This window comes from Miscanthus floridulus, chromosome 2 (assembly GCF_019320115.1).
Source record: "Miscanthus floridulus cultivar M001 chromosome 2, ASM1932011v1, whole genome shotgun sequence".
Taxonomy (NCBI): domain Eukaryota; kingdom Viridiplantae; phylum Streptophyta; class Magnoliopsida; order Poales; family Poaceae; genus Miscanthus; species Miscanthus floridulus.
The window spans coordinates 165,015,059-165,087,147 of NC_089581.1; the positions used below are offsets into that span (position 1 = coordinate 165,015,059).

A 72,089-nucleotide genomic window follows, 5' to 3' on the forward strand; every position below is an offset into this window, starting at 1 on the left:
CAGAGGCGACGCTGAATTTTCCGTCCGGAGGGCGCGCGCTTTTACCCCAATCATTAGTCACTGATTAGTGCGTTAGTTTGGCTTATAAGTTATGACTGAAAGTACTGTTGGCTGATTTATTATAAGAGAAAAATAATGTTCGTTGATTGAAAAAATACGACTTAGGCTGTGTTCGTAAAATAAAAATTTTTGGATGTCACATCGGATGTTTCGGGATGTCGGAAGGGATTTTCGGATACTAATATCGGATACTAATAAAAAAAACTAATTACATAGCTTGCCTGGAAACTGCGAGACGAATTTATTAAGCCTAATTAATCCATCATTAGCGCATGGTAGTTACTGTAGTACTTATGGCTAATAATGGACTAATTAGTCTTAAAACATTCGTCTCGTGATTTCCAACCAAACCGTGTAATTAGTTTTTTTCGTCTATATTTAATACTTCATGCATGTGCCGCAAAATTTGATGTGATAGTTTGGGGTGAAAATTTTTAGGAACTAAATCAGGCCTTATAAGCCAAGCGAACATGACTAGGTGCTCGATCGAGTGCTCTGTTGCTGGATTTAGAATTCCCCAGCTCCATTTGTCGACAGGAATTCAAAGGTCCGCGATGCATGAATGCGTGTTTACCGTAGTCGTAGGGGGATCAAATCAGCTGAGGCAGACCGTGCGTCGTAGCTAGGCGCCATGCATCGCGAGAGTGATCGATGGCAGAGGAGACAAATTAATTCATGTCGCGTGGGTTGTAGCAGTCCAGCATCGATCTATCCGCGCGCGACAAGGACTTGTTGATCGTGGCTGGCTGGCCTCAAATCAAATCGGAGGGAAACAATGCGACGAGAGGCCTGAGTGCCAGACGCGTACGACGTCGTCCCGGCCAGCTGATTGCCAAGCTCGGCAGTCTGCAGCAGTACCGCTCATCATGCACAGCGCTCGGATCGGGCACATGCCTCGTTTCCAGGAATGCTGTCCGAGAGAGTAGCGTCCAAGCCAGGAATTAATATGCTTGTCAAATGATCAGACCAAAGTTTTAGTATATATATACTCGCTCCATACTAAAAAATAAAGTCGTTTTGGACAGCGACATAATCTCCAAAGCATAACTTTGACTACTTATTTTTATAAAGATATTTATCAAAAAATGATATATGTAAATTTTTGTAAAAGTATTTTTCAAAACAAATATATATATATATATATATATATATATATATATATATATATATATATATATATATATATGTGTGTGTGTGTGTGTGTGTGTTTTTCATATTTTCAAATTCTTCAACAACTTAAAAGTTATTCATGATTTATATTCTCAATGTTTGACCTAAGTCTTATATAAAATGACTTTATTTTTTTTAAGTACGGAGGGAGTATAAGTTATAACAAGTGCGTCGATCGATGCACAACATATGTATGCATGCATGGCGGTGGCGCCGTGCGTGGTTGGAGGTAGCCGTTGTGACCTCGCTCGTCCCACTTTTCTCGGCGGAACGCGATCCCCGAAAAGCAAACAGCATCCCGAAAACAACACCACTAACTAGCGGTCACGAAATGTCGTGCTTGTCGTGAGCCTAGGCGCCATCCTTTGGACGGCTAGAGATTAGGATTAGATTATCAACGGTGGGCTTCTTTAATAAATCTTTATTTAATCCCCAACAGTGCTACTGCTATTTGGTCAAAGCTGCGAGCGTAAGAAAGCTACGGATTATGACATACCACGTTTTTTTTTACAAACTCAAAACCTGCTATTGTAATTAATTAGGTTTGTGCATTATATCTGAGCATATCAGAGTTAGAAATTTGTATCAAGGCCAAGGTTGGACCAAGAATGACCTTGTCAATTAGTTCCTTATTACCATGTTTCAATATAGTGATTGTTTCGGATGACATACTCCCTCAATCGTTTTTTAACTGTCGTTCTCACCTCCCGAAAAGTCAATCGTACTTAACTTTGACCAAATATATACAAAATGTTTTTATCATTATGGTACATAATTATTAGCATCAATAGGTAGATCGTTGAATCTATTTCATAGTAAACTTATTTGGAGATACAAATATTGCTAATATTTTCTAGAAATATAAGTTTGACTAGCACGAATACCATACACTACTACACAAAAAAAATTTACCAGGCGTTTCAAAAATGGGCTCCGAGGCGGTTGGGTCGGTTGCCCGCCTTAGTTATTCGTGGTAGGGCAGCCGGCCTAGCAACTACCTCGGTTAATGCTTAACCGAAGCGGACAATGTAAAAGAACCACCTCGGTTAATGCCTATTAACGAGGCGGTTGCCCTAACGCAACGACGGTTGGTTCAAAGCAACCACCTCAGTTAATACTTATTAACCGAGGCGGTTGCCTTATGCCGCCCGCCTCTGTTAATCGTGGGTGAGCCCACCTAGCCCATCTGACCCGGTAACAGTTTCAAAGTATATATTATGAACTTAGGGTTTGGAGGCCACACTCATCTCTCCCTCTAAAACATCCCGTGCCTCCCTCCCCTCATCTCCTGTGACTGAGAGACGGCGCCCGTGCCTCCCTCTCCCAATCTCCCTCTTGCTCTCCCTCTCCCTCACCCGAGCCCGAACCCACAGCGGCGGCGCCTCTCCCTCCCTCTCCCAAGCGCGGATCTAGAGGTGGCAGCGCCTCTCCCTCCCTCTCCCGAGCGTGGATCGGCGCCTCTCTCCCATAGTCTCCCGAGCGCACGGATATAGAGGCGGCGACACCCCCGAGCTCCTTCCCTCGGCGGCGAGCGTGGATCTAGAGGTGGCGGCACCTCCGAGCTCCTCTCCTGATGCCGAGCTCCTCCTCCGGCAGCCGCGCTCCACCGGTGGAGGGCGTGGATCCGGTAACCCACGGTGGCGGCGGGCGTAGATCCGACGAGGAGCTGCGGCGGCGACGCGGTGGACCGGCACATCTAGGCTGCGGCGAGCATCTCCGATCGACGACAAGGATCTATGGCCGGCGAGGAGCGGTGGTACGTGGATCCAGTGGCGGATCGAGCACCCGTGGCTGCGGCGGCGCACGGGGCGGGGCCTACTCCCCCGGTGGCGGCGGCCCAGATCTAGCGGCGGATCCGGTGGCGAATCGAGCACCCCTAGCTGCGGGGCCACGCGGAGCAGGCGAGCTCACCGGTGGGCTCTGGGCTTTTTTTTTGTTTTTAATCCATTAACCGAGGCGGGCATTTGCAAGTTGCACGCCTTAGTTAATCGATTAACCGAGACGGGCAAGGCAACCACCTTCGTTGTTCAAAATCGCCCATCTCTTAAATTCAAAATCGTCGTCTTCGTTAAGTTTATTGTAGTGGTGATAGCAACACTTAAAAATGGACAGAAGAAGTACTATACAACTGAAGACGCCTAGTACATACCACACCTCTAAAAGATAGGATCGATGTGGAGATCTTGATATTGATAAAATCAGTACTCAATACACACGCCACCTTGCTATCCCAAATTAAATGTGCTATCACCCGTGCTAAGTCAAAGACGTGAAAGAAAGGGGCCTAATCAAGTGAGGTATACATATCCGCTCATTTCATGTATTTATTAAGATAATATCAGCTCCATATAATGGGATATATAAAGGGTACGGTGTGGCAACTAGCTTTTCCTAAGACCTCCAACAAAAAAGCATGGATTATCCTCTAGCGGAAAGTTGACGTGTGTCATTGCGGAGAACGGGAGAAGACAGGGATTATAACAAGTCAAAAAGGCCAAAACAAGCATGTCGTACAAAAAAAAGGTGTGAATGGACCAAAGTGTAAAGGTGAAGGTGATAGAAGAACAAGAAGAAGAAGAAGAAGAAGAAGAAGCATGCGTTCCTGATCTAGGGTTGCCATGAAATGTCACCCTAGTTGGTGACGTGCACAACCGTAGCACACCCATCACTGGAAGCGCTTTACTTACTGGCCGGGTTTAGGTAACTTGCAGAATTTCCAACGGGCTATGCCACGTGCATGCGTGGTGTCGTTGAGTTCTGTATCGGTCTAGAAATGACAAGTGTATTTTAATTTTAAACATAAAGAAAAACAACTGTACATATTTCTACTAACAATTATATAAGTTTAGGACATATAATCTACATTGAGAATTTGTATATATTTATAACATTTTTTAGATTATTTGAATTCTTCTTTGGTAAAATTTTACATCGTTATACCAAATCTTCTATGAGGTAGAAGTTACTGTACGCTTCTATTGTCAGTAGCGGGTGGAACTGATAAGCATAATTTTTTCAAAAAAAAAACTGATAAGCATAGTTTTTTTTTGAGGGAAAACTGACAAGCATAGTGGACGGACCGACTGCCGTACGTGCGTGTGCACGAATTTCGGACGACATCGTCGCTTGCGTGCCCTTGACAATTGGCGGATTGACCAAGCTACGGTAGTGCACAGATTATTGACAATTGGCGGCCTGCAGGCGGTGCACGGCACGAGCGCGTCGCATGCTAGCGAACACTGCTGGTCAGGCCGTCGCGGAGGCGCAGCTGGAGGCTGGACGCTGCAACGGGCAACAGGGCTGGTGGTGCTCGTGCCTCGCTCCCTCTCCCTCCCTCGCCGCTCACCTGCTCGATCGGCAAGGAGTGAAATCCCTCGCAGGTCGTAGCGCCTACGTACGTAACGTAACGTACGTCGCGCATCTCCACGCCCCTTGGCCCGTCCCGCTTGGCCCCATCTCGCCCTTCGGATCCCTTTTTCCTTTGCTGCTACTCCTACGGACGGACGGTGTCTTTGGTGTGTGAGCGCGACTGTCTGTGTCTGACATGGGCGATTAATTAGCCAGACGACTCGCTCTCAGCTCAGCTTCCACGGCGACTGCCATTGGAACACCGGTAGCTTTCTCTTTATTAATTGCCTTTTGGGATGGGGGCGCCCCAGTCCCCCCCACACGCGTATAGAAAGAAACAGAGTCAAAACCCCGCCGCCTCCCTATATATACGCTCTCCGCCCGCTGCCTCTCACTTCACTCTCAAGCGTGCCGTGCTCGGTCGGTTCCTCAGTCAGTCACCTCCACTCCCCTCCCCCGTCCCCCGCCTCTGCCTCTGCACGTACGTATGCCAACGATACAGCGTGCAGAGATGGGAGGCGCAGGCGCAGGCGCGCCGCGGCGGCCAGGCGAGGCGGTCGAGGTGACGGAGCTGGAGCTGCTCATCCAGCTGCTGGGCGGCGGCGGCGGCGGCAGCGGCAGCTACAACATCAACGACAACGGCGACATCCTGGCGGAGATCCTGTCACGCCTGGACGGGCGGTCGCTGGCCGCGGCCGCCTGCGTGTGCCGCCTCTGGGCCGCCGTGGCGCGCCGCGACGCCGTCTGGGAGGCGCTGTGCCTCCGCCACGTCGGCCCCCCCGCGCCGCCGGCGGCCGCGGGCCCGGCAACCCGCGCCGTCGTCGCCGCGCTCGGCGGGTACCGCCGCCTCTACCGCCTCTGCCTCGGCCCGGCGCTGGACCGGCTGGCGCAGGCGCAGGCGCAGGCGGTGCGGGCGCACCACCTGTCGCTCTCCCTCTCGCTCTCGCTCTTCTCCATCGACTGCTACGAGCGCCTCGGCGGCGGCGGCGGCGGGGGACCCAGCGCCGGCAAGCGCGGGAGACAGCAGCCGTCGTCGCTGCTGTTCCTCTGCAAGCCCGTCGACGTGTCGTGATGGCATTCAGCTGTCGTCGCTCGCTCCTCTGCTCGTCCTTTCCACGTCGTCGCGTCGTCCTTGGCGTACGCTGCCTGGCCTGGGCGCCTGGCCTTTGCTGCTGCAACTGCAATGCTCGATTGATGAGTGCCCGACGCCCGCCGCCGCCGCCGCTTAACACAATCATTAATTAGTTTGGTTTCGTTGATTAGCACGGACGAACAATAAGCAAGAGGTATTCAATCAATTCAAGCTGTACTACCCGGGAGGCATATTAAATTACAATAATTATCATTCTTTCTTTCTTTCTTTGCTTTGCTTTACAAATACTACACCCGGTCCGGTGTAGGCTTGGGCTTGTCCGCGCCCGCTTGGCGACTTGCTGTTTCGATGCACGCGCCTTGTACCGCTTCCTCGTGTTGCTGCTGCTTCGGCGGGATGCCTGCGTCTGCGTTGCGTGCACCTCGCGCGTGCGCTGCCCAGCTCACCCTCACCTACTGATCACCTCCTCGCCATTGCTTTCGTGTTAGGCTCCGTCCATGGCTGTTGACCAGGGATGAAAACGGTACGGATATTTTTCGACCGTATTAAACCAAATCTGTTTAGAGGGGTTGAGATCTGTCCGTATCCGAGTCCGGATATCCAACATCCGATACCGTATCCGTATTCGAATACTCAAATCGCATATTTATGATGTCGATATCCAATCGTATCCTATCCGACATAGTTGACACTGTCCGTATTCGAATCCGAATCCGGACAGAAATATAAAAACAAATGTAATATTGGTGATATCCGTCCGTATCCGATCCGTTTTCATCGGTCCGCCTGTCCGCCTGTGCAGTAGGAACGGACGGATGGACATGGCGGCGAGATCCATGGCCGTCGTTGCCGCGCGCGCTGCTCCGGAGTGCGAACGCCTTTTTCGCCCAGAAAGCTGAACTCCCGCCGCCTGTGTGGGATACGCTCCGCACAGGGACCGCGCGGCGGAAATGGAATTGGCCACGAGCACGAGATCGACTTGTGGGTGTTTGGCCTGGGCTTGCTTGGTTTATAAGTCGTACTTTTTCAGCCAACGAATAATATTTTTCTTTCACACCAAATCAGCCAACAGTACTTTCAGCCATGACTTATGGTCAAACAAGTCAAACGAACAGGGCGGTTAGCTTCTTCGTTGCTTCTCTGTCTCCGCTTTGGAAGCCAGAAGCCCCTGACCGAACACGGAAGCATCTTCGTCATTTCTCCTTTAAAGTTTTGTATAAGGGTTGCAAAGCATAGAGGATATATGCTTCAGCTATTTATGAAAACTTTATCCCCTTTATGTGTGAACCCCACATGTCAGCAATTTTAAAAAAATCTCTTCTCTTCCCTAAAAATAAAATTCCCTTCTCTTCTTTTGTTCTCCTTTCTCCTCTTCTCTTGCTACCAATGGAGAAGGGGCGGAGCGGCTCAACGCCTACACATGGGGTGGCATGGCCTGGTGTGGCGGCTCACCAGCGGTGCATTGAGCGTGGGTCTGGCTCGACATTTGTTAGATGGAGCCAAAAATATCATGAGGGAAAGAAACAAAAGGAATTAAGAAAAAAAATATTGTTTGTTCGTTTAGTGGAGCTTTTGTGGTTCCACCTTTTGCTCTTTCAGTAGTTTAATATATTATTTTAGACTAATAAACATAAAATTCCAGCCTTCAATAGCCACAAACCAATAAGTACAATTATTCAATGTAGATCTATGGTACTTACACCATCACAAGGTAGTCCAAAGTTTAAGGGACGAGAAAGGAACAAGACTTAAGCCTCGATCATATTCTAGCCAGCCAAACTTGTTGAGGAATTCCAGCATTAAAATCTCCAACAATCGATTATGGTCCTCTAGTGATGCACTCGCGAGGACGCTAGTGAATCTGAAGGGGAAGGGAATGGGCGGTGGGCGGGCCGGAGGCAGCGAGGTTACCATGGGCCGGGGTGGTGGCGCTGGCGGTGGCTGTTAGGATTTTGAATTTTCAAGGAAAACCTTCATGACCGATGGTGGTGGCGGGTTGAGAGGCGGCGAGCAAGGCGTGGCGCCACCGCCAAGCAGGTGATCGGAGAAAACTGGATGGATGGTGCCAACCGTGGGGACGAGAGGAGTCGCCGGCGCGTGCCTATGCATCGCGATTCGTTTGGCTCCACCAGTTCCGGTTTTTTTCTGTGCAGTGGTTCAAACGGTCAGTCCAAACGGAAAAAACTCTGGTATATATCTCTGCCCCAGCTTTCGACGTCGCCACTGCAATAGTTTACCCGAGCGGCCGAGGCGCCGAGCTATTCCAATTCAGGACTCGAATCCGAGACGACGTCTGTTCACAAGCTAGGCGCTGCAAAAAATTTCGGCAGGCGATACGAGCAGGGGAGCAGCGCAGGGTGCAGATCTGCTGGGTCGGTCGGCTACTGCTGCATGCGTCATTCTAGGCTTTTTCTCTGCCGAGCCTGATCAGAGAGACCGGCGATCTATACACACCGTGTCACCGTGCATTCGCGAATTCCCGCAGTCAAAAGGTAAAACGCGCGATGTGAAAACCATTCGTTCTCCATACCGGCTCCATTGGCAGGCAGAGCCACCGAGCTAGACACCTCGTCGTGGTGCTGTCTACTACGTACTGTATGCATGCATATGCACGCTGTGCAGAGCTTGCACCCTGCCGTTCGTACGTCTACACTACTTGCACGTACAGCTCCCGTGTTGGCCACATCAAGTGGCGGCTCTGTGGTGACAGGCCCGCCGTCTCGCTCGCGTCCTGACGTGCGACCGAGTCGAAGGCGTGCCGCGGCGCATTCCGGATTGGGAAACAACAAGCTTTCTGCAAAGGCCGCTTCCGCTCGCCTCGTTTGTGATGCTCAGTCGGGTCATTTACGTGAGAAAAAGATGCACCACGATCGACCGCCCTGTCACGTCAAACAGCTACAGAAAGCATTCGCCGCATCGGGTAGTAGCGACAACCGAACGGTGCGTGGCGCCATGCGTGAGCGTGACATGTTATGTCTCCCGATCATCAGCATATAAACACACTGAAAATTCATTCCACCAAATTTAAGAGATCAACTCATAACACTAGGATAGAAGAACAACTTCTCAAATAAAGTCATGTTGTCACATTAGATCTAACTGGGTAAGTTAGTTTGTAGGTTTTAGATCTAATTGTAATATATGTTTCCTATTTTTCAAGATATTTTATCTATTCTTTTAAAATATATAAATATATTTGTCCTCCTAGCTAGTAGCTATTTAAATCTAGCTAAATAGAAGGTCCACTGTCACTTCGAAGTACCGTAGTAAAACCAAACTTACACTGTTTTCATAGTTTTTTTTTTAGTTCGTGAGGAACGTTGTAGGTGTAAATAACAGACGACAACAGGCACATAAGTTCAACAGAGTTCACGAGCAATGCGAAAATGTTTCTGCAACGTTAGCCAGAAGCTAGTAGCACAGAGATTTGCAAACGAGCTGCACCGGGATCGAGCTTTGTACATTGTACGTATACTGTCAGGCGTACTCGCTCCTAGAACGGTCACTGGTTCACCCCCTCAAATAAACGTATACTGTCAGACGTACGTACGTACGTACGGTACACTCCAAGACCACAGCGCCACGCCGGGGAGTATTGGAGCGTGGGAATCGAAGAATCTATGGCCGCCTCGTAAACGACACGGAGGCTGCAGCTTCTCGGTGTTCACGAGACAAGGCGGATCGCCTGTCGTCGACATGAAGGAGGGTGTCCTGGAGCACGAAGCCGACGCGGCCTTGCCGGTGCCGGTACGGCTGCTGCATGGCTCGTCCTGGATCGGTCAGGACACGACCTGCGCCTGCGCGCGGCTGGCTGGGGGCGAGGGGGTCACGGGCTCACGTGTGGGAAGGTGCCGCGCGCAACCTCCCAAGCCCATGTCTGCTTTGGCCCCCGGCCCGTGGATATGACAAGCTCCCATCCCATGCATTCCACGTCGCCACTCGCCAGTGCTACGCAATTCCGTCAAATCCAACGCATGTATGAAGCATTAAATATAAATAAAAAAATAAAACTAATTACACAGTTTAGACGAAATTCACGAGACGAATCTTTTAAGCCTAATTAGACTATGATTGGACACTAATTGCCAAATAACAACGAAAGTGCTACAGTACCATTTCCCAAAAAATTTCGCTAACTAAACAAGGTCCGGGTACTCCAGCCGACGGCGGCCGGATGCTCGCAGAGCCGCAGTGATGGTGTTCGCCGGCTAACGCACGTTGGCCTGGCTTATAAGCCGTATTTTTTCAGTCAATGAACTATATTTTTCTCTCATAATAAATTAGTCAACAATACTTTCAGTCATGGCTTATCAGCCAAACGAACGTGGCATAAAAAAGAGATGCAATTGGTAATGACTGGACTACCCCAGTGTACCTTTACTTGGACTTATTCGACAAAAACGATGTATATAATACTGTACTCTTACAGTATATTTCAACTGGTTGCGGGTTTACACCAGCATAAGGCCTGCCTGCCTTGTCCATTGTTAGACTCTCTCCAACGGAGTACTCAAACCGTGACCCATCCGCATTTTGCGTAGTGCACAATGATTTTGCGGGGAAAAATCAATCTCCAACGGACTACCCAAACACAGCAGCCATTTTGCGTCCGACGAAACACGGTACGCAAATTTGCGTCCTCTCTCGTTCCCTTTGCGTCTCCTCCACGCAGGCAGGTCCCACCACCACGAGCTCGGGGACGACCGGAGCCGGGGCGGAGCTCGGGGACGACCGTCGCCGGGGCCGAGCTCGCTGGGGCCAAGCTTGCCGGGGCCGAGCTCGCCGGGGAGGGAGGATCCCGCCGGCGAGGTCCGCCTACGATGGAGCGTTACGTCCGTTGTTGGAGACGTGAAGTTTAGAGAGCGAGCAACTCTCATCAATTCCTCGTGCTCACGTCTTCGCCTTCACGCCCCCTCTCCAGCCGTCCCCACCCCGCCTTGACTCGCGTCACGCCGAGCTCCAATTTTGGAGCTTTGCCCGCCGCCGTGCCGTTAAGGCCCGTCACTGCCCGCGCCGTGGCCAGCCTCCACCATTTCATCGCATGCATGTAGAGAACGAGTTGGCGGAGATTGTGACCATCGGAGATCACAAGTTCGAGAAGGTGATCGAGGAGTACGAGAAGGAGATCCTCATGCAGGAAGAGGTCCTAGAGCCGCCACTGACTCACTGAGCTGACACCGCGCCTGCCCAAGGCAAGCCCCGATGCATAACCCTTATTTTGAATAATCATTGAATATATATATATATATATATATATATATATATATATATATATATATATATATATATATATATATATATGTGTGTGTGTGTGTGTGTGTGTGTGTGTGTGTGTGTGTGTGTGTGATGTGTATTTACGTTACAGGCATTTTATGGAAACCACCTGCATAAATATATCTGTCCTATGAGTCCTACTAGTATAGGTGCGAGTAGTTACTATGCTTAGGTTTTTCGGTAGCGTGAGTAACCTGCCGTTACTCATAATAGGTGATTATTATTATTACTCTCATGATAAAATGGTGTAAGGAAATGGAGACTGAGCAGAGATATGGTACGGGTATTGGTGGGTGTAATAGGTTATGTCTCGCGGCCAATGGGGCATAGCTTGGTCACACTGTTTTCTTTGTCCGTGTCGGTTAATGACCGACCGTTGCATTGAATTCTAGTCAGGTCACAGACTTTTTATCCTGAGCACATACTTGCTTATGGGAGCGGGAAGGCTTGTTGCTCTCTTGTTGTGGGTTTCGTCTCTTTCTGGACCCACTGATTGGAGGCGGGGATGGTGGAGGTCTAAGCACCACACTGAGTCCGGGACTTAGGTGTGGGGGCTTGGAGTCCAAGTTTGGACGGAGACCTGGACCCCTTGACAGGAGAGTGGTGGGTTGGTCCTGCTTGTGCCTGGGGTATAAGCGGGCGTGTGTTTCGGGGTACCCAGCTGGGCTACATTGGTTCGTGAATCGCCGTGTAATACGGTATGACTTGTCTACGGTCTAGCACTGTAGTAGGAACTGGAAGATGAAAGATGGTGAAATGGATCTGATTGCTCAATTCTTGCTTGAAAGTAGAACATGTGCTTACATAGAATGGTTAGCTAATGAACTAATCATGACTGCTAATAAAATACATACATAAAGATTCACTGCTAATAATGCTTTTGCAAAAAGAAAACTCAGCAAACCATAAAGCTTATCATATCCTTTGAAGTCGGGAAATTATTCCTACTAATCGGGTAAGTCTTGCGAGTACATTGTGTACTCAGGGTTTATTTACCCCTGTTGCAGGTGCAACTTGAGGAGTAGCTGTTGTGTGGAGGATTCTTCTGGTGGGCACAGACGGATCCTTGTAATTTATCGATAGATGTTTATTTTAATTCCACTGTTTAAATTCCATACTCTGAACTTGGTATTGTAATAATATATTTATAAGAACTCTTGTTGTATGAAATGGACTAAGTATTGTAAACTTGTTCTTATTATTGGATCTTGGAGGAAAAACATGGATTGTTCGAGTTATCTCTTAGGGCGTGTTCGACGGAACCGTCCGATATAGCTTGCTTTCGAGATGCTTAGTGTTTGGTGAAAGACGAGCATCTTCGAAAACGTGCTATTTCAGATGGCTCTGCCACAGTCGTGAGGGCTCAAGTGGGAGCCATGCTAGATTTGCTCTAATAGATCAATTCTGGTTAGAATTGATTTGATGAATGCTTAAGTGCACCATACCTTTATTTATTATGTTGTGGGCTCCGCAGCGGAATCCTAGTGCGGTCTAGGGATGCCACTGAACACGAGAAAGAGTTATCTAATTATCTAAGATGTTAGGCACTATTTGGTGGAGCTAACATCATATGCCTTACTAACAAGTTAGCTTCAAAGCATTGCACGTGCTCCCTCCGTCCAAAAAAGATGCAATTCTTATCTTTCGAGGTGTCAAACGTTTTCAAGTTTGACCAAAGTTATACGAAAACTAACATTTATAATACAAAATAAGTACCATTAAATTAATTATGAAATATATTTTCTGAATAAATCGATTTGGAGACATAAATGTAAAGACTATTCATTGTAAACTTAGTCAAATTTAAACTACTTTGACGGACACGGATAACATATTTGTATTCTTTTGTGGACGAATGTAGTATATAGTTATATAGGTGATGCACTAACCCTTTGAAATGGATAAAACAAATCGTTATTCGAAAAACTTTGCATTAGGGCTAGATAGCTAGCTCGGCTCACTAAGTTAACGGGCTGGCTCAGTTCGGTTCATTAAAGATGAGCTAAAACTCTAGCTCGGCTCATTACGAGCTCGTGAGCCAAGGCATTAACAACTACAAGAAATGTATAAATTAGGAAATACCTACTTGTTCTATGCAAACATCAAGAAAAAAAAGAAATACAATGCATAGCATAGATCGGTTTTAGATTTCAATAACATGCACACATCACCATATCAAACCTAATTGTTGCTTATTAGAGTCGTTGACGTTGACTATCAAGTATCAAGTACTTAACTCGTTTAGCTTGCTAGTTGGTTTATTAATTTTATGAGCTAAAATGTTAGGTTGGCTAGTAACAAAATGACCCAAACACTACATGAGGCCTAACCATTTTCTACTATTTCTAAATTCTAATGCTGCTCTACACGAGGCCCAACCATTTTTCTGTTACAAGTGCGTTGATATCTTTTGGCACAGGGAATACCTAATTCATGTGCTAGTCCCGTAGAAGAAGTGAGCAACGCAACCTGCTAAGGTTGTGTTTGGATTGCAGGATTTTTAAAGGATTTTCAAACAATCGACTTTTCTATAGTTTTGACTCGTGTAGCAATGTTTGGAACATAGGATTCCTTCGTTCCTTTTCGATGGAAAGGTTCCTGCACCTGTACGATTTGGAGGGAACCAAAAATCCACAGCAATCTCTTGTTTGTTTTTCCTTCATGAGGTCCAAGACAAATCTCACTCTGGCCGCAAGCTCATCACGTTCTTGCCACCGTGGATGTCCAAACTATAGTTGATCTAGCTCTTGTAGTAGTATATTTAAAGGAGAGATGGTGGGGTAGCTGGTGAATGGGTCCACAATTCGTATGCCTGTATTCTAAATACCCACTCCAATAAAATTCCTACATTCTTTCATTCTCCGTTTTGTCATTGTATTCCTATTTCTTTTCTATATTTTCTCCCATTCCTCATTTTTACAAGTCTGAGAAAAGCCCAATGCCATCTGAGGCCCAACTCTGTATTATTGTGCATTTGTTCTTTAGGCCCATACTGTAGTTGGGCTAGAAACTGGGCAGCCCTAATCCACGTTGGAAGGCCCATATCGTGGTACTTCGAACCGAAGAATCCATACTGGAAAGCCCGCCACTGACAATTGTAGTGGGCCTGAAAGATAATCCTTAGGTCACAAGAACAGATGGCGGAGAACCAACCATTTGATCATCCATAAGTTCTTTGCGTCAGAGTTCACACTGCATGCTAGATTGCTAGTACTACATATGTGTCTAGTAAATGATGGCAGTTGCCACAGCATCAGCAGCAACAACTACTGTATAATAAATAACCCAGGAGAGTATTTTCCCTGCCATCCCTGCAGCAGCTGCAGGCGGCGACACTCATCGTCGATACATCGCTTTCCCACACGTTTATTGCCATAGTATAAGTACACGAACACCTTGGATCACTTCACATCGTATACATACATAGGCGAGCGTCCCAGAGACCTTTTTAAGGCTTCGCTGACAGACGACGACAGGTATGCCTACCAACACCAGAAAAAACCTCAAACCGAAGAAGAAGACCGACCATCCATAGCGCTATGGTTCCATACTGGGTGTTAAAACCTACTAAGAAAAAGGCCAGCGGCGGCGAGACAAGCACAAGAGGCTGCCCTGTGTTCCTAGTGGCAGGCTGAAGGGAGAGCCGGCCGGCCGGGCCGATCACTTCCTCCCTTTGCCGCTGCCGTACAACCGGAAGAGGTTGAACGCGGACACCAGCGAGATGACGACCATGCTCAGGCTGGCCGCCACGGCGCAGGCCATGGCACCACCCGCCTGCGCGCAGAAACCCTTGTAGAGGTAGCAAGTCTTCATCCACTGGAACTGCTGTGACCCGTACTTGCCGATCATCGCCGCCTCCATCGCCACGGCCACCGCCGTGATCGTGAAGTACGCCATCACCTGCACATGCAAGCGCCCCCCAGGTTGGTCACAGAAGGTACGTAGAGTTACTACTTTGTACAGTACTGTAGTGTTTACGGCAAGAACAGGCAACGACAGAAGACCATCATGTGTGTAAGACAGGAATTAGAGCCAGGGGCGGATCTAGCAGTGGGGCGGAGGGGGGGCTCAAGCCCCCCTACCCAAACCGAAGCAGTGCAAATTACTGTAGAGCCCATATGAATTTTTGGGGTTGAGACTTAAGATCGAGCAGCAGTGTTGTTCAGTCCCCCCCTAAAATATTTCCTGGATCCGCCGCTGATTAGAGCGATCTAGAGCTTGCCACAACGCCATGTGATGGCTCTGGTCTGTGATCTCACCTACTGCTACTGCTGTTCTTGATTGTACTGCACTGCGGCTGCTGCTGCATTCAGGCAGCAAATACACGTACATGTTGGTATACTTACATTTGACAGCGAGCCAGGATGGCCAGTCTGTTTCCCACAATTTGCTAGCCATGGAACATAGTGGTCTTATCTGTTCACTGCACTAGCAGGATATGTATATGACCACAAATGACTGGAAAACGTACAATTACTGTCCTGAGGCCCGGATATGCAGTTCATCTGTATGTTAATAGGCAGATGGTTCTAAATTTGGGTTCGGGCACCTTTAAGTAGCAAGTCGTTTATTTTTATCACAGTGATTTATCAATTTAAAAAATTTCAAAGGAATATGCTAACCATAGCTCAGTGTTTGACTGTGATATGCTGTCTGCTATACGGAGGAAGGCTGGAAGGATGTGACATGACATGAATACATGATCACATGAAGATAACATAATCAACAATTTCAAGCAACACGAGGTGTCCTGTAGGCTATAAATGCATATTAAGGTGCCAATTAATGCCAACTTCTATTTTCCCTGTCTTTATACAGGTCAAGATCTCCCTAAAAGAACGTCAGTGTTGACGGTATGCATAGCAAACTAAGTGTTGTTCCTATCAGTAATTGACACGTCCAGCATACAAGTTACTTACACCTAAACTGTGACTTTCATATCTCCTGCTTCAATCTGCTATGACAACATGTATTCAATATTACTGTTTGAAGGTCAGAGTTGTCCAGCACACAGCATGATTATTTGTTTTTTCATCACAGGTATTTTCCCCCAAAGAGGGTTAATCCTAATGACCTTACTGTGTGTTGACCCAAAACTTTGGGTAACCATCTAATTTATGTCTCCGTCACATTCCGTTTGCACAGTACAAAACATGTTCAAGTGCTCAAGGGCTACAGAATAGCAGCCTTCACTCAAAATATTTTTAGAAATGATAGCAGAACAATAACCACTTGATAGTGACAAATAACACACATGCAACAAGAACATAAAGACAGCGACCAAAAATATATAAAAGCTGATAGTGACAATCATAAATACTTGCCTGATCACAGGAGAAGATAGCCCATGCCATGGGCCTGTTGATGAGGACACCACCTGTCAGAATGCTCACCAAGCACCTCGCCCCCTGGAGCAGGCTATAGCACGCTGCCATCCCGTTTGCTATCACCAAGAATCTGCACGCCAGCAATTGAGCTTTAGCAACACCTTCTGTCATTTATCCTCTTCGACTTTAGTTATGAACTTGTAACCTATACTCTTATAAAGCAAAACCTCACTAGCAATTTTTCTTGATATAAAAGGCGTCTACCTCAACAGTCCACTATCATTTACAATTAAAATTCACTAGCACAAGCAATTATGATATCCATGTCATCGAGACACATCATCCACTAACATACATTTAGTTGTCCACATCAGAGTCCCACGCTCTCCACTAACATTAGTTTATAATATAATAGTTAATCTCTTCCTAAGAATTATATGAATAGTTAAATTTCATTCCAAATCAGTAGTTCCCGCAGCGACGCGCGGGGTGTTCTTCTAGTTAGTTTAAATCCTGAGTGTTATCACTGTAATAAACATGGATTGATGCTTCTTCTTAGAAGACCGAAGCCGGATTTCTTTTTCCATTATCTTTTTTGAACAATTTTTCCCCATTATCTAAAAAAAAGCAACACCTTCTGTCAGGTTGATAAAATTTTATGCTTCTAATGAAATAATTCAAAGTTCCACACCACTGGTCCTGGAAACTTATGTGATTTTTTTTATTGATGCACTTGACGACTTTCCTTTCATGCGGCTCTATTGAAAAATCACCTACTTTAGCTCTTCAATATGTCAGTACTTTGAATGTTACACGATCCCATGCGGCTGCATTATTATGAAGATGGCCCTCCTCGCAGTTTTTTTTATGTTAGGCTTACAGCACCAAGGGCAATAACTGTTTTCACTCCTACATACGTATTATTCACTGTTGACTGCCGAGAGTAATAGTAAATCACACTGATCATGGAGTAGTGTATTATTAGTTGTATTTTCAATGCAACACTGATGCTGCTACCAAAAAACTAAATTCCCCGTCGTTACATGTTTAGAACTGTAGGAATTGAATACTGTACTAGCTAAGAATTACTATATAACTACTGCTTCCAATAAAAAGATACTCGTAGATAATTGGCCCTGTTCGCTTCTTTTATAATCCGTCTTTTTCAGCTCGTTTTTTTCAGTCGAAACAGTGTTTTTCTCTCACAACAAATCAACCGGAGCAGTGTTTCGACTTGTTTTTTCAGCGAAGCGGACATGGCTTAACACTGCAACGGGTAGCCAAAACCACCACATGGTGGTTGCCATACTTCTACACCATGTCACAATGATAACTATAAACTCTTGTTTAATTCCCACCATAAAACTTTACACCCGTCATATTGAATGTTTGACACACATATGGAGTATTAAATATAGACTAAAAAAATAACTAATTACACAGTTTACGACTAATTTACGAGGCGAATCTTTTAAGCCTAATTAGTCCATAATTTGACAACAAAGTGCTACAACATACATGCGCTAATGATGAATTAATTATGCTTAATAAATTCGTCTCGTGATTTACTGACAGATTCTGTAATTTATTTTTTATTAGTATCGAACACCCCCATACGACACCGACGTGTCAACCAAAAACTTTAAAGGCTGGATCTAAAGGCGCGTTTAGTTCCCAAAAATTTTTGGGTTTGGGTACTGCATGTCTACTGTAGCACTTCGTTTGTATTTGGTAATTAGTTTCTAATTATGGACTAATTAGGCTCAAAAGTTTCATCTCGTGATTTCTCACCTAATTGTGCAATTAGTTTTATTTTTTGTCTATATTTAGTACTTCATACATGTGCTACAAGATTCGATGTAATACTTTGGGTTTAAAAATTTTTGGAATCCTCGAACCCGAAGCAGACCACATCCACAGCACACCGCACACGCTGCCACCGGTGTGTGACCAGAGGGGTAAAAAACAAACACTGCCAGTGCCATGTCAACAGGGACAGGCAGCGCCATGAAAGCGGCTGCTATTCTGGGTGGCCACGGCCTCCTTCCCTTTCCCTTCCATGCGAACTACGGACGGCCAGGCAAGGACCGGTGGCAGCCACTGCCAAACGCATACGTACGCATGGGTCCGTCCTCGGCGAAGCGGCGGCAAGGAAATAAACCTCTGCTCCCGAGCCCAACTGTGCAAGCGGCCGGCTCGTCGTCGCCGCCGTACGTGTGGTTGTCCGTTGGCCTCGCCATTACTCTCTCGCAAGTCTCAACCTCTCCAGCCACATTTGTTGATACTATACTGCTACTACAGTCTGGTGGCACCGTCACCGTGTGTACACGTTCAGTTCAGGAATCGGTAGGCATCCCAGAGCTTCCTTTGCTTGCTTTAGTTGCCATCGGTCATCAGACATGCCTTATAATGAAATGAATAGTGATAGTGACATAGTACTCCGTACGTATCTCCTAGTCTATCTAGTAGACAGTACACTGATGTTCATTTCGCTGGGCGTGTGCAAGAAAAAAATACGTTCGATGGCTGAACTTAGGGGGTATTTGGTTGCCTCCTAAATTTTAGTCGCTGTCCCATTAAATATTTGGACACATACATGAAGTATTCAATATAGACTAATTATAAAACTAATTACATAGTTTACGACTAATTTACCAGACGAATCTTTTAAACCTAATTAGTCCATGATTTGACAATGTTTTTCTACCGTAAACATGTGCTAATGACGGATTAATTAGGCTTAAAAAATTCGTCTCGTGAAGTACTGACGGATTATGTAACTTATTTTTTTATTAGTATCCGAATACCCCATGCAACATCCTCCCGACATGCCTCCTAAATTTTAGTCGACATATCCAAACACCCTCTTATAAGCTAACGGGGGAATAAAAACACTGTACTACGTTTCTGCTGGGCAAGTGGCTACTGGGCACCAGAAGCTCTAGGATGAACAACACGCACAACCTCGGTGACCAGTTGAAACAAATAATAATTTGGCAGCATAACGACGCTCGGAAGTCCCTGTGCTGGGGACTTGTGACATCTGATTAGGACGCGTTTGATTCTGGAGAAATTAATTTGCACAAAAATAAAGAAAGACCACTGAAAAAGAAAAGTTCGCTTGCTGCTTTTGCATGCGTACGCATCATTGGGAGGCCTAATTAATGGTGGATGGGAATACTTGCACAGGGATGGCGTCATGGCGGTGGCGGAATTGAAAGTCACGATGGGAGGGGAAGGGAGGGTGGGTTGACGGAGGCGCTTACACGAGCGACTGCATGTCGGTGAACCGGGCGGTCTTCTCGACGGCGAAGATGGTGCGGGTCTGGCGGTCGGCGCCCAGCAGCGCCGCGGCGAGCACCGCGAGCCCGCACGCCGCGCACCGCATGAACAGCTCCGCGGCGCGCACCCGACGCTCCAGCGACGCCGGCACGCGCCCCGCCGCGCCGTAGTAGCACACCGGGACGTTGCCGGGGCTCACACCGTTGTCGGCTCCGCCTCCGTGGCTCATGGCTGCGGCTGTGGTCTCTCTCTGTCTCCTGCGAGCTGCGGGTTCATCTGCCTGCCACTGATGAGGAGGGAGGCGAGTGTGGGAGCGGACATCGGAGGAGTGAACTGTGGGAGGTGTTTAAAAGCACAGAGCAGAGGCCAGTGGCGGCAGAGGAGCGTAAATGTGCAAGGGTTTTCGCTAGATGCACTCCACCAACCCATCATAATGCTTGGGTAGACGTCCAGTTGAGAAATTAATGGACGAGATGAAACATGGACATGATTTTCATGTTAGCCACATGATTTGCAACACGCCTCTATATTCTGTGATACTCCCTCCGCTAAAAATGAATGAATTCTAGCACAGTGTTTAAATTAAAATAATTAAGTTTAACAAATATATATTAAAATAGTAATATTTTATTATATCAAATAAGTATTATTAGATTTGTCGTTAGATAGTTTTCATAACATATTTATTTAGTGTTATAAATATTAATATATATGTTTGGTCAAACCTTAGAGCAACTCTAAGGGTCTTTTTATATCTTTCTTTATTCATTAGAATAGAAATTACGGTGAAAAACAAACTGCAATAGCTTATGCATTTAAATCTCTCTCTATATATAACCATTCTCTATTATAGGTTTTTACTAATCAAAGATGGAGAGCAGGAATGATGAGTGCGAACAGCCTATAGAGAAGTTGTTGGAGGATAAAAAAAGGTATAGTGTCGGTACAGAAAGTGACAACTAGTAAATATTTATAGTTTTGCTGTACGTTGTGATCGGATGTGGCCTAGCACTCAATGACACGAGATTTATACTGGTTCAGGCAACATGCTCTACGTCCAGTGTGGATCGGTCGGTGACTTTATTCCCAAACCCAGGTGCTCGAAGTCTATAGTGGGGTTACAAACGAGAGAGAGACGGGGTGTCCGGTCGGTCCGGTCGAAAGGGCCGAGATCGACAGGAGCTATGCTATGAACGAAGTGTCCTAGCGTGTGCTTGAGGGGTTACCAACTATTGATCTAATGAACCTGAACTTGAAGAGGCCGACTTGGGTTAACTCCCTGTGTTTGGAGGGAGCATATCCCCTTTTATAGAAGAAGGGGATGGCTTTACAAGTGAGAGAGAGAGAGAGTACGAACGTTTCTAAGCCTTGTTGCCCATGTCGACGGAGATGGGACAATGGTGGGCGCCCGCAATACTGTTGATGTCACTGTAGAATGTCAGGTATATGTGGGTGGTTGAGCTGCTTTCTTCAAGACTGGAGGACATCGGTACCTGCAAAAATATTGTCTCGCTGACTGGAGGCATGACTTTACCACATTCACCTGGTACGGTGAATTCTGGCGCCCACAATACTGTTGATGCCCAGAGGCACGTGGGGGGTCTTACCGTACGGGTATTTTGACCGACGTCTACAATACTGTAGAGGTAATTGTTGGTGCCTACAATACTGTTTGTGGCAGGGCAGCTGTAAAGTACTATTCCGCAGGGTATGGTCCCTGGTGTCGTGGTTTGACTTGCGAGCCCTGTCTTGCTTTCCTTCGTACGCCTCCTAGTTCTTTCTGAGCGGGCATCCCCGGTTGGATGGCTCCAGTTGGTTCTGGCGTACCAGTCGGAGAATAGCGATGGACAGGGTTTTCTATGAACCCTGGTCGGAGACACGGGGTCGGAGTCAGAGGCGGTCCTTGGGTTAGGCTTTTCGAGTGGAGGCCGTGCGAAGACAGCCGGGGCCTGACGCTAGCGCTCCGATCAGAGAGGCCGTTCGGAGTTGGCCTGAGCCTGAGCTAGTGCTCTGGTCGGAAAGATGGGCCGAAGGTGGCCAGGGCCTGAAGCGAGTGCTCCGATCTGTTGAGTTTAGACTCTTGGGCCGGTCCAGAAGAAGAAAAGGCCGTCCTCCTGGGCCGAGCCCTGGCGTGGAAGCCGGTCCCCGAGGGACCCCGGGTTTATGAACCCGACAGGAGCCCCCGAGCCCCCGGGCGATTCGGGCAGAATCGTCTGGGGGATTTTTGTCTTACCGACGGGTGCGCGCGAGCGCACCCACGGGTGTAGCCCTGGGCGGTTCGTGCCGAACCGGTTGGGGGGTGCTTCTGAGTTTGTCAACGGGGATGTTTTTCTATTTTGTCGGTGGGTGCGCGCGAGTGCACCCGTGGGTGTAGCCCCCAAACCCTAGGCGGTTCGGGCCGAACCGGCTGGGGGTGTTGTCTCAGCAGGCGTGTATGTGTGTTTTTTTAGTTTGAGACGGAATTTTGTTTAACCACGGTGTCGTTGCGCGTCGTGGGATCGAGTGAGTTGGAGTCATGAACAGACCCTGGCGTCGGTGCGCGCTGTGGGTTGAGATAGCTCGATTTGGTTGTGTCAGAGCTCACTGATCTTTTGGCGTCGATGCGCACCGTGGGATCGGGTGAGGAGGAGTTTGCAAATGGACCCAGGCGTCAGTGCATGCCGTGGATCGAGAGAGTTAGTTTAGTTAGTTCAGGAAGCCATTACGCGAGTTTAGGAGTCACGGTCCTAGGTTTTATTGGAGTGTAGTGAAGCCGTTTGAAGCCGTTACGCGAGTTTAGGAGTCATGGTCCCAGGAGCCATAGCCAGATGTCGCCGATCCTGTCGACACGAGTTCGGAGTCGCGGTCCCAAGAGCCATAGCCAGATGTCGCTGATCCTATCGACGCAAGTTTGGAGTCGCGGCCCCTTGGCATTTGAGCCCCCAAGCCCTATCGGGCCTTTATGGGGGGGGGTTGGTGTGAGTTGTTTTGCGCTACCCCATCCGGTTCCTCACAACCAGAGGGGCTAAGTTTCGTCACCTGTCCTGATCGCTCAGGCTCGAAGACTAGCTCGGTGAGCTCGCTAACAGGTGTGATCGAGTGGAATCCGGGTCCATCGTTCATGATGGGGTCGGCATAGCCCTCTTGTGGCATTCCACTACTCCTTTACCTGCAGCCCGATAGATGCCTAGGTCGTTCCGGAGACCGACCCGGGTGGCCTAATGGCCTCCCCTCGATGGAGATTCTGTGGGCTTGGTGAGAGGTTCAGGATCGAATGAGAAGGTTGAGATGATCTGGTTTGCCAGACCAGGCAAAGGCTGCATGGCGCTCATCTATGGTTTTCTCCCCTGGCTCTATTCGGTTGCTCATATCGAATGTGGCAAGCCGCTGCTTTGTGGTGCAACATAGAGCGTTCTGATGCATTTCGCTGCATGTGCGATGCTTAGTTCTCGAGCCCTCGGGCGGTTCATGCCCTAACCACCTAGGAGGTTCAGGCGTATGGAATGAAATGCACGTATGGATGTATGAATGTTTTAAATTGAAATAGAGGGGCTTTTGATAGTGTTTTACCTTGACGACTGGAGTGACGGGGTTCAAAGAGCTCCAGTCAAAAACGTCCAACTAGTACCTACGCTTGTCAATTATGGGTTAGCCCTTGTGTGAATAGTTTTGTATTAATGAACACATGCTCACCTTGATGACCTGAGAGACGGGGTTCAGAAAGCTTTAGTTGGAAATGTCCAATCGAGACCCGTGCTCGTCATTCAAGATGGAGTTAGCATGGCCCGCATGGGGTGCCCCCTCGCTTCCTACCTATATCTCAGGTGTGGATACTGAGTGATTCGATCGACTCAAGGGGCCGGTTGGTCTCTCGGCGGAGATTTCGTGTGGTGGTGCCTGTACGACTGGAGTGACAGGGTTCGGAGAGCTCTAGCCAAAAATGTCCGACCGATACCTGTGCTTGTCAATCGTGGGTTAGCCCTTGTGTGAATAGTTTTGTATTAATGAACACATTCGTGCTGTCCTTGTGACAGAACCATGATATTCATTCCCTGTGTTTATCTTAGCATAACTTTTGTTTTTTATCCTTTCTTTCTCATACCTGCCCGTTTGTTCCATAGGCTGCGACCTTGTGAGCCTAGGGCGTGGCCCGCGAGGCTTAGCTGTTTGTAACCATAGGAAAAGGAGGGGTGCATTTGGTTGGGAGTAAGAACAGAGTTACGTAAGGTAAACATAGGGAATGGAATGTGTTTCTGTTTGGGAACACAATTGCTTTATCATGCGATAGTAAAAAGAGAGGTAATATTTTAATATTGTACCCTTATGGAACCTTTATCGTGCGATAGTAAAAAGAGAGGTAATATTTTAATATTGCACCCTTATGGAGCCCCCGAGCGACCCGGGCTAAAAGTGTTTTGGGCAGGGGTGCTCTTATAGGAGCATGTTCTAACTAAAAAGTGGTTTAGACCAAATTTAGGGGAAAAAACGACGTAGCTGTTCAATGTTCCAAGTGTTGTTGAGAAGGTTGCCATTGTTGTCCTCCAGTCGGTAGGTGCCCGGTCAGACTACTTCGGTTACCATATAGGGTCCTTCCCATGGTGGAGAGAGCTTGTGTTTTTCCTTCGTTGATTAGGTCCTCCAGAGTACGAGGTCACCGACTTCGAGAATCCTTCCTCTGATCTTCCTTTCGTGGTACCTATAGAGGGTTTGTTGGTAGCAAGCGGAGCAGATGACGGTTGCTTCACGGGCCTCTTCGAGTAGGTCGACTGCGTCTTGTTGGGCCTCCGTGGCTCAGTCGTGGTCGAAAGCCTTCACTCTTGGTGCGCCGTGGTCGAGGTCGGAGGGCAACACTGCCTCAGCTCCGTAGGACAGAAAGAAGGGTGTGAATCCTGTAGATCGGTTTGGGGTCGTTCTCAGGCTCCAGAGGATTGCTAGGACCTCCGTAACCCATCGCCCCGCGTATTTGTTGAGTCGGTCGAAGATGCGTGACTTAAGTCCTTGGAGGACCATGCCATTGGCGCGTTTGACCTGACCGTTAGTTCGTGGATATCCGACCGAGGCCCAGTCGATCCTGATACCGTATCCGTCGCTAAAATTTAGGAACTTTTTTCTAGTGAAGTTAGTCCCGTGGTCAGTGATGATACAGTTGGGAACGCCGAATCGATAGATGATGTCAAGGAAGAATTTGACTGCCTCCTCCGACCGGATGTTGGTGATGGGTTTGGCCTCTATCCATTTGGTGAATTTGTTGACCGCTACGAGTAGGTGAGTGAAACCACCTAGGGCCTTTTTGAGGGGTCCTACCATGTCAAGGCCCCAGACCACGAATGGCCAGGTGATAGGGATGGTTTGGAGCTATTGTGCTGGCAAATGGGTTTGCCGGGCATAGAACTGGCATCCCTCACACCTGTGAATGACTTCCTCTGCATCTTATAGTGCGGTGGGCCAGTAAAAACCTTGGCGGAAGGCTTTTCTAACCAGCGACCTTGGGGCCATGTGATGCCCGCAAATGCTGGCATGAACCTCGAGGAGGAGATCCCTCCCTTGGCTAGTGAGGATACACTTCATGAGTACCCCTACTGGGCTCCGTTTGTAGAGCTCGTCACCGAGTGCGACAAAGGTCTTGGCGTGTTGAGCGATTCATCTAGCCTCCGTCCTTTCGGGTGGGAGAACCTCTTTGAGGATGTAGGCGAGTAGCGGTACTCGCTAATTGGTTTGACCGGGTGCCAATACGGTGATGCTTGTGGGTGGCATAGAGGTACTGGGATCAGAGCCCCTGGGCGCTGGTTGGGCATCGGGGTCGGAACCCCCGAGCACCAGCTGGGCATCGGAGGGCGTCTAGGTTGGACCTTCCAAGATGCGAGCGGACAGCTCATGGATGTCGTTGATGAAGACCCCGCTTGGGGACGGATCCCACCTAGCGGCCAGTTTTGTAAGGAAATCGATGGCATCGTTGTCCCTTCAAGGGACATGATGTAGTTCGATCCCCTAGAATTTGTCCTCAAGCTTGCGCACCTCTTGGCAGTATGCCGTCATGAGGGGGCTTTTGTAGGAGGACTCCTTCATGACCTGATCAATGACTAGTTCTGAGTCACCACGGACGTAGAGTCACGTAGCGCCAAGCTCGATGGCGATGCAGAGTCCATTGATAAGGGCCTCGTATTCCATAGCATTGTTTGAAGCAGAGAAGTGGAGGCGGATGGCGTAACAGAGCCTACTCCCATCCGGGGAGATCAGAACCACTCCAGCTCCCGAGCCGGGTGCCATTATGGACCCATCGAAGTACATTGTCCAGTATTCATGGGTGACGTTCGGGATTGGTAGCTGGACCTCCGTCCATTTAGCGACAAAATCCATGAGAGCCTGAGACTTAATAGTAGTGCGGGGGGTATATCTAATGTCATGGCCCATGAGTTCAAGAGCCCACTTGGAGATTCGTCCCGCAGTGTTGTGGTTGCGGACGATGTCTCTGAGTGGGTATGAAGTGACGACCGTGACTTCGTTGTCGGTGAAGTAGTGTAGGAGCTTCCTGGTCACCATTAGTACGGCGTATAGGAGTTTCTACACCTGGGGGTACTGGACCTTGGGGTCAGTAAGCACTTCTCCGATGAAGTATATGGGTCGCTGCATTTTGAGCTGGTGTCCCGGTTCCTCCCTCTCTATGACCAGGGCGGCGCTCACCGCATGGTTACTTGCCGCAACGTAGAGGAGGAGGGGTTCTCCCCGCTTGAGAGCGACAAGGATTAGGGCCAACATTAGGGATGTTTTGAGGCTTTCGAGAGCCTACTGGGCTTCCTTAGTCCAGACGAAGGCATCCGTCCTTTTGAGGAGCTTGTAGAGCGGCATCCCCCATTCGCTGAACTGGGAGATGAAGCGGCTTAAGGTAGCCAGGCAACCGGTGAGTCTCTGCATGCCCTTGACATTGCGTATGGGGCCCATGTTGGAGATGGCTGTGATCTTTTCGAGGTTGGCTTCGATGCCACGCTCGAATACGATGTATCCAAGCAGTTTCCCCTTTGGAACCCCGAAAACACACTTTTCAGGATTCAACCTGATGTTGAACCCTCGGAGGTTTGCAAACGTCGCGGCCAAATTTACGATTAGATCGCAAGCTTGAGCCGTTTTGAGCACTATGTCATCAACATAGATGGCGATCGTTGGTTTTGGCCACTCGGCCTAATCGGGCTGGTCGAGTGGGTCAATTTGGTTGGTGAAGCATTGCTGCATGCACCTTTGGTAGGTGGCGCTGGTGTTCTTCAGGCCGAAAGGCATGGTCACATAGCAGTACGAACCATACGGGGTGATAAATGAGGTTGTGAGCTGATCGGACTCTTTCATCGCGATCTGGTGATAGCCTGAGTAGGCATCCAGAAAGGAGAGGATTTTGCAACCTGAGGTGGAGTCAATTATCTGGTCTATGCATGGTAATGGGAAATGATCCTTTGGGCACACTTTGTTAAGTCCAGTATAATCGACGCACATTCTCCACTTCCTGATCTTTTTTCTGACCAGGACAGGATTGGTAAGCTAGTCAGAATGGAAGACCTCCCTGATGAACCCGGCTACCAGGAGTTTGGCGATTTCCTCACCTATGGCCCTGCGCCTTTCGTCGTTGAAGCGACGCAGGTGTTGTTTGGTGGGTTTATAGCCCAGGGTAAGGCGTAGTGCATGCTCGGTGACCTCCTAGGGTATCCCCAGCATGTCAGACGGCTGCCATGTGAAGACATTGCGATTCTCACATAGGAAGTCGACGAGCTCGCTTTCCTATTTGGCTAGAAGCTGGGTCCTGATCCGAACTGTCTTGGTTGGGTTGGTGGGATCGATTTCCACCACCTTGGTTTCTTCAAGCGGGTGAAAGGCCGATGAGGAAGTTGGTTGGTTACAGTTCGGGGCTGCTAGGACCGATGACTGCCTGAGCCACGGGAGTTCGGACGAGTTGACGACCGCAGTGGCGAGCTCGTAGTGTTCACGGTCGCACGTGAAGGCGTGCGAGAATGCGCTACTCACAATGATGACACCGTTTGGTCCCAGGATCTTCAGCTTGAGGTAGGTGTAGTTAGGGATTGCCATGAATCTCGCGTAGCATGGCCGCCCCAAGATGGCGTGGTAGGACCCTAGAAAGTCCACCTCGAAGGTGAGAACCTCTGAGCGGAAGTTGGCTCGGCTATCAAACGTGATGGGTAGATCGATGTGCCCGAGCAGGTATGCCTGCGCTCTCAGGATTACCCCATGGAAGGGGGAGCCCACTGGGTGGAGTTCTGATCGGGGGATGCACATGGCATCGAGGGTGTCGATGTATAGGATGTTGAGGCCACTTCCGCCGTCCATCAGCACCCTCGTAAGCCGCTTCTTGCGGACGATGGGGTCGACGATGAGTGGATAGCGTCCTGGTCTTGCGACATGGGAGGGATGGTCCCTCTGATCGTAGGTGATCAGAGACTCCGACTAGCTGAGGAAGGAGGGGATGGCCGACTCAACAGTGCATGCCTCTCGATAGCGAACCTTATGCTGTCGCTTGGTCCAGATGGTGTTGGATTCGCCAAAGATCATGATACATTCATCAGCGTCGGGGAAGTCGTCCGCGTCTTTGCTTGCCGTACCTCCCTTCTTGGGTGCTACCTCTTTGCCGTCTCCCTCCTTTGGCCCACCGGCCTATTGAAGGAAACATTTGAGGAGCTCACACTCCTTGTAGAGGTGTTTGATAGGGTAGGCATGGTTGGGGCATGGACCGTCCATGAGTTTGTTGAAGTGGTCAGGCAGTCCTTGATGGGGCTGTTTGACTGTGCGATCGGTCGCGGTGACCAGCGGGGCGCTGTCCGACCGACGTCGATCCTTTTTGTTTTTCTTGCCCCTCTGCGTGGAGGGGCCCTCATCCAGGTCCATGTGTTTGGCTTTGACCTTGTCCTGGCCTTCGCTCAAGACCGCTCCAACCGCCTCCTTGCCGGAGGCATGGTTGGTGGCTACGTCAAGCAGGTCGCGGGTGGTATGGGGTTTCAAGCAGCCAAGCTTGTGGATAAGGGACTCATAGTTTGTCCTAGAGAGGAACACGCTGATGACGTCTGCGTCGATGATGTCAGGGAGGGAGTTGCATTGTTGGGAGAACCTATGGATGTAATCCCATAGGGACTCATTGGGCTCTTGTTGACAGCTCTTGAGGTCCTAGGAGTTCCTCGATTGGATGTACGTCCCCTAGAAATTCTCGACGAAGACCCTCTTGAGGTCCTCCCAGTCGTGGATGCTGTTGCGTGGAAGGAATTCGAGCCACGCCCGAATATGTTCCCCCACACAAATGGGAAGATATTGAATGATGAAGAAGTCATCATCCACTCCTCCGGCCTGACAGGCGAGCCAGAAGTCTTCGAGCCAAATGCCTGGGTTTGTCTCCCTAGTGTATTTAGTGATGTTGCTGGGCGGCCAGAAACGCTATGGGAACGGTGCCTTCCAGTTGCGCCGGCTGAAGGCCTGAGGCCCTAGGCCCTAGAGGCTAGGGCTCCGATCATCCAGCCAGTGACTACGCCTGGGGCGCGTTTCACCGGTTCCCTCAATGGTTTGGCCAGGATTTGTGGCACCTGCTGCCGTATTGTGGATAGCATTATTATGTTGGGACCGATGCCGGTCGCCAATGGCGCTACGAGCGTCCTGGTGCGGATCGCACTAGAATCGCTCACTCACTCAATAGGATGAACACTATCAAGCAAGAGTGGGTTAGAGGGCTCCCAAGCACACCTACACAAGCCACCAAGGCTCAAGGGTGCTCAGCTGCTGGCCCAAGGCCGACCAATGCTTGGTTTTATTGCCCCACAAGAAAAGAGTCATTGTACCCCTTCACTGGGCACAACTCGCAGCGACCGGATGGGCCGGTCACAACGACCGGAGTCACCAAGCTAGCGTCTGGTCACTGGATGTGCGCCATGTGTCCACGCCTTCAAATGCCAAGCATCAATCTCCAATGGCTAGCTCTGCACGCCAACGGTCAAAAGAAGACCTAACGTGCTCGAGGCTGATCGGACGCACCACACGCTGCGTTCAATCGCGCGCGCCCGCGCTCAGCCAAGCCTGTGACCTGATGCGCCAATGAATTGACCTAACTAACCATGAGTCTGGTCATTTCTAGAGAGCTTCTCGAGCCTCTATTTTGTGACCGGACGCGTCAGGTGAGACATGATCAGACATGGCACCAGAGTCTGGTCCTTAATCGCCTGCCACGTGTCTCTGCCATGCTTGCACCACTACGTCAGCGTACGTCAGCATGACCGGACTCACCCTCCTATGCGTCTGATCACTTTCAACGCCACTCACTGCAGAGCATGACTGGACGCGTAGGTGCAGCCTAGGCCAGCATTCGGTCACCTCTAGTGACCTGTTTCACCTCTATTTGTTCACCGAGTTGATCCTTTTCAAGTCCAACTTCTTATCCTTTGCAAATGTGCCAACACCACCAAGTGTACACCACCATGTATATGTGTGTTAGCATTTTCACAATCAATTTTAAGGAGTTAGCCACTCAACTTGCCACGCCACTCGATCCTAGCAATGATGCAAAGTTAGATCACTCGAGTGGCACTAAATGATCGATATGCAAACAAGTTTGCCCCTCTTGATAGTACGACCATCTATCATAAATCCAGTCATCAACTTCTCTATACATCTATGACTGGTGAAATGAAATGCCCTAGGTTATACCTTTGCCTTGCGCATTCCATTCCATCTCCTCTAATCTTGATGCAACACATGCATCAATCAATTACAAATGATATGATCTACTTCATGTCATCACGTGACCATATTGGTTCATCGATCTTAACTTCACTTGCTCTTCACCGTTGCCTTGGTCCATCGGTGCCAAGTCATCACTCAACTTGCCCTTCACACTTACAACCGATCCATTTAGCCAAGTCATGTCTTGATCTTCTCTACCTTGATCACATGACTCAATGTCATGTCTCATGTGCAAGGAGCTCCTTCATCATCACATGTGTAAGCTTTGCAACATTTCCAAGCCATTTCACCTTCATGGCAAGTATTGCTCACACATATGTACTTGTGGACTAATCACCTATGTATTTCACTTTAAACACACTTAGTCCACCTAGGTTGTTACTCAATTACCAAAACCAAACAAGGACCTTTCAGTGCCCCAGTGTTCGGTCCTCACTCTGCTCTGCTGCGTGCTCCTAAGGTGCTGATGCCAACATACGTCAACAACAACTTGATGTGACCCCTGCGTGTCTGATCACGCGAAACCGCCACCTCTCAAAAAGTGACCGGACGTGCCAATGCTTCAGATCTAGCATTCGGTCGCTCCTTGCTCCTCTCAGCCAACACAATGCCTCCTCGCTACAATTGACCGGACTCAGCTGCCAGTGTCTAGTCATGATGTGGCCAGCGTCCGGTCACAGTGCAGCTCTTCCTTTTCTTTTTCTAAGTCCACAACCACTTCGCCCTTGCTTCCAACTTGCTAACCACAAAGTGTAGAACTTGTGTGCATGTGTGTTTGCATTTTTCAAAGCATTTTACAAGGGCCAAAGTTAGCAAACTAGGTTTCTAAATGCATATGCAAGAACAATATCACCTAGTGGCACTCGATAACCGCTTAGCCAAAGATTTCCCCTCTTTATAGTATGGCTAACGATCCTAAATGTGATCACACTCTCTATAGTGTCTTGATCACTAAAAACAAAACCTATCTTATACCTTTACCTTGATCTCCTTGGCTTTGTTTTTCTCTTTCTTCTTTTCTAAGTTGGAGCTTGATCATCTTCATTTCATGTCCACCTTCATCACCATGGACCTTAACTTGCTCCACAACTTGGATTGGACCACCTTATCTAATTCACTCACTTAGATCAAAGGTTAGTCCTAGGTTTCATCAATTATCCAAAACCAAAATAGGGCTTTCAATCTCCTTTTTGGTAATTGATGACAACCTATTTACAAAGATATTTAATAAAATCCTTTGGGATTCATGTTGCTTGCCCAAGCATATTACCATGTGTAAAGATTATGGACAAGTTTCATCAACCCAAATTGGTAGTATTAGCTCTCCATACATATGTGCTAAGAGTTTGGATTTGAAAGCTTGCACATATGCATGGATTGGAAGTTTGGGAGAGTAATAACTAACAAATGATGCTAAGGTGTAAAGAATGGACCTTTGAAGCATGATACCAATCGGAGTTGCAATTTGAACACCATTCTTGGCACCATGATTTGCTAGATATCACTTGAAATGCAAAGACAAAACTAGATACCTTGTGAGATCAACATTAGAAGCAAGGTTCTAGTGCCACTTGTAAAAGATCAAGGAATATCTAGCTATCCTATGCAGGCTAGTTTTATTTTCATCAATCATTTTTCTACAATCTAGCATACACCACACAAGCATGGATAGAGAATTTAAGAACTTGTGTCATGCAAGCAAACATATGTAATGCACATATAAATGCAACATACAAGTTTATGAGCTTGTTCCCCCTACTTGTGTGCTTCAAATTTTAATTGATCCCCTTGCAATATTATTTCATTTGTTTGCTCCCCCTATCTTACTATCTTTGTGAATTTCTCTCCTCCTTTGTCAAAAATTAGCACAAAAGGTGAGCTCAAATTTTAGATAGGTTGTGGTGAAACCATGCGAAGTGGGGATCATTTTTCCAATTTGGTTTAGTCTAGATCATATGCAAAAGATATTTAACTCAGTTTGATCCAAGGATAAGCTTCTTCACACCTCTAAATAAGGGTTATCTTGTACCATGTTGAGTTAAACACTTATAGCTCATTTTCTAGATCAAACACTAGGTTCACAAGCCCACAAATATGTCATATGCTACCACTAGATCATTTCAAGCATACAAGCAATAGTGGTACCATACAAGCATCAAATTTATTTGATTTTCATGAATGAGCCTAAGACATGATAGGAATGACTAGATGCACTAAACAAGTCGTTAGCAATGGATGAATAACATGTCAATCAAGTTACCTTACTTTGCTTGAAGGAGAGGCATGTCATATAATGGAGGTGCATCAACACATATTTGAGAAGTCAAGTATGTTTAATTCATTCCTTAGCTTGCAAAACCTCTTCTCATCAAGTGGCTTGGTGAATAAATTGGCAAGTTGATCATCGGTGCCCACACTCTCAATACAAATGTCCCTTTTTTGTTGGTGATCCCTTATGAAGTGATGGCAGACATCTATGTGCTTTGTCCTTAAATGTTGAAATGAATTGTTGGTGAGCTTCACGTCACTCTCATTGTCACATAGCAATGGTACTTGTTTGAACTTGATTCCAAAATCATTCAAAGTAGCCTTTATCCAAAGTAATTGAGCACAACAACTATCTGCTAAAATGTACTATGCTTCGGGGGTTGAAAGTGCTATACTATTTTGCTTCTTTGATGACTAAGACATAAGTAATTTTCCCAATAGTTGACACATGCCTGATGTGCTCTTTCTCTCAACTTTGTATCCCATATAATTGGTGTCCGAATATCCAATCAACTTAAATCTTGCTCCTTTGGGATACCACAATCCAACATTTTGTGTATGCTTTAAGTACCTCAATATTCTCTTTGTTGACTCTAAATGACTCTTTCTTGGTGAGGCTTAAAATGTAGCACACATGCATACACTAAACATCGCATCCAACCTTGATGCGGTTACATAAAGTAGGCTTTCAATCATAGACCGATACATCTTTTGATCCACCATGCTGCCACTAGCATCACTATCCAAGTTTACATTTGTCCCCATCGGTGTACTAATAGCTTTAGCATCATCCATTCCAAACTTCTTGAACATGTCTTTGATGTACTTGCCTTGACTCACAAATGTGCCATTCTTTATTTGCTTGATTTGAAGACCAAAGAAATAACTAAGCTCTCCAATCATGGACATCTCAAACTCACTTGCCTTCATCTTTCCAAATAAGTCCTTGCCAATCTTCTTGATGAAGAGAGTGGTGTCAACCTTGCCCATAATGAATCCTTTAGAGAGTAGAAAGTCCCTCAATCTCTCATACCATGCTCTAGGTGTTTGCTGCAATCCATACAAAGCCTTTCTCAACTTGTAAACATGGTTGGCCTTCTTCTCATCTTTAAAACTAGGAGGTTGCTCAACATACATAAGCTCATTGATGTACCCATTGAGAAATGCACTCTTCAGATCCATTTGGTACAACTTGTGTTGTGGGCACAAGCATAGGCTAACAAGATCTTCAAAGTCAAGATCTTCAACCTGAGTCTGAGTGTAACCTTGAGCCACTAATCTTGCTTTGTACCTTACAACTATCCCATCTTGATCTTGCTTGTTTCAAAAGACCCATTTGGTTCCAATCACATTATGATCCTTAGGCCTCTCAACTAACTCCCATACTTTATTTCTTGTGAAGTTGTTTAGCTCTTCATGCATATCATTTACCCAATCGACATCCACCAAAGCTTCATCTATCTTCTTAGGTTCAATGGATGATACAAATGAGGAGTGTTCACAAAATGATGCCAATCTTGATCTTGTTTGCACACCTCTTGAGATATCACCAATTATGGAGTCCAATGGATGATCTCTTGCAACATTGGTTGGTTGGAGCACTTGCACTTGATTGCTTGCATTTGATTGATCACTTGGTTGGATGATGAACTAGCCACTTGTTGTTGATCTTGTACTTTGTTATCACTTGTACTAGCTTGATTTTGATCATGAGAATCACTAGCTTTCACATTTGAGTTAGAGAGCACTTGATTCTTATCATCTTCAACACCAATCATCTCTCTAGGCCTTATGTCACCAATGTCCTTGTTTTTCATTATATTGACCAATTGAGTGGCTCTCACATTATCTAGATTCTCATCTTCCTCTTAAAAACCATTGGTTTCATCAAATTCCACATCATGAACCTCCTCAAGAGTTCCACTAGCCAAATTTCAAACTTTATAAGCCTTGCTAGTAGTTGTGTAACCAAGCAAGAAACCTTCATCACATTTCTTCTCAAACTTGCTCAATCTAGTGTCTTTCTTCAATATGTAGCATTTGCAACAAAAACCCAAAAGTATGCAATGTTGGGCTTTCTATCATTCAAGAGCTCATAAGGTGTCTTCTCCTTCAATGGATGACAATAAAGTCAGTTGCTATAGTAGCAAGCCGTGTTGATTGCTTTGGCCCAAAATGAATGACTCACATTGTACTCACTCAACATTGATCTTGCCATGTCAATCAAAATTCTATTCTTCCTCTCGAATAGGCCATTTGATTATGGAGTGTACTTGGCCAAGAATTGATGCCTAATCCCAAACTCATCACACAAATCATCAACTCTTGTGTTCTTAAACTCACTTCTATTGTTACTTCTCACTTTCTTGATGGTTGTTTTAAACTAATTGTAAATTCTCTTGATGAATGTCTTGAAGGTTGCAAACACAACACTCTCGTTAATAAGAAAAAACACCCATGTATATCTAGTGAAATAATCCACAATCACAAATCCATATTTGTTTTCACCAATGCTAGTGTATATGGTTCGTCCAAATAAATCCATGTGCAACAACTCAAATGCCTTAGATGTGCTCATCATGATCTTCTTAGGATGTGTGTTACCAACTTGCTTTCTGACTTGACATGCACTACAAAGCTTATCATTCTCAAATGTGACATCTTTCAACCATCTAACTAGATCATGCTTAATCAACTTGTTCAATTGTTTTATTCTAACATGACCAAGCCTTCTATGCCATAACCAACCCATGCTAGACTTAGTGAGCAAACATGTTGATAATTGAGCTTCTCTAGCATTGAAATCAACCAAGTATAGATTCTTATATCTAAATCCTTTGAATATCAAGTTAGAGCCATCTACACTTATGATCTCTACATCATCTACACCAAATATACACCTAAAACCAAGATAACATAATTGAGCTACCGACAATAGGTTGAAGTTCAAGCTCTCTATTAGTAGCACATTGAAAATAATCAAGCATTGGATATTGCAATCTTACCAACACCTTTGACATTGCCTTTGCCATTGTCACCAAATGTGATACTATAAATCCCATTGTTATCATTTGCATTGATTGAATTGAACATTCTTGAATCACAGGTCATGTGTTGTGTGCATCCACTATCAAGCACCCAATGCCTTCCTTTGGCTTTATAATTAATCTGCAAAAGAAGATCAATTCTTTTTAGGTACTCAAACTTACTTGGGTCCTTGAAGGTTAGTTCCTAAGGTCTTTGGCACCCAAATAGCTTTCTTCTTTGAGCCCACAATTGGTGTACCAATGAACTTAGCCTTCGCACCATTGGCACCCATAACAAGCATATAACAAGAATCAAATATAATCAAAGATACATTAGGTTGGTTATTCTTATTAGTCTTGCAATATTGCTCTATATATCTAACTTGCTTGCATCTATTATAAAACCGACCATTGCTTTTCACAAAGCTGACTTTGGGAGTGACAAATGCCACCTTGCCTTTCTTGGGGGTATAGCCTAATCTGTCTTTGTTAAGAGAAAAATCTTTGGCTACCCAAGCACTTTAGCAAACGGACATCTCCACAATAGGCATTGCCTAAGGCACGAGTGAGCTCATTCACCTCCTTCTTGAGGGTCTCATTTTCCACCATTAGTGAGGCATCACAAGTGAAACCATCACTCAAAGGTGAAGTAGAAGTAGAAGTGCTACAAGAAGGGTTAGTGAGAGCAACAACAATGGGTTTATAAAAAGATTAATCAACAATATCATATGTTAGTCCCACATCACAAGACACAATCACTTGCTCCTTCTTGGCTTCATCCTTCTTGACTTGCTCAAGGAGAGGAGTGAGTTTTTCAAGCTTAGAGTGAGCTTTGTCAAACTTCTCATGGGCTTCCATTAGCCTCTCATGAGTGGCATTGAGCTCATTAAAGGATTGCTCTAGATATTTGACCCTCTTTCACAATTTTTTGCACTCCTTTCTCTTCATCTCAAAGCAAGTGTGTACTTGCTCACACATGTCCAAGAGCTCCTTCTTGGTGTACTCCTCCTCTTCCTCATCATCACTTCTACACTCATCACTTTCACATTCATCATCATCACTCACATCATATTTTACCTTGGTAGGCTTTGCCATAAGGCATGTCTATGGAGTGTCGAAGATGGAAGGCTTGTTGTTGATGGCGATGCTAGCTAGTGCTTTCTTGAGAGATTTCTTGCCATCATCACTAGAGTCATCACTATCCGAAGAGCCATCACTATCCCAAGTGACCACATAGCCTCCACCCTTCTTCTTTTGAAAGGTCATCTTCTTCTCCTTCTCCTTCTTTGCTTTCTTCTCCTTCTTATGCTTCTTCTTCTCATCCTCATCATTGTCACTATTGTAGGGACAATCCACTACAACATGATTTGGGCTCTTGCACTTGTAGCATCTCCTTACATACTCCTTGTTGTGATCTCTTCTCTTTCGTGCACTATAGTACTTCTTCATAAACTTGCCCATCTTGCGCACAAAGAGAGCCATGACCTCATCATCAATATCACTAACATCTTCATCATCACTTGATTCTTGCTTCTTGGACTTGTCCTTGTTCTTGAATGATGAGCTAGCCTTGAATGCTACACTCTTCTTCTTCTTGTCTTCATCTTCCTTCTTCTCATCCTTGTCAACCCTCTCCTTTTCCACACGGTATGTCTCTCTTGTGTTATGTCATCACCTAGTACTTGGTTAGGGGTAATCTCCTTCAATCCTTCTCTTATAATGAGCAATCTCAACATCTCAAATCTTGGACTTGCACATAAAAAACTGATGTGAGACATCATCATCATTGATTGTTGGGGATTCAACTTTGCTAAGAAAACTCAGCCCCTGAAACTTTGGAGTTGAAATTGTGATTTCTATAACAAAGTTTACTTGTAGGAAAAAGAAGTGAAGCGAAGGTGAAAATTTGACTTTGCCAGAAAAATTCCGTCATCGCTGAAGAGATCTCGTCTTCGCTGGTGAAAAGAAGAAAGCAACATTAGGCGAAGACAAGAGTTTGACTTCGCCTAACATTCTGGGATAAGAAGAAAATCAAAGCAGAAATCAACTAAGTCTAGAAGACGAAGACATCAATGAAGTTGATTCACAAAAGTTGAAGAATAAAGACTCAAAAGGGAAAAAAGACTAGTTCGCCCTTGTAGTTAGAAATGGTTGTAACTATTTGAGTTGGGGGGTAAAATGGTCATTTTGTGTAAAGTACGAAGACTAGGACCCCTATAAATACCCTCTCTGACATGTACAGTACGATCATGAATAGAATACAACTTTGTCTTATGTTCAAACTTGGATGATTATGTGATTTCTTACCCAACATCTAGCGCCCACCGTTTATGTGTGCTTGAAAACTCCCATGACCACGCAAAGCTAATAGGCAGGCCTAATAAGAAAGTTACCACTAGGGTAACCAAAGATGACCCACCAACAGTCGAAGACCAAAGTCTCAAAAAAGATACACCCCAAGACCCAAGCTCTTCAAAGGCAAGTGAAGCCGAAGAACAAAGACTCAAAGAATTAGAAGACCAAGTGCTGAGAAAGCAAAAAGAACTTCAAGAATGTCACGCAAGAGCAAGAGAAAAGTCTCTCAAACAAAGAATAGAAGAAGCCAAAACCACTCTTCGATAACCAAATGAACAACTCCAAAATGCAAGCCACAAAATTATACATTTAGATGAACCAAATTCAGCAACAAAAGCTTCTAAAGAGAAGAATTCCTAAAAGTCATTCATATTAATTGACACAAGCTCTTCCTTGTTAATAAACTTACAGCTAGCACAATGGCCCTTGGGATACAAATTTAACATGATACCAACTTTTGATAGCCAATCTGACCCAAGGCAATTTTTGATGAGTTTTGAAGCCGCAATAATTTCTTGGGGTGGTGATGAAACTACATTAGCAAAATCTCTTGTCATAGCAGTTAAAGGACCAGCACAACAATGGTACTCTTCGCTAAAAGCAAAATCCATACATTCCTGGGATCAACTTAAATCAAATTTACTTGTAGACTTCCATGGATTCCAACCAGCTGGCCTCACAGATATAGATCTGTTCAATTGCAAGCAACAAATCAAAGAGCCCCTGGGACAGTACTTCAAAAGATTCATTCAAATCAAGACATAAATTCCAAATATCCTAGACAAAGTGGTGATAATAGCCACAATTAAAGGGCTTCGAGTAGGCTAATGTGCTTCTCATCTTGCTCAATAAAAACCAAGTACAATTGCTGAGCTTTATTAAGTCATTAAAAAATATTGCAAGACAGATGATGATTATAGAAAAAGAATCAAAGAAGAAAAAACTTCAAGGCTCAAATCAAGCAAAGCAACAACTTCCATCCTCCAAGACCAAACAACTATGAGCGAAGACCATTTACACTGTATAATCAAGTCAATCAAATTAAGAATGACAACAATTCAACAGCTGAAAGTGATTATGCTCACCAAAACCAATATAACCAGCGAAGTCAATTCAATGAAAGAACATTTGAAAGAGAAGGCTTCGACGCAAGAGGAAGAGGAGAAGAGGAAGAGCACCTTTAAGACATGAAGGTATGTACTGCATTATTCATGGCAAAGGGGCTAGACATACATTTAAAATGTGTCCCAAAGTTATAAAAACCATCGAAGAAGCCCAAGAAGAAAACAGGGCACCAAGCTAATCAAAAGTTGTCAATAATGTGAGGCAAGAACAACAAAGTTCTCATCAAACTTATTATCCAATGCATTATGGACATACTCAAGCCCTACATCCAGGGCCACCTCCCGTATACAGCTATGAACCACTAGCAATGTATCATCCCATGTAAAATCAATGGAGGCAAAATCAATCTCAGCAATCCAATGTTCAATCAGCACAACCCAAAGCTTCAGTTGCAAACAACAACCCACAAAATAGATAGACCAAGCTAGAGAATAACTTCCCATCAGTTTCAACATTGAATAATAATGTAATCATCCCAAGTAGAGGAAGAATATTGATAATCATGAGTGGAAATAGCATGGACCATGAAAATAACAGTCAAAGAAGAAACTATTTCCAAAGAGTAAATTCAATTTCAATAGAAGGCCCATATAAGAAAACAAGGTAGTCTCATCTACCAATCACATTTTCAGAAGAAGACCTTTAGCTAAAAGATTACCCACATATGGATGCTATGGTAACCGAAGCAAACATTGATGGATGGGTAGTCTTAAAAATATTGGTTGATGGAGGCAGCTCCGCTGACATTATATTCACATCAACAGACGCCATGAAAATTGATCGCAAAATGTTAGGAAGAGCTGAGCATCCACTTTATGGCTTTGGCAGGAAAAAGATCCACTCAGTTGGAAGAATAATTTTGCCAGTTTCTTCTAGAACAGTAAGCAATGCAAGAACAGAGCAAATTGCATTTGATGTGGTTGATATGTGCTATCCATACAATGCACTCTTTGGAAGAGGAACTTTAAATGCATTCGAAGCAGTCATAAGCTACTCATATTTATGTATGAAAATGCCAGCAATAAATGGAGTAATTATAGTATATGGAGGCCAAACTGAGGCAAGAAACATTGAAAAAGAATACACTCTAGGACAAAATAATGTTCACACAATCATTGAAGAAGAAGAAAAAGAAGAAATAGAAAATGCGAAGCCTCAAGCAAAAGCTTAAGCTTGTGAAGAGACAAAAAGAGTACCTCTCGATCCATTAGTCCCAAATAAACAAGTCATCATTGGTACTGGACTTTCTCAAGAAGAAGAGGACAAACTTGTGGAATTCCTTCAAAGCAACAAAGATATATTTGCTTGGTCATCCAATGACTTAGGAGGAGTCAGCAAAAACATAATTGAGCACAAACTAGACATCGATCCAAAAGTTAGACTAAAAAAGCAAAAGTTGAGGAAAGTAGCTGAAGACAGAGTTCAGGCTGCCAAAGCTAAAGTTCAAAGATTGATTGATGCAAAAGTTATAAGAGAAGTTCAATTCATAACTTGGCTTGCAAACACTGTCATGGTCAGGAAGAAAAATGAAAAATGGCAAATGTGCATCGATTTCATAGATCTCAATAAAGCGTGCCCAAAAGATAATTCCCACTACTGAGAATTGACACATTAGTTGATCAAGCAACCGGAAGTGAAATGCTAAGTTTCTTGGATTGTTTTTTCTAAATATCATCAAATTTGGATGAGAAAAGAAGATGAAGAATTCACAAGTTTTATCACCCCATTCGGGACCTATAGTTTTGTAAGAATGGCAAAGGGGCTTCACAATGCTAGCACAGCATTTGTTAGGATGACTTCAATAGTGCTACGCAAATAAATTGGCAAAAATCTACTCACCTATGTTGATGACATTGTAGTCAAGAGCAAGAAAAGAGATCACATCGAAGACCTCCAAGAAACATTTACAAATCTCAGGAAAGCAAATTTAAAGTTGAATCATGAAAAGTGCACCTTCGGAGTCCAAAAGGGCAAAATTCTAGGCTGCATTGTATCAACAAAAAGAATCAATCCAAACCTAGACAAAGTCCAAGCAATCTTAAACATGAAGGTTCCTGAAAATATAAAGGATGTCCAAAAATTGATAGGAAGACTTGCCACTTTAAACATGTTTATTTTAAAATCAGCAGAGCGATGTCTGTCGATATTTCAAGCACTCAAGGGAACAAAAAGAGACTTTGCATGGGGACCTTCGCAACAACATGAATTCGAAGAAATAAAAAGTTACTTGTCAAAGCCAAATACTCTAACCACACCAACCTTAGGGGATGAATTGCTCCTATATGTCTCAGCAACAGAAAGTGCAGTAAGTGCAGTCTTAGTCGAAGCACAGGAAAACGAACACACAAAAGGATAAGTCTTAGTCTACTTTGTTTCAAAAGCTTTGTCTAGCTCAAAAATCTATTACTCAAAAATCAAGAAAATATCTTATGCAGTTTTAACTGCAGCAAGAAAATTGAAGCACTATTTCTAAGCTCACAAAATCAGAGTTCAAACAAATTATCCTCTGAAAGAAGTTTTGCAAAGTTGGAGATCATCTGAAAGATTGGGAAAATGGGCAGCAAAACTATCCCAACATTACATCGAATTCAAAAAAAGAACATCAATAAAATCCCAAGTCTTGGCAAACTTTGTGGCAGATTGGACTCCGTCTCAAAATCAAAGCAAGGACAAAAAGCAACCAGACTAGATAATATATTGCGATGGAGCATAGGGCTTCACAGGGGCTGGTGCAGCAACAATAATCACATCACCTTTAGGGGTCAAAATGAGATACGCCGCAAGACTTGAATTTCAACGTACCAACAATATTGCTTTATACGAAGCTGTTTTACTCAAACTTTGAAAAGAAAAAGCAATGGGGATCCAAAGACTAATAATCAAAATAGATTTACAAGTTGTGGCTAGACACATAAAAAAAGATTACAAGGCAAGAGATCCAGAGCTAAAAAAATACTTGCAATTTTTAAGAGAACAAGAGAAATACTTTGAAGGCTTCATAGTCAAAAATATATCAAGAACAAACAACTCAGATGCTATTGAAATAGCAAAAGTTGCAGCTCAAAATATAAGTTTGCCTCAAGTTATCTTCTTTCAAGTACTAACTCATGCCTCTATCAAGGCAAAGCAAGAAGTTCCAAGAGAAGTTCATGTAATACAAAGCAAAGACTAGAGAGCACCAATCATGGCATACCTTTGTGGACATTATGAACCAGAAGACGAAGTTAATGAAGTTAGAATGAAACATAGAACAAGAAATTACAAAATCATCAACAATCAGTTGTACAAGCAAGGAATTTGTGAACCACTTCTCAAATGCATATCAGCAGAAGAAGGAAAAGAATCGCTAATAGAAATACATGAAGGAATTTGTGGCACACATCTAGAGGCAAGAGCCATGGCAAGGAAAGCTTTCCGACAAGGATTTTATTAGCCCTCAGCACAAAGTGACAACAAAGAAATAGTTAAATCTTGTCACAATTGTCAAATATCTGCTAGCAAGATAAAAGCTCCAGCAACAAACTTACAAACATGGCCCACATATCAGATATTAAACTGATAATAATAGATAAACATTCAATTTCAAATCCCTCTTTGGGCCGCATGGGCTACAGCCGTTGCCTTGATACTAGGCATGATCATTCTTAGTGTGCCAACAATATCAGACGTCGAGCTTGTTTTAACTATGGCCATGTTTAGAGAATATGTTTCACTAAGGCCCGACCTAGATTGGTCTAGACACAGAAGGAAATCCCAACAAATCGCATTGACTACGAAGACCTAGAATCTCATGCCGTCGATGCTGGGAAGTCGGACACTTTACATTTCCAAAGTTGGGATCATCCCAATCTAGCCCACCCAATCCTAATTGTTGCAAAGGACCATCAGATGGAAGACAATGGAGTCCAAGCTGGTGCTGCAGATGGAATCCAAGCTAGTGCTGTAGATGGTGCTCATGCTATAGCTGACAATTGGGCTACTTGGAACCATGCCCTAGCTCCTAAAGTAGTTGCTCAGAATGAACTAGAGGTTCCTCTAGAAGACAACTCTTCTTCTAGTGATGCATCCTCTCCTCTGGCTGATGAAGAGGCTCTCAAGTTTATGGTAGCTAATAAGCTATATGCAGATTAGCCCTTCTACACCAATAATGGGTTACCTGATGGCTTCATAAGGTGTGGCATCTACCCTCTGAACTTGGCTTTTCCCAATGCCAAGTCTCTTTGCTCTCCTACAGGGAACACCATTGTAATTGATAAGAATATTTTAATGCACAGGAGGCAGTTGAGGTTTTTGTGCCTAATAGAATGGATTTGGTTCCCTAGAAACCAGTGGTCCTTGCTGTGATGCTCCAAGTTCTAGCACAGAACTTACAGTGCAAGGAGGAAGTAGCTAAAGAACAAGTTGATGAGGTGAGTGATGGGCTGATTGTCATCCTAGACTTTGGCCTGTCTTTCTCATCTGGTTTGGAAATTGTACCTTGGAAGCCCATTCATGATGTCATTGCTCTACAACTCTTGCTAGAGATAGTTCAAAGTTGGCGTATTGCCAAGTCTTCAGCCAAAGAGACTCCTGCTACTCTTGTAATCATACTAGGTGGCCCATCTGATTCTAGCTCACCTAGTTTTGAATTTCAAACTGGGGAGAATAGGCCCAACCCTTCAGTCGCTAGGGGCCCAAATAATAAGTCTGTTGTTGCTCTCCCAACACTAGTATCAGCAAGTAGTATGAGCACTCCCTTGACCCAATCCAATGTGCAATGCAGCCACAGACGTTCCAACAAAGAAGGTTACTACACTATCAGAGTCGCCAATGTGCCGTCCAAGAAACGTAAGGCCTCTGTTGTGATGATTGATGAAGCTACTAGCTAGGCTGATCCTGTTCCTATCTCAGTGCTACAGGAATGGGGTTTCAACTATGGTGTTGCTCCTAGTGAGCTCACTAAAGATGCGCTGATGCAGGCACCCAATGATCAGGTTGCCAATGATGATGCCACTGCATGATCCCTTCTGCTCTACTAAAGAGCCCATAGTCTTTTGCTTCATCTCTTATCGTACTATTGCTTGGTTAAGTCTAAACTTTCTTGTTTGATATGGGGTAATCCATCCATTGAACCCTATCCTTGTTCACTCCCATCTAGAGATGTTTAGGTGTTTTAGAAACCTCTATATCAGTTTATGGATGTCATTTATCTATCTCCTCTTCCATGCTTTGTTCTGCCTGGATGTGCTAGCCATATCTAGCTTCATTTTATTTCACTTATGGTTACCCAATGAATACACGTAATTGGCACATCTTATGTTGGAATGTATGCGGTATCAATGCGATAGAGAAGTGGGACGCTGTTCGTGATAAGATTGAAGAAAGCGCCAGCTCTGTAATATGTCTTCAGGAGACAAAGCGCGAGTTATTTGATGCTTCCTATATCAGAAACTTTGCTCCTCGGCACTTTGATTGCTTTGATTTCATCCCCTTGTTGGGAGCCTTGGGAGGTATTCTGGTACTTTGGAATTGTGTTGTCTTCTCAGGGATAGTACTTGATAAGCAACGTTTTGGCATGACTGTGAATTTCACCTCTATACATAATAATGATGCTTGGAAGCTAACCATAGTATATGGCCCATGTGATGAGCCTACTCGCTCGGAATTTGTTAATTGGTTTCATGGTCATGACATTGATGATTCTGTGAATTGGATATTCTTGGGTGATTTCAATTTCTATAGATCTCTCAGCAACCGCAACAGACCAGGAGGAAACCTTGCGGATACTCTCATCTTTAATGATGCCATCGGTCACCTAGGCTTAGTTGAATTGCCTTTAAAAGGACATGCCTTTACATGGAGTAACATGCAGTCTGAACCTCTTTTAGAGCAACTTGATTGGTTTTTTACATCCCCCAATTGGACAATTGATTTCCCCAATACTGAAGTGCTCCCCATTTCAAAGATCACTTCAGATCACATCCCCTACAAGATCATTATCAGTACCAACATTCTGAGAGTAAATCTATTCTATTTTCAGAATTTCTGGGTAGAGCAAGATGATTTCCTTGACACAGTGTTAGACTGCTAGAATATTACACCCACCCTCAATGATGCAGCCTAGAATATTTCCTCTAAGTTCAAAGCACTCAGAGCTAGTTTGAAACACTAGAGTAAACATCTATCAAATTTGGGTCTGTTGATTAGTAACTGCAACCAGGTTATCTGCTTCATTGATGCCCTAGAGGATAGATGTGAGCTCTATAATCTAGAAGCTAACCTTAGATGTGCAGTCAAGCGACAACTCCAGAAGTGGCTACGGTATAAAAATTTGTATTGGAAGAAACGTTTCACAGTCAACAGGATTAAACTTGGGGATGAATGCACAAAATTCTTCCATGGTATGGCAACTATTTCATATAGGAAAAATGCCATTTCCCAGATTATGAATGAGCATGGAGTTTGGATTCAGGATCATGAGAGTAAAGCATGGTTGCTATGGATTGCTTTTCAGAAACCATATGGGTGCGACATCCTCTCCTACCATGCTTTTTGACCTTACCAGCATGATCACACAGGTGGATGGCCTAGTTGCCTTGGTGAGCCCAATCTCGCATGATGAAGTTGACTCAATGGTCAAGCATATGCCAAATGACAAAGCACATAGACCTAACGGTTTCAACGGTCTATTCCTAAAGAAGTGCTGGCAGTTTATCAAAGGTGACTTCTACTCACTATGCTCTGATTTCTACTCAGGTCTAGTCAACCTTCAGTGCATCAACACCTCTTATATCACCCTAGTGCCAAAAAAGAACAACCTAGAGACAGTAAATGATTTTTGGCCTATATCTCTTATGAACATTTCATTGAAGGTGATCACTAAAATCTTAGCTGAGAGATTGCAAGCAGTCATACTATGAATTGTCCATCCCAACCAATTTGGTTTCATTTGGTCACGTACGATACATGATTGTTTAGCATGGAGTTATGAGTATATCCATCAGTGCACCAGTCAAAATGGGAGATAATCATACTCAAGTTAGATTTAGAGAAAGCGTTTGACACAGTGGAACACTCTACCATCATCCAAGTTATGAGGCACTTGGGATTTCTAGAAAGATGGTTGACTTTGGTACAAACAATCCTCTCTTCTGGCTCCTCGGCAGTGTTACTAAATGGTGTTCCTGGGAAATTTTTCAAATGCAAGAGAGGTGTCTGGCAGGGGAACCCATTATCACCTCTCCTCTTCGTGCTTGCAGCTGAGCTTCTACAAATTTTAGTTAACCAGACTACATCCATGGATCTACTCACCACACCAATTCCCCAACCTATGGTAGATTTCCCTATAGTGTAATATGCGGATGACATGCTACTACTACTACAAGCTGATGCTAGACAACTCTTCTTCCTCACGGCCCTTTTGCACAACTTCACAATCTCAACATGTCTCCATGTGAATTATAGAAAGTCACATATGTACCCTATCCATATTACTCAAGAGAAGTTGTCTCATCTTGCTGCTACATTTGGATGTGATGTGGGCTCAATGTCGTTCACCTATTTGGGGCTACCCATGGGCACAACTAAGCCAAAATTTGAAGACCTAACCCCAATGATGGATAGAGTGGAAAGAAGGCTCTCAACATGCTCCACTTGGCTGTCCTACTCAGGTAGACTAGAAATGGTCAATTCTATGATCACACCCATTACCACCTATGTAATGTGCACTATCAGGCTACCAAAAGGGGTAATCGACAACATTGACCAAGCAAGGAAGCAGTGCCTATGGAGAGGCAATGATGCTAAATGCAAAAAAGGGTGGTAATTTGGTTGCTTGGGAAATAGTTATGAAGCCAAAGGAGAAAGGTGGACTAGGTGTTTTGAACCTAAGACTACAAAATGACGCCCTGCTCACAAAACACCTAAGTAAGTTCTATAATAAGGCCGACATCCCCTAGGTGCATTTGATTTGGAATAAATACTACTCCACCAAAGTACCACATGTTGTTAGAGAATTAGGCTCCTTCTGGTGGAAGGATGTGCTCAAACTCAACATTATTTTTAGAGGTGTTGTCAGGTGTGAATTAGGCAATGGCTCCTTCATCTGCTTCTGGGATGATCTATGGATAGATTCAGTGCTAGCTCAAACATATCCAAGATTGGCCTCTTTTTGCCAGAAATAGGGGTGCTTTGGTTATGGAAATCATGGAGGCCGTTGATCTTGATAGCTTGTTCCTACTACCTCTATCACAATAGGCTTTCGAAGAGCTTGAAACTCTACAAGCTCAGTTGCAAGATATACCATATGATGAAGATGCAGTGGATCGATGGATTCCTATTTGGGGCAACACATATACCTCACGACGTTTCTATTCTTAGGTATTCAAGAATATGGATACACATCTGATCTTCAAGATCATTTGGAAGTCTAGATGCACTCTGCGTGTCAAATTCTTTGCTTGGTTGGTTTTGGTAGATCGCCTCAACACCAAGACTATGCTACGTAGAAGACATCTCGATGTCCAGGGCACTAATATATGCATCATGTATGACAGTGGAGAAGAGGAGACCATCGACCATCTGTTCTTTGAAAGCACATTTGCAAAAGAATGATAGGCAACTATACATATCAACTGGGATACATCACTACCTCTGCTAGATAGGTACACCCAAGCTCGAGGTACCCACAACATACCTTTCTTTATAGAAGCAACTCTAATAGCAACTTGGGAGCTATGGAAAGTGCGCAATGACAAGATCTTCTAGAGAAGAGACCCAACCCCTAGTATTTGGTTATCGAATTTTAAGAACCAATGTAAACTTTAGTCTATTCATTTTAAGGATGACCTTATGTCAACCTTCTGTGTTTGGCTTGATGCTTTTGGCTAGATTTGTATGTAAGATCCTCTCTCCTATTTTAAATTAATTAAAAAGTTGCTCACTATGGGGATCTCCCCCATAGTCTTTTCGGTCACAAACAAACTTACAAACAATAGAACCAACATGGCCTCTTGCAAGATGGGGAATTGACTAATAGGCAAATTGCCTCTAGCTCAAGGAAATTTCCAATATGCAGTTGTGGCACTAGAATATTTCACAAAGTCGATCGAAGGCAAGCCAATAACAAATATGTCTTCATTCATAATGAAAAAATTTCTATGGCAGAACATCATATGTCATTTTGGAGTTCCAAGACACATTACAATAGACAATGGAACTCAATTTGACAGTCAAGATTTTAGAAATTATTGTCAGAATATGGGAATCCAATTATGTTTTGCCTCCATCAGACACCCACAGTCAAATGGTGCAGTTGAAAGAGCAAATGGAATCATTTGCACTGGCATTTCAAAATTCCTAGTGAGGCTTCCTAAGGAAAAATGGGTCGATGAATTACCTAAAGTCATTTGGGCACACAATATAGCCATTTCAAGATCAACAAACTTCACACCATTAAAGCTATTATATGGAGAAGAAGCAATGACACCTGAAGAAATAAAGTTTGAAGGTCCAAGAACCAATGTGCAAATCATGGAGGAAGAAGAGCAGATAACAAGCAAAGACCTACTTGAAGAAGAAAGAATGAAAGCAATTCAAAATCTTGAGAAATAACAGAAAGAAACAAAGAATTGGTATAACAAGAAAGTAAAGCGATGGTAACTCTCACCAAGAGACTTTGTCGTAAAAAGAAAAAGAAATGAAGACATAGTCAGAAAGTTTTAGCAAAAATGGGAAGGCCCTTATCTCATCACAAGAACAAATAAGTTGGGATCATTCCACTTGACAGATATGAATGGGAAGGAGATTGACCACACCTAGAACATTGAAGCACTATGAAAATCTACCCTTAGACTTTTATTTTTTCATTACAAGTTTTTGCTCTAGAAGTAGAATAGTTGTTTTTTACATTCTAAAGTTTTAATTCAAATGTAAACGAGCTACACTCTTTTTCCACTCAGGGGTAGCCCTTCACAGGGTAAGTGGTTTTTAACGAGGCAATCTCTATTGTAAATTCTCATCAAATATAAATGAGAAACTATTCCCCTAAAAAAATCTTGAGTACAGCAAAACAAACAAAAGCCGAAGTGTATATCCAAAAATACTCAAATATCGGCTAAAGCAAAACTAAAATAGGTAGCATCATTTCTTGATCAAGCAAAAAATGATGCTAACATATCTAAAAATATAACACTTCATGAATCATGACTTCTAAGCAAAGTCTATGCGTTGGCTTCGCAAAAAGTGAGGGGACGGCGTTTTTCAAATTCACTAAGGTGAATTGTGACTTCTAAGCAAAGTCTACACGCGTTGCCTTCGCAAAAAAGTGAGGGGATGACGTTTTTCAAATTCACTAAGGTGAATCATGACTTCTAAGTGAAGTCTACATGTTGCCTTCACAAAAAAGTGAGAGGACGACATTTTTCAAATTCACTATGGTGAATTATGACTTCTAAGCGAAGTCTACGCGTTGCCTTTGCAAAAAAGTGAGGGGACGATGTTTTTCAAATTCACTAAGGTGAATTATGACATCTAAGTGAAGTCTATGGGTTGCCTTCGCAAAAAAGTGAGGGGACAACATTTTTCAAACTCACTAAGGTGAACTATGACTTCTAAAGCGAAGTCTACACATTGCCTTCATACATTAACAAAAATCAAGTCTATTATGAAGTAGAATCATTTATTATATATTACAAACATTGGGAAACAAGTTTACAACAAAAGTCACAATTAGTCACTTTTGGAAGCTACAATAGTTGCAGCTTCACTAATTAAGTGTTCAACAACTTTATCCAAAACACGATCCACTTCTGTGCCAAGAAAATCTTCAGAAACAAAGCTTGGCGAAGCACTTGAACATGATGACTGGAAAAATAAGAGTATCAAAGCATGACTTATCACATTCAAATATAGTGATAAAAAAGAAAAAAAAGAAAAAATAACAACTACCTAGGAAAATTTGCTGAAGTCAACAACATTTGAGAAATAAGACCTCTTGTTTTCAGCAATAAGATTTTTAGATTCAAAATCTAAAACAACATACGTCATCAGCAAAATAACCACAACATAAAAAAACAAAGACATCATAACTAAACGCTTATGTCAACTTACATTCAACAAATGTATCAAACGTAGGATTCACCTCAATGGTTGCATACTCCAACCACAACGAAGGTTCAACGACAAAGTTGTCCTTACACGTTAACAACGGCATAACACCAACTTCATCCTGCCTAGTTCAATATTTACAAATGTCAAAAGTCTTTTTTAAAACCTCACCCCTCAACTAAAATCTAAAAAACCAACTACGAAGACAACTAAAATGGATGATCACCAACATCATCATCTCTAGCACTTTCTTCTTCACGCTTGTCCTGTTCCCTCTGCTCCTTTTCATCAGCAACAATTTCCTTCTCAAGCTACTACAAAAAGAAAACCAAATGTTAGAATATAAAATAAAAAAGAAAGAGAAATAAACAAAAGAAGATAAAAAACTTCAATCTAACCTTTTCCATCTTCCTCTTCACCTTCATGAAAGCACTCTCTCTACCACCTAAATTCCAATATTGGTTGAAATATTTTTTGCAAAGCAATTGAGTCCATGAAGAAACTTGACTTAACAACTCCATAGAAGGAGACTTATAATCTTTATCTATCATTTGCTCATATAAAGGATCTTTTGCCTCTTTCATTAAATGGAAAAGTACATGAGTTGCGTACACACAACTCAAATCAGCATTAGTCTAGATAATAATTGGCAAGTCCTCATATTGATGGCACAACCAAGCGAAGAATGGATCAAATTCCCCAAGCTCCCAGGAAGGATCTTCTGGCTTCACACCAAACTTGTCATAGCAGTTCTTGCAAAGTTCCCATAAATGATTACACTTGTCATGAAAATTTTGATTTTTTCAGTAGATTTCTTCTCAAGATAATATTTCTCCTTCACAATCTTATCAAAATCTTTCTTCAAATTATCAAAATCTTTAGTCTTTGTCTCAAGCTTAGCACCAACAGAGATACACCTAGACTCCATATTATGGAGAGCTTCAACTGTCTCTACTCTTTCCTTTTCTTTAGCAGCAAGCTGAGATTTCAAAGACTTAATCTCTATAAGAAAACCATTTTCATGAAGTGCTGCATTCTTCGCTTCTTCTTCAACAGATTACGTAAACTCCTTTGCAAAAGAGCACTCTACAAAGTACAACGCAATAAAAAGTCAAGTCGCGAAGCCAAAATTAACATACAAAGTCAAGCAAAAATATACATACCTTGTCAATCATGGTAACACTTGCATCTGCCAACTCAAGGGAAGATTTCCGTGCAAGTTGAGCTTCAGCGTTAGGAACTACGAAGGCATCATTAATATACTTTAACAGCTCTAACTGTGACTTCTTTGGCATAATGCAAAGTCTGTCCAGGCCAATCCCAACAAATTTAAAAGTATCTAAATTCACACTTGAGCTTGGTAGTACTCCATGCACCTCTTGTATGCCTCAGGGTCAACTCCACTAGGAACTATTTCCAAGGCTTCAACAGGAGTAGCAGGCTCCTGAGCCACATCCTTCATCTTCCCAATATCAACAGTTGTCTCCTTCTGAGATGAAGGAGCAGGAAAAAAATCCTCTACACCAAAAAGAAATGAAGTCTAAAATAAGAACAAAAATATAAAATTCAAATCAAACAATGCAAAATAACAAACAAGTTACCTGTAGAAACACCCTTTTCAAGTTGACATGTAACTTTTTCACTAGTGTTCACATCAATGGTAGACTCAGTAAGATGAGAAGCCAGGGCGTGCTCAGCCTCTTCGTCAAATACATCATCATCAGAATCATCAAAATCAAGGGTAATAGTAGTACCCTTAGCCTTATGAGCCTTAACTTTTGGAGCATCAGTCTCCATAGGCCCACCACCTAAATCAGTGTCTTGAATCACAACTCGGGGAGAAGAGGCAACATGAAGAGTAGCACCAACATCTCCTGTAGTTCCTTGAGGAGTTTTAGCAACAATTCTTTGAGAAGATGGCCTAGCGGTCTCCTACGAAGCCATAATTTCAATCTCACCTTCTTCCATTTGCACATCAATAGTAGCAGTTGTGACAGCAGCACCACCAGTATCAAGAATAGGAGAAGAAGCCAGAATAGTTGGGGAAGAAGGCAAAGTGTCTTCGCCAACATTTGTTGGAGGCGAAGACTAACTAGCCTCACCAACATCTTCACCAAAATGCAAAATGGCCCCCAAATTCTGGAAATAGCCACCAAGCGAAGTCACACATTGGTGGAGTCAAACCACTAGAATTAAAAACTAAACTAATCATTCTCACCTCATCATCACAAGCCTATTGACTAAGAACCTCTTGACTATCAACATCAAGACCCAAATCAACTTCATCTTCTGTAACCTTTTCTGAATCAAAAGAAGTTGAAACCTTCTTTTTTTTGCTAGTCCTCTTAGCAAGTTGTCCACTAGCTCTTTTCTTCTTTGTAACATTTTCTATACTCGGCTTCGCTGCTTGAGTATACATTGGTGGAGGTCTCTCATCATATTTGATTTGGGCAATTTCAAATATTCTATTCAAACGCTTATAATCTTTTCCAAGAATTTTATCCATCAAGTCTTTTTCCTTCTTCAAAAACTTGCCTAGAATCTCAACTACCTTAACTTCAATAGCAGAAACAAAATCTTCATCTCTTGTATACTTCTTCAGGCGAAAAACTTCTATGTCAGGATAAACATAATCTTTCCCCCTCACAACTTTCTTATGAAAATGAACAAAACTCCAACCCTTTTTGAGAGGCCAAACTCAAGCTGCAATATATTCTTTGCAAAGATCATGAGCACTTTGTAGATTAGCAGTCAACTTGTAAGCCTTCTCATAAATCTTTGAATTCTTTATACTAGAAAATTCAGGCTTGCAATCAAAAACATTATTCCCCATCTTTGCAGCCAATGGATAGCACTTTGCAATCTTCCTTGACTCTTCCTTTTCTTCAACCATTGGAATCGTATGGTAAAACCAGTACCGATACCAATTTCCAACCCATTTACTCTTGGAAGCTGGAGAAATTTGCTTAGCACCTCGAGCAGGTTTAAAACTGCAACAACCAAAGTACTTGATAATAGTCTTCCCATCCACAGTCTTACTCCTAAACTGAGTATGCATCTCATGAAGAGCACAAAAAGCCCTGATATCCAAGTTTACATCTTGAGACTTTATTGTCCAAATAAAAAGAGCAATCTTCGCTATTCCATTAGGAGTCAGATGATGCATTTCTATATTATATGCCTTCATAAGTTCTTCAAGAAAGTCTTGACATGGCAAACGAAGTCCGCCATCTGATTAGTCACCATACAATCTAACTCTTTATCATCCATCAAAGTTTAGCCAAACTTCAAAGACTTCGTGTCATCACCAACCAACTTGGACTTAGACGCAGAAACATGTGATAAATCTTCATCCAAGTCAGACTGATTAGATCCAACTAGAGAGTTTGCAGAAGCATTCTTCTCTTGATTAGACATCTAGAAAATAAGAAATTTCTCATCAAGATAAATAATAATAACAACAACAACAAAAGAAAGAAAATATAAACAAATGAATTTAAAACCAACCTTTAGTTAACAAAACTTTCACCCTTGGAAAGAAAGTGTTTGGAAAAGAGTTTGGCTTCGCTAAATTTTTTGACTTCGCTTCAAAGAAAATTTCAGCAACACCTCCCCATCTTTGATAAAGTAGCAAATACAGGGGAAGGGACCGAAGTATATATAGGCGACTTTGGGTCAAACCTGATGGTTTAGCTTCTGATGGTGAAATACAACCGTTGCAATTCTAAAACAAACAACTGTCTAACGGCTAGAAACGGCCAACTCCAAAGTTCGGGATGGCAGTTTTTGTCTTCATTTTAAATCCAAACTTTGTGGGATTCAGACCTTTGAAATAGGCCTTCGCCCATGTGGGGTTGCTGTTGGGGATTCAACTTTGCCAAAAAAACTCAGCCCCTAAAACTTTGGAGTAGAAATTGTGATTTCTATAACAAAGTTTACTTGCAGGAAAAAGATGTGAAGTGAAGGTGGAAATTTGACTTCGCTAGAAAATTTTGGTCTTCGCTAAAGAGATCTCGTCTTAGCTGGTGAAAAGAAGAAAGCAAGATTAGGTGAAGAAAAGAGTTTGACTTCGCTTAACATTCTAGGAGAAGAAGAAAATCAAAGCAGAAATCGACTAAGTCTAGAAGACGAAGACATCAATGAAGTTGATGCACAAAAGTTAAATAATAAAGACTCAAAAGGGAAAAGGACCAGTTTACCCTTGTAGTTAGAAAGGGTTGTAACTATTTGAGTTTGGGGTAAAATGGTCATTTTGTGTAAAGTACGAAGACTAGGACCCCTATAAATATTCATTCTAGCATGTACAGTATGATCATGAAAAGAATATAACTTTGTCTTGTGTTCAAACTTTGATGCTTGTGTTATTTCTTACTCAACATTGATCTTCTCACCCAAAGCCTTCAAATCATTGATAATTACTTGCAACCGATGGAACATCTCCGGAATGCTCTCATAATCCATCATCTTGAAACTTGTCAACTTGTCCTTGAGAATGTACAACTTGTCACTCTTCACCGCTGGTGTGCCCTCATATGTTTCCTCCAATCTCTTCCACATCTTATTAACTCTCTCATAATCTTTGATTTCTTGAAACACCTTGGAATCAATGGCATTAAAGATGGTGTTGAGAGCCATTTATTGCATTGCTTATTAGCCTTGTCTTGGTTGGTGAGATTCTCGGTCATATCCCACACTTGATCATTGATTGAACCAAGATACATCTTTATCTTTCTCTTCCAATAGTCATAGAATGTGCCATCAAAGAAAGGTGGTTTCCCCCCACATGGTTAAACACAACTTGAGCCATCTTTTGACACCGAGATTGTTAAGTCTTCAATCAAATGGTGACCACGGCTCTAATACCACTTGAAAGGTCCTAATATGGCTAGACTAGGTGAATAGCATATTTAAAATTCTACAAGATCACTAGAGCAATTTGATTAGTATGACAAACGACGTAATATAATTTTGTTCTAGCTCTACAAGTATTGCAAGCCACCTATCCCAACAATTCTAGTTGCTATAATCACTAGACACACAAGGGGCTAAGACACTACTCACTAAGAGCTCTCAATGAGGCTACACTAAAGAGCTCCACTAGATGAAACTAAACTACAAAGCAAGCTCTCAATGCTAGTTACACTAAAGAGCTTGCTACAACTAGTTTGCAAGAAAGAGAGTGAGTGAGTAAGATGATTATACTACTGAGTAGAGAAGTGAACCAATCACAAGATGAATGCCAATTCAATCACCAGGAGAAATCCAATCACACAAGATTTTTCTCCCAAGGTTCACGTGCTTGTCGGCACGCTAGTCCCCATTGTGTCAACCAACACTTGGTGATTTGACGGCTAAGAGGTATTGCACGAACCTTGTCCACACAATTGAACACTGTAAGAATCTACCCTCAAGTGAGGTAACTCAATGACACGAACAATCTACTAGAGTTACCTTTTGGCTCTCCCTGCACGTCTGATCGTGTGAAACCACCACCTCTCAAAAAATGACTAGACGCCCTGGTGCTTCTGATCCAACGTCCGGTTGCTCCTTGCTCCTCTCAGCCAACACAGTGCCTCCTCGCTATAATTGAGTGGACTCAGCTATCAGTGTTCGATCAGGACATGGCCAGCGTCCAGTCATAGTGCAACTCCTCCTTTTCTTTTTCTAAGTCCGTAACCACTTCGCCCTTGCTTCCAACTTGCTAACCACAAAGTGTAGAACTTGTGTGCACATGTGTTAGCATTTTTAAAGTATTTTACAAGGGTCAAAGTTAGCACACTAGGTTCCTAAATGCAAATGCAAGAACAATGTCACCTAGTGGCACTCGATAACCGCTTAGCCAAAGATTTTACCTCTTTATAGTATGGCTAACGATCATAAACATGATCACACTCTCTATAGTGTCTTGATCACCAAAAACAAAACCTATCTTATACCTTTACCTTGATCTCCATGGTTTTGTTTTTCTCTTTCTTCTTTTTCAAGTTGGAGCTTGATCATCTTATTTCATGTCCACCTTCATCACCATGGACCTCTATTTGCTTGTGTGGCTATAAATAGAGGGTGTGGCCAGCCTTGGCCACTGTCTTGGTACCTTATACACTTGTGCACACCCTTTGGAAGCTAAGCAACACACTCCACTCACTTGTTCACTTGATTTCATCATCTTGAGTGAGATTGGAGAGCCTCTAGTGTATTGCATTGAGTTGCATCAACTTGTGGCACTAGTTGGGTGGTTTGGGCTGGTTGTGAGCTTGTTACTCTTGGTATTTGCTGACACCTAGATGGCCCAGTGATTGGAGGATCATTGAGCGGAGTTGGTGATTGTCTCTGGCCTCGATTGGTTGCTTGTGAGGGGTCTTGTGCCTTCTCCGATGGAGTGCCAAAGGCAACTCTAGTAAATTGCTCATGTCATTGAGCTACCTCACTTGTGGGTAGGTTCTTGTGGTGTCCAATTGTGTGGACGAGGTTCGTGCAACACCTCTTAGCCACCGAACCACCAAGTGTTGGTTGACACAACGGGGACTAGCATGCTAGCAAGCATGTGAACCTCGGGAGAAAAATCTTGTCTCTTATGTGATTGGATTTCTCCTGGTGATTGGATTGTCTTCATCTTGTGATTGGTTCATTCCTTGACGCAGCGGTATAATCACCATACTCACTCTTTTAATTCCTTGCAAACTCTTGTCAAGCTCTTTAGTGTAATTAGTTTTGAGAGCTTGTCTTGCTTGCTAGTTTAGTATCACCTAGTGGAGCTCTTTAGTGTAGACTTATTAAGAGCTCTTAGTGAGTAGTGACATAGCCATTGTTTGTGCCTAGTGATCATAGAAACTAGAATTATTGGATATGTGGCTTGCAACCTGTAACACCCTTGGTGTTAACCTTACATAAATTGACTTGCATTGCATGAGCATGAGCATCAAGCATTCATATTTAAGCTTTTACAAATGAAACATGTGATTGAAACATTTGCAACATTGCTTGTTATTTCATGTTTCCCTATATATATGCATATGATCGTGAGTGAATACATGTAAGTGATGGATGTGAGTCACTAAAACATATTAGCTACACTTATAATGACTAGTGGAACAATGTTCATGAAGATCATTTTGATGAATCATGTACTTAAGTGATGCTATTCATGTGGACCTAGATAGCTCTATGTGTGACCAATGCATGAAATGAGTGTGTGACCTTACCAACAGCTTAAACATGTTTAGAAGATCATTATGAACAACTTTGGTATTCATGGTTAGGGCTAAAGTGGTCACTAAGTCATAGTTCATGAATAAGCCATCTTTTGAATGTAGCATGTTTGACCAAGTTTGAACTATGTGCTAGAGACTTTGCATGGAGGTGGTCACTAAAGCAAAGTTGTAGTATTTGGCAAGAGGAACAACTTTTATTTTTGGGTCATAGACTAGTTTAGCTCCTAACATGCTTGAAATAGGCTCACAAGATCCCACAATTCACTATTTTTAGCACTTAGAAAATTTCTAAGTGGAGTTAACTGATAGTTTGGTCGCGTCAACTTTGGGAGGATATAACTCGATTTTGGTAACTGACAGTTTGGTCGTGTCAACTTTGGGAGGATATAACTCGATTTTGGTTGCGAGTTAGCACACGATTCTTTAAGAGAAAATGGAGCTGGTACATAAGTCTATAAATTCCATTTAGATCATTTGCAATATGGAGCTACGGTTTAGCAGTTAGGTCGTCTTGAAAACACGCTGTCAGGCTCGGTTCGCAACACTGATGACTGAATCAGGCGGCCTTCAGTGGCCGACTGCCAGCAGGCTTGGGCCACCATGTGGAGCCGAAAGCGAAGCCGCGCATCGCTGGCGCCCTACCCAGCGCAGCCACGCCAGGCCAATGAGCGCCTTTATCACCCAACGCTCGCCCGCTCCATCCTCGCTCTCGCATTTCCATTTTTTGCCTCCTCTTTTGCCTCAGCGCAGCCACCGCAGCAGACGCCATTGCCATTGCCGTTGCATCAGCTCCGCTGAGCTCGCCCACGCTCATCGCCGCCCCATTCTCCAATCGGCCGCACTCACAGCTCTGCCATACCCTTCTCCACCTTTCCCACCTTGCAGCGCCCACAGTTGCATCTTTGATAAGCCGCTTTTTGCTTTGCACCGTCGCAGGTACGCCTTTGCCGGAGCTCCGCCATGGCCGCTACCATGGCCATGCTTCATCAGAGCGCCTCCAGTCACCTAGGCCGCCTAGACATAGTCGCATGGTAGCCATGGTTCTCTAGCGTGACTCGCCTGGCTTCGCCGTGGCCGGTAACGGCCAGCACACCGTAGAGCAGTGCCGCCGTGCCGCCATGGCCGGCAATGAGCCCGCTCTGCCGCATCTGCACTGCCACCACCTAGACCATCCGACACAGGTTGGTTAGTAGATCATGTTGGTGCCCTTGGCTTCACCGAAAAGCTCACCGGCGATGAGCTACGGCCGACCCACGTTGATTCAGCGCCGGGCTCTGTTTTTGTCTCGCTGACTTGTGGGGCCGCCTGACCAGCGGGTCCGGGTTGTCAGTGACTATGAAGTTTAGGATAGCTCAGTTATTTTAGTTTTTCATGCTAACTTGGAAAAATGATAAGTGGGGTTGTAGACGTCCAAATCTTGTGAACCAAATTTTGTTGTGTTCCTTAGGAAGTGTAGCATTTAGGAAAAAAATACAATATTAGCACGTGTAGTAGAATTTCTGGAAGAATTAAACTAAAACTTGAAATGTGTTTTTAAATGTATGCAAACTTGTTTAATTTATATCTAGAGTTTCTGTGCTCCAAAAATTATGAAATTTATATGGTAAGCTTTTCTTAACAAGTATAAGCTCTGCTAAAAATTTAAGGGTCAGTACATGAGTAGATTTCTAGTTATAGATTTTTCTTTTATAATTAGGTGATCCTTGTATGAATTTTTATAAATTATTATGAATCCAATATTCATGAAATTTGTTGGAGGTTGTCCTAGTACCATATGGATGCTAACAAAAATATAAAATCTGTTGCTTGACACTTTTCACTAGGGTTTTCTAATTATGCTATTTTAAGCCTTTATGCCTTGCCATTTTTGCATTGGATGTTTTACTTGGTAAAATGGCATGAAACTTTTGCAGTAGTCTATTGGTAGCACTAGTAAGCCACTGTAAATTTTTGAGAATTTATGATGCACCTTTGGTATATGTTTATTATTTACCCTAATCATTTAATTAAATTAAGAAAGGCAATTAAATAATTAGATTGTGATTAAGCATAATGTTTTCTATGGTTCTTATGATGCATAGTAACTGATGATGTTAATGGTAAGGCTTAGAAGCCATTGGTTGTATACAAATAACTAATTATCGCTTTATCATTCAAATACAAGACTGCATGTATAGTTTTGATTGTTTGGATGATTTCATATGGATAATTGTCTCTACTGTAAAACTTGTTAATAACAAAGTTGTAGATAACTTACTAATCTACCTTGGGTTAAATTTTCACAGCCATAGGACTTAGGGTTTTTGAGTTCTAGCTGTTACAAGTTTGCTGTCCGAAGGGTTTACTTTCTGGACAGATTTGATTGAATGATTTGTTTGCCCAATATAACTCTTGAATCACAGTGAGAGTATTAAAAGAAAGTTGTAGATACTTTTATAAGCTTTCCAGAAAGTCTAAGATCACCATATGTGGATAAGTAGAACTTCAGTTATGAGTAAAACAAGTAGCTGCTGTTTTGTGGTATAGTCAATGAATTGTTGAAGTAGTTGATTTAATAATCAAGAAGAGATATGCACATACTCAGTAGAACATGATGCACTTGTTATTACTTTAGCACCATACTGTTAAGAATACTTACAAGAATGCATTCATCATGTATCATCATACTATACTTGCCAACATGAATGCATTCGCACTACCTCATGTCACACTCATGCATCTAGGATCGACGGAGGAGATAACGTTGCTGGAGTTCAACGAAGAAGAAAAAGAAGGGGACCAGCAGGAGATTCCTCAAGCCATAGCTCCCAAAGGCAAGAAGCAGACCCTAGAAGAGCTTCCGGAGTGCCCTAATCACCGCCTCACTTACTTTCTGAAAGGCAAGCCCTAGAGCATTCTAAGTCTCCCAGTATTTTACAAAATATTACTCAAATCCTTATGATTGGTGCATTAGGTTATAAGAGTTGATTGGAACCACTTGATGCATATAAATTCCTTTTCTAGAAATACTACCTTTAACCCTATATAGGTCCAGGATCGAATACATGCTTAGCCATGCTTAGACTGGTGGGAGTCGGGTGATTTCCTGTCACCTGCGAGATATAGGTGGATACCAAAGCACGGTTGGCTATATTTGCTATCGTGGAAAAGAACCATGGGGTAAAAGAAAATCAAGGCTGGGCGGAGTCTATGCGTAGGTTGACTCATGTGATTCCGTCTGTGCCGATTAAAGACCGTACCGTTGTTGGCGCTGTTTGACAAGATTGAACGCATGCCTATCACTTAGCTGGCCGAATAACTCGTTTTGACCATGAAGCCGAGTAGCTTAACTCAGGCCGGGCCTAGCTCTGTAAGAGTGTGCACTCTAGATGGTAGTAAGGATGTGCGGGGAGCCAGACTAAGCCCAAGGGTAGGCTGGGCCTAAATGTCCTGGCATTTGGTTGTCTCTGATTCTGCGGCGCTGGGTGAACCCACGAAATGTGTACTTGAGTTGTACCAAATGTGACCTAAGGTGAAACATCCTCAATTTTCCATGAAGGGAAAATCCACAGAATGAATTATAATACGATGAAACCATTAGTTGATTCCACCATATTATCATATATCAGTCGATATCACTATCATACATCATAAGATTTTAAGAATACAAGCTATTACATCACTAGAGAACACACCTATTACAGAGTTAATCTAGCGGAAGACTATTGAGTGAAGGCTCCTCCTTTATGGGCATCATCAGAGTTGGCGTAGTGCAGTGTAGATTCCATTTCTGAACCAGACTTGAGCGTAGGCATGAGACCCACAAATCCTTCTAAAGTCAGCATCTCTGAGAAGCAGGAAATCTACACACTGCCAGATATGTGCAGGCCATGGTCAGCACCGATGAACTTTTGTGGAAAAGATAAACAAGGGATCTGGCGATCCTAATATTTGGCTATGGTTTGCATCCTTAGCGCATGAGAAGTAAATAACATTAGTAATATAATAATATTAATAACCAATTTTTAACACATTCACCACCGCACCATTCATATCCATCCGCCAACCATCCATCCCAAACCATCTCCACACCACCACACCATATCTCATCTCACACACTCAGGTTGACAGGCCAACTCCCTCTCGGCCTTGTCTCAACGGCCCGTAGCCCCCAAGGCTCACGACCGGAAAATACCCCAACCCTGGAGGGAGAAAAGAAGAACTCATCTCCTATGTAGTTTAAGCAAAACCCAGGAAAGGTCCATAGCCAACAAGTTGGCATATGTATCGATCGATCAACCAAACACTCTATAGAGGTTTCACATACCCACAAGATAGCCATCCTCGACGGTGCCCCGTCTAGGCAGATTCTAGCCGCTTGCTAGCCTAGAACGATGCCACCCTATCTCTCAGCCCTGGAACATCCCAAGTCTGGTCTGGGATGGCCGATACTGTGAGTCGTAGATAGAGCCGGGGCCCTCCGGATGTCAAGAGCTAGGTCCACAAGGCCTCCTGAAGTCTCAGAAGGGTGTGGGGGAAAACTGCGCACCCCGTACCTCCTTGCACATGTTCGCCTAGCAGTAGTGGCAACGTTCTACCAAGTAGTCTGACCATCCTGCACCATATAGGGCAAGTGGGATGTAAAGGATTCCCGATGAGTCTGAATACTAGTAAGTCCTTAGGGATTGACCAAGCCAGAATGTCTTCATCAGGGTTTCCATTTTACATGCCACCACAGCACCTCTACCCTAGGCTCCACCTCTCTGAGGTTCACACCCAAGGCCACCTCCAATTACCATTTACCCACCATAGGTATTCCATATCCAAGTGCCCAGGTAGCACCACATGGCAAGACTCGCCCTAGGCTCATCGTTATTCCAGCTCGGTCGACACAACCCTCACTCTGCATGCACCCAAGATGCACGCAACACGCTCACACACCACTAAGTCCGGCACCCATAGCCAAACCATTCCTAGGGTTCACCACCAGCATCACATCCCAGATATAATGCGAAGTGGAGTTAATAATAAGTATAGTGGTGTAATATGCAAGCAAGTAGGCAAGTCAGCATGTATAAGTAAGCGAATGCGCAAAGCAGGGTAATGTGGTAGAGTGGGTTGCATCAGGGTGATAATGGCTCAGGTAGTAGCATGCATCAATATACTAGCAAATGATTAAATATAAAGCGCTAGTAGTTCTAGATATTATGCAATGTCTAATAGGTTTCTCTAAAAGAGGGTGCTGCCATGACACCTGCGATGTAGAGGTAGTAGTGGTACAATTCTCCATTCGTTGGTGTTCTATTAGCGAGGTCACCTCCTCCTACGTTGACTCCATTTCACAGTCCTTGTCGTTGTCCATGTTCTCTAGGTCCAATCATTAGCTACTCCGCAAAGCGACATGCCAGGCAAGAGAGCACTCAACACTCGAAAAGATGACGAGACGCAGGAAATCCAATAACGCCATCGAGACAATAAGAGATACACGGCTTAGCCTTCTCAGCGGTTGTCCGATTTTCCTTGGGCCCAAGAAACACGAGTGGTGGTATGCTAAGCACCAGCTTCAGTCATGGCCAAGCCAATATGGCTTTACGATAAACAATTTAAGCCAGAGCTTATCCAGAGCAAACACCACGGCTCATGATCTTTCGATCCGATGTCATTGAATTGACGAGGATTGGAAGTTGGGCCCCAAGTAAGAAGAACGATGAGGTTCAACTCTTATAGCCTTATCCCACAAGTCACAATTGGACACGAGTAGCATACAAGCACGATTAACACTATTGTGACTTGGCTCCAACATACTTTGGCTCGCCCACTATGGTAGAAAGCGGTAGCGCAAAGAGATTGGACATCAACGGTTCCCCTCGATCCACACGACATAATAACGTCGGGAGCCAAGAAGAGGGTCGCTCCGCACGACAAAAGATGCGGGAGTTAGCTAGGCACATCCATGTCATGTTCTCAGACACATCTTTGAGAAAGATGGCTTTAGACGGTCGATCAGGTTGACATGCATGGGTCCGAGGTACGACATAGACCATAGCTTCGCTAACCCAAAGGGAATAGTCCAGTCTTTGATCCAATCGTCATGGGCAAGATGAAATCGAATAGAGCGGGCTAACGGTGCAACAAGAGCAAGAACAACAAGGGACAAGATTTACTTCTTCCAACACTCGCACCACGATGAAAGACAGGGCATTGGAAGGAAGCGACAAACATCAAGTGCACAAACCACTCGTAGGGTACCCGATTTAGGTGCACTAGTACTAAGATATCTCTCTAATTCATAGCGGTGCAGTTGTCACCGCGAGAATCAAAGAAATGCAATGGTCATACAAGGTACAAGCATACGGGGTATGAGCATAAAGAGGCAAGTAAAAGCAAAAGAGTGGCGTAGCTCCATGGTCATGGTGAGGCGAACTCATGGCCACCAGCTACACCAACGAGTTGGCATCCATCGTTCCATGATTGTTATCTCCTAGGTCATCTCCCACAGGACTTGGTCATGGAGGGCTCAAGGCGTGCGGGTGATATCCACATCGATGTTAGTATCGACATCGAATCCATTACGACCCTATTCTAGTGCCGAATATAGGAGCTAACACTTGTGGTACTATGAAGCCAACTAAAAAGTGAGGGGTTAGTTACACTTGGCATCACGGTCATGGCGAGATAGATCCCATGATTGTAGCGTCCGAACAAGGTACGATCCCTCCGCCGGCTTGAAGGCTCGGCACACAGGCAACAACACCAACAACCAGTGATAAGAACCAAACACGACCAAAAGACGCAACAACTCGACACGACTGTAGAGTAGCACATTCCATAGCGATGGGGATGGGTAGACCTGCATAAGGGCACGGTGCAGATGGATATAGATAGATCAAGATCACGTATTGTAAGTGTACGAACGAGTATAAGAACGAGCAGGAAGGGGCTTTTGTCGGTGGGGAATGGCGTTCGACTAGAATTCGACTTCGCGGCAAAGATGTGGAGGGCCATAGGCTATTGTAACTTGTCCCGGAGGGTTGTGGCTTCTTCTAGCCAGCTGAGGCCAGCTACGGCCAGCTATGGCTAGCTGTGGCTTGCTGCAGCTTGCTGTGGCTGGCTGCGGCTGGCTACAAGTGGCTATGGTTGGCCAAAGGCTAGCTATGGCTAGCCGGGCATGGCAGCGACTGGCTAAGATGTGCCTACTACTGTCAAACACCGCAAGGGTTAGTGAAGAAAGCGTCTGACAAGACGGTGGGGTCTTCCTACTGGTCTAAAGGAGAGGCAGGTCAGAGTGGTTATCGAGGTGGTTGAAGTGGTCGCTGAGGTGGTCGGAGTGGTCGTCGAGGTGGTCAGAGTGATCATGGAGGTGGTCAGAGTGATTGCTGAGGTGGTCGGAGTGGTCGCGGAGGTGGTCGGAGTGGTCACCGAGGTGGTCGAAGTGGTCATTGAGGTGATTAGAGTGATCGCGAAGGTGGTCAAAGTGATTGCCGAGGTGGTCAGAGTGGTCGCGGAGGTGGTTGGAGTGGTAGCTGAGGTGGTTGGAGTGGTCGCAAAGGTGGTCGCCGAAGTGGTCGGTGTGATCACCGAAGTCCCCGGCGCTGGCGTGGTCTCATTTTCAGCATGACATCAGCATGGCGTTATTAGAGCTAAACTATGGCTGACAGGTGGGACCAGGGCTCTTGGGTCACTTTCATGTGGGTCCAGTCAACAGTCAAAGCTGACCGGTCAACGGTCATCCAGTTTGGGTTCCGACTAGGCTTTGGCAGGCCTAGATAGGGCTAGATTTGGGCCGGGTCGACCCGGACACGTGTCGAGCAGGTAGGCTATCCACGTGGTGCTATTGGGCTCTTGATGGGCCAGGTCTAGACTATGCACATGGGAGTGGCTCACGGTGAACTGGCAGGCGCTGGTCCATGGACCGAAGGCTCGACTCATGGTGGTCCTAGGACATCATCCAACTATGCGGCTAGGCTCAAGGGGCGACGGCAAGCTCCCTCAATCTCTTCCTAAGCCATACGATGGCTGGGGTCGTCGGATACAGTCTTGCCATGGCTGTGGCAAGGGGAACATGATGGGTCGGCGAGGTGGTTGTGAACGGTGTTGGGCTAAGGCACTATGGGTTGTCCAACTAGTTGGCGGGGTTTGAGGGCTCGCCGTGATGCTCGATGGTGCTATCCCGACGAGCGAGGTGGCCGGAGACTGTGGGAAGGTCCGCGGCACGGCAGCGCTCCAGAGCACGTTCATGCCGGTGAGGTCAAGTGGCTATGGCGGTCAGGGTTCGTCTTCGGTTATGGCTAAGGTAGGGCGTGTTCTAGGGTGAGGCGAGTCTCATGGTGGGCTTTCCCCTAATCCTACCTTCCGGGTGTGGGTGGAATGGCTCTACCATGGCCGTGCTCTGGCCATGGCGTGCGCGCTTGGTGCACATGTGGTGGCGCTAATGTTCCCAAGCCACCAGGGCTCGGCAAGGCGTCTTCTTGGGCCATGCATGTGCAGTGCATGTACGCATGTGTAGAGGGCTCACGGGCGCAGATCGGCCTGGAGCAGAGGACGATGGAACAGATTGGCATGGCCATGGTAGTCCTACAGGCTTGGGGCGAGGGGGTCATGGCTACTGGTGTGGCGAGGAGTCGTAGACTCTAGGAAGGCTCTGGGGTCAAGCTGGTGCCGAAGGCCGGGACAGGCAGGCATCAAAAGCATGAACTAGGGTGGGAGCTTGGGAGTCCAGTCCTCACCATCGGGCTGGGTGTGGCTACGACCGAGAACGAGGCGCAGAGGGAGATGATGCATGGATGCCGAGGCGAGACATCGTGGTAAGGAAGTAGTGTCCGTGGTCAGCAGAGCTAGATGGCACGAGGTGGAGCATGAGCTCGTGGCGGCCTACAGCGAGGACGTGGACGACATCATGGCACAGCGTGAGGTCGTCGACGTCATGGCTGAGCAGCTCGCGGTCGTCGTGCTAGTGCTGTGGCATGGGGCTGGAGCACGCGGTCACTGGCAATGTGGCTAGCTCGACGTCATGATGTGGACAGAGCGCCATGCCTAGGGGTCACGCCTAGTGGCAGCTGCTCGGCGTGGGTAGAGGCAGGCTCTCGGTGACCCATCGTCGAGGGCCAAGGCCACAGGGCACTGTGGCGGGCACTGCGCTTGGTGTGGTTGTGGTTGACTATGATGTTGCAATCGCGGCTCCCGAGGTAGAGGTGGGTGGCATGGACGTGGCGGTCGACGAGGAGGGCTCCAGGCATTGCGCTTGGACTAGAGGTCAGCTAGGACGAGAGGAAGGGAGGAAGAAGGGAATGGCGGCGGCTATAGCAAGGAATGGAGAGGGGCACCGGTTGCTATGGCTTTTATAGCGCAAGGGTTAGGGCTTCTAAGGGGTGCTGATGATCCTTGGCATTCGTGCATAGGCAGGGACACGCGGCGCGCATCAAGCGGTGCGAAAGCCAAGGCGTTGTCGGGACGCGCGCGCAGGAGGAGGCATTGCGAGCGGCGGCGGTGGGGTCTAGCAGTTGGGCGCTGCCCTAGGGTTTAGGAGGCTAGGGGCTTCGGCTACTGGCTAGGCTAGGCCATGCAGTGGCAGCAGCCTGGTTGGGCCAAGGCACTGGCGGGGTCGACTGAAGGGAGGAGAGAGGGGCAGGCCGGGCTGCTGCGCCGATTGGGCCAAGCAGGCCACGTGCGCGTGAGCGGGCTAGAAGGGAGGAGTGGCAAGCTAGGCTGAGGGCGAGCGGGCTGGTGGGGTAGGCTGGGCCATGGCTTTGAGTGGGAGAGGCTGGCTGGGCCTGCTGGCGCCTTGGGCTATTTTGGCCATTTCTTTTTCCCCCTACCATTTCCTTCCTCTTCTATTTCTATTTCCTATTTTCTAAATAAACCAAGGCTCGTGTATTGTATACAGGTGTCGCCAACTTGTACACCTCCTAGTGGGGTCCACTAGAGGTCAACTAGGGGTAGTGGGGTCCATGTCAAGGGTTGGCAACTCACAGGCATTGAGTTGATAAAGATAGTTGGTTGATTATAGAAATTAGGTCAAGGGTTCACGAGAGATTCCAGAAGGAGTCAAAAGGATTCGCTATGGACTTGTGCTCTCTAACACAAAACTCTAAACCAAATAAGGAACTCTGGCAAGCTCCTAAAAGCATCACTATATGTATGCAACAATTTATTTATAAATTGTTCTTTGTTTGTCCTAGCATCTACATGCTTCACATATTGTAGGAAAATTTTTAAAAAGTTCATATTTTTGACTTCTCCAAAAACTCGGGTTGTTACATAAGGTGACCATTGATCTAGTCTACCTGGGTTTGTGTTGGGAATAAATTCCTAGCTGGTTGAAATCGATTCGAATCGCCGTCTCTCCCGGATAGTGAGAAACTTGGCTAGTACCAACATCGTAGTAATTGTATTATGGAATATGATGGTTCACATGAACATGGAATTACAATACCAGCTATGGTTACTATTGTATGCTGTTAAAATGACATACCACATGTTTGGCACAGGATAGTTGCTAATTTAGAGATGGATAGTCATAATTAACTTGATAATAGATTTATAATTGTATAATTGAGCTAATTGTTTTTTATGCAAAATGTTGTCAAGCTATCTCCACTTATACAGCCTTACATGATCCTTGGAGTCATTTTATTTCTAGTTTATGATGGGTAAGTCTAGCTGGGTACCTTCTCGTACTTAGGGTTTTATTTCCCATTGTTGTAGATGGCACTGTGTATCATGGTTATTGCAAGAGTTGCTTCTATCCCGCTGTGGATGAGGAGTAAGCCTTAGACAATCTTCTTTATTAATCCCTCTACATGCTTTTGTGGACTGTGATCATATGTTGGCACTGTATCAAACTATGTTGGCAAATGCTACTTTCAAAACTTAATTTGCTTCCGCTTTTATTTATCAAACTTGGTTTGTAATAACTTTGTTTCATAGTCTAATGATGGAAATGTATTTATGAACTTTATGTAATATGTGACATGTATGTTGAATCATGTACGATCTTGGTCATTGTAAATCGTTTATCGAGACCCATCGTGGTACTCGACGGACTACCGGGTTTATATGGGTTCAAGTATGACAGTGCGACCGCTTGCGGGCTGCCATTGTACTTGTACTCTTATAAATTGGTTGGTTCTACGACACAACCCTTGTAGAGCTAGAGTAAAATTGCATTTTGCCATTTAGTGTAACACCCTAGGTGTTAAGCTTACATTTAGCCTTGGCATTGCATGAGCATAAGCATCATTGATCATTCATGAGCATGAGTATTTCAAATATAATCTCTATGTTTGCTTATATTGCATGTGTTGTCACTTAAATGCCTTGCCTATGCTAGGGTTTGCATGTAACCAATGCACAAAATGATTGTGGAACCTTAGGAATACCTTAAACATGTTTATAATGTCACTAGGAACAACTTTGGTATTCATGACTAAGGCTAGTTTGGTCTCTAAGTCATAGCTATAGTGTAAATCATCATTTTAAAGTTGTATGTTGGACTAGAGTTGAACATCACTTTAGAAAGTTTGCATGGCTATGCACCCTAAAACAAAGTTGTAGAACTCAAGTAGTGTAACAACTTTTATTTTTGGGTCATAGGCTAGTTCAGCTCCTAACATGCTTGAATTTGGATCACAAAAATCAATTCAGTGCTATTTTTCAAACTTGGGAAATTTTCTAAGTCTAACTACTCTGATAGTGTTGTTGTACCTAACTTTGTGATGATTTAACTCCATAACCTTTACGAATGAGACCTTGATCACTTAAGCAATGTTGGAGCTGGTATGTAGATCTACAACTTTTATTAAGAGAGTTTTTGTGAATTAGCCATGGATTAGGCGTTTAAGCATCGTCAAATCGTGCTGTCAGACATTGGAATGGAGCTCTGATGGCCACAGCGTCGTGCTATCGTGGCTAACCTCAGACAGAACCTAGCTACTGCATGGCCGCTACTGGCCGATGTCAGGCCCTCGTCATAGCGGGTTAGCATGCGCTTAAGGAGAAGTTGCGCCGCTTGTTTCACTCATGCGCTCGCATTCTCTCCCTCTCCGTTGCTCTCTCTCGCGCTCACCGTAGAAGCACCAAGCGCCACCGAGCCACAGCGCTACTCCGCAGTTGCCTAGAGCCTGTGCCACCACACCATTGCCGCCTCTAGCTAACCCACTGCTATGCCATCTTCCTCTCTACACCTCGACGCAGTAGCAGGGCCAGGTGAGCTACGGTGAGGGCGAAAGCGCCGTTCTCGTCCTCACTGGAACCTCAGCTTCCATGGCCGCCTTCACGATGAGCTCGCCGCTGCTCGGCTCTCTTGCGTATTCATTTGTTTTCTCTGCATTAGAGCTTGGTTAGGGTACGTCCTAGCTTGTAGCATGACCCTATAGTGAATAGTTGCCTCACCAGCGCGAAACACGATGCGCAGTGCCACCGCGCTCTCGCCACCACACCAACACACATGTGGATAGACCTCATCGGTGTGTCCCACCTAGCCTAGGTAGCCTGTGTAGGTTAATGTCATCACCACGAAGCTCGTGCGCTTCTCGCTGGGCCTTGCCGTGGCTTGTAATGGTCAGCATACCTCAGTGCAGCGCCGCCGTGCTGCCATGGTTGGCGACGAGGTAGCTCTAGTGCGTCTACGCTACCACCATGGGTACCAGTCGATGCGGGTTAGTGAATAGAACACGTAGGTGGGGTCGGTTTCGTCGGAGAGCTCACCGTCGGTGAGATAGCATCGATCAACCACCGTGCCCTGTTTTGGTTCACTAACATGTGGGGTCCGCAAACCCGTGTGTCCCAGGTGTCAGAGACTGCAGTTAGGGTTTAGTTTTATTTATTTTCTAGATTTTGTACTAACTTTGGAAAATCATATCTAGAGCTAGGAGTGTCCAATTTTGGTGAACCAAATTTTGATGGATTCCTGATGAAGTGTAGTACTTTATAAAAATATGAAATGTACTGTTTCTAGTATTTTTCTAGGGGAATAAAATGTAGCTAGATAAGTACTTTTTGAATGTTTACAATCTTATAAAATGGATAACTTGAGCTAGGAATGTGATAAAATTATGATTCCAATTTTGATGATCTTGTGTTGACATGCTCTAGCTAGGAAAAATAATAAACTTGCAGTAAACTTGATTGAAATTGGATCTTTCTATTTATCTATTATTAAATGGTGTTTTCTGGGGAAAATTATAGGGATAAAAATAAGTAACATATTGCCATGCAAATTTTTGTACAGTACTATGGCACTAGGATAAAGCTAATAAAAATATAAAATTTGTTGTTTGATACTTTTCTATAGGGTTAACTATTTTCACTAAACTAAACCTTACTAGCTTGTCATTTTTGTAGAGGATGTTATACATGTTCAAATGGTATGAAAGTTTTACAGTAGTCTATTGGGAGCACTTGGAAGCTACTATGATTTTATGAGAATTTAGTGTGCAGATTTGGTATATGTTTATTATTTCCCCTAATTATCTAATTAAATTAATAATGGCATTTGAATAAATAAATTGTGCTTGGCCATGATGTTTTCTATGGTACTTGTGATACAAAGGAGTTGCTGATGTTAGTAGTAAGGCTTATGAGCAATTGCTTGTATACAAGTAATTAATTATTGCTTTATCATTCAACTAGATAGCTGCATGCATAGTTTTGGTTGAGTTGATAATTTCATGATGAGAATAGTCTTTTCTGTAAAACTTGTTAATAACAAAGTTGTAGATAACTTACTGATCTACCTTGTGTTAAATTTTTATAGTCATAGGCCTTAGGGTTTAAGAGTTTTGGCCATTAGAAGTTTGCTATCCGAAATGCTTGCTCTCTCGATAGATTTGGTTAATTGAATTGTTTGACCTAGATAACTATTGAATCACATTAAGGGTATTAAAATAAAGTTGTAGACAATTTCATAATATTTCCAGAATATTCACAACCATATTATTTCAATGTATATAACTCCAGTTATGGTAGCTATTGTCTTGTAGTCCAGAAAATAAATTATAGAAGTGGTTGCTTAAGTAATAGAGAAGAGATATACACCTACTCAGTTGAATAGGATGCACTTGTTATTACTTTAACACCATGCTATTGAAAATACTTATGTAGATGCATTCATCATGTTATATCATATTACATGTGTCATCGTATATCCATTCGTGATATCTTATTTCATGCTCATGCATATAGGATCGTCCGAAGAGATAACGTTGTTGGAATTCAACAAAGAAGAGGAGGGTCAGCAGGAGACTCCTCAAACTACAGCTCCAGGAGAAGAGGAGCAGACTCCCGAAGAGCTCTCTGAGTGCCCGGATCACCGACCCACCTCTTTCCTCAAAGGCAAGCCCTGGAGCATTCTAGGTCTCCCAGGTTTTACAAAATACTACTTGTGTCCTTTATGTTTGATGCATTAGGTTATAAGAGTTAATTGGAAACACTTGATGCATGGAACTACCTTGTACAGATACATGCACCTTTAACCTTGTGTAGGTCTAGGGTCAAATATATGTTTTGCCATGCTTAGACCGGTAGAAGTCGGGTGATTTCCTATCACCTATGAGATATAGGTGGATACCAAAGCACGGTTGGCTATATTTGCTATCGTGGAAAAGAACCATGGGATAATGTAAATGGAGGCCGAGCGGAGTCTATGTGTAGGTTGACTCATGTGATTCTATCTATGCTAATTAAGGACCGTACCGTTGTTGGCGCTTCTAACAAGATTGAACGCATGCCTATCACTTAGCTAGCCGAATAACTCATTCTGACCATGAAGCCGAGTAGCTCAACTCAGGCC

General features: G+C 44.4%; 3 protein-coding genes across 3 annotated transcripts; 1 reads left to right on the top strand and 2 right to left on the bottom strand.

The window, feature by feature from the left end:
* The first annotated feature begins 4,996 nt into the window (after nt 1-4,996).
* Nucleotides 4,997-6,021, top strand: LOC136540463 (F-box protein SNE-like). The gene has a single exon (XM_066532471.1). It carries the CDS (start codon nt 5,066-5,068, stop codon nt 5,648-5,650), a length of 585 nt encoding a protein of 194 aa, XP_066388568.1. The 5' UTR covers nt 4,997-5,065; the 3' UTR covers nt 5,651-6,021.
* An 8,180-nt stretch (nt 6,022-14,201) lies between these two features.
* Nucleotides 14,202-19,882, bottom strand: LOC136540464 (CASP-like protein 2U2). The gene is made up of 3 exons (XM_066532472.1): nt 19,539-19,882; nt 16,270-16,402; nt 14,202-14,845 (listed from the first exon to the last, which is right to left on the bottom strand). The coding sequence occupies exons 1-3, from the start codon at nt 19,781-19,783 to the stop codon at nt 14,606-14,608; spliced, it is 618 nt and encodes a 205-aa protein (XP_066388569.1). The 5' UTR covers nt 19,784-19,882; the 3' UTR covers nt 14,202-14,605.
* Nucleotides 19,883-27,297: 7,415 nt separating this feature from the next.
* On the bottom strand, nt 27,298-27,861 carry LOC136537377 (uncharacterized). Its single transcript, XM_066529368.1, has one exon. It carries the CDS (start codon nt 27,859-27,861, stop codon nt 27,298-27,300), a length of 564 nt encoding a protein of 187 aa, XP_066385465.1.
* Between the last annotated feature and the right edge of the window lie 44,228 nt (nt 27,862-72,089).

What these genes read in the sequence shown, in the direction of transcription:
- LOC136540463 (XM_066532471.1), top strand. Translation starts at nt 5,066, where the DNA reads ATGCCAACGATACAGCGTGCAGAGATGGGAGGCGCAGGCGCAGGCGCG.
- LOC136540464 (XM_066532472.1), bottom strand. Translation starts at nt 19,783, where the DNA reads ATGAGCCACGGAGGCGGAGCCGACAACGGTGTGAGCCCCGGCAACGTC. An exon ending in ACCGACATGCAGTCGCTCGT is followed by an intron (nt 16,403 to 19,538) that starts GTAAGCGCCTCC and finishes GCTGGCGTGCAG; the next exon opens with ATTCTTGGTGATAGCAAACG. An exon ending in CTATCTTCTCCTGTGATCAG is followed by an intron (nt 14,846 to 16,269) that starts GCAAGTATTTAT and finishes TTGCATGTGCAG; the next exon opens with GTGATGGCGTACTTCACGAT.
- LOC136537377 (XM_066529368.1), bottom strand. Translation starts at nt 27,861, where the DNA reads ATGGACGGCGGAAGTGGCCTCAACATCCTATACATCGACACCCTCGAT.